A 72,089-nucleotide genomic window follows, 5' to 3' on the forward strand; every position below is an offset into this window, starting at 1 on the left:
TTCCTTGCATCCTCTTCTGTCTTTCTTTCCTTCATTCTTTCCTCGTCCTTCTGCCTACGGGTGACTTTACACTACCTCTTCTGTCTTTCTTTCCTTCGTTCTTTCCTCTTCCTTCTGCCTGTGGGTGACTCTACACTGAGTGACAAGCCAAATGGTTTCCTGAACACTAGCAAACCATTTACTACGCTGGGTGGTAACCATATAACCAAATTTTGGCGCCTGGTGGTTTAGTGGGTAATTGTTGCACTCCAGTCGGATTGAGCCGGTGAAGGTTTATATCCAAGAGGTGGTTGGGGTTGATTGCTCATGTAATGCCACTCAGGGATGAGTGAGGCTGGTCACTCTCATCTTAAATGTCAGGACCAACTGCCTAACTCCGGGCTCCTACGCTCCTCATGGGGCAATGTAGGATTCGATGACATATATATATATATATATATATATATATATATATATATATATATATATATATATATATATATAAACGATACTTTCGTACTGTGGGAAGCGGAATCTAATGATGGCCAGCAAAACCAGCATGATGACATACAGGACTAACTGGTGACGTTTCGGTTTATACCTAAACCATCTTCAGACCTAAAAGAAAATAATTAACTGAGCATATAATAGTCTTAAACTGAACTGGATATTAACATAAAAGAACAGGGAACAGAGTAAAATCGCATACAATACAAAATATAAACTTTACCAATTATATATCTATACCGGTATCTGTCTATCTATCTATCTATCTATCTATTGGAGAGAGAGAGAGAGAGAGAGAGAGAGAGAGAGAGAGAGAGAGAGAGAGAGAGAGAGAGAGAGAGAGAGTGTCCCGGGAGGAAAGTGCATAAATTGGGGAAATGACAGAGCGAGTTCTAAACAAAAAATGTTATATTAACACTGCGTAAAATCTCAACCGTTACGATGCTACAATTACTGATAATCTCATGAGCGAATATGGTCACTCATAATTCACCCATAAGGTTATCAGTAACTGAAGCTCCGTAAGGGATGAGATTTGGACTCATGTTGATATTTTTTTGTTTAAAATTCCCTCACCTTTAGTATCGTCTCCCAGAGTTTTGCCTTTCCTCCCGGGACACCCGCATCTATCTATCATCTATTGCCAGACGCCTCAATTCCGTAAGGGGTGGCCACAAACAAATCGCCTCCATGTCGCCTTGTCCTCCGCCATTTCACTGCCCTGCTCCCAGCTCACCCCCCTCCCTCTCTCTCTCTCTCTCTCTCTCACACACACACACACACACACACACTCACACACACACACAGATAGATAGATAGAAAGTTAGATATGTATGGGTGTGGTAATCGGCTTCTTGCACCTCAGCAATCATTCTGGTCACTCTCCTTTTCCAATGAGTACATTCTACGGCTCTTTTGTTCATACCTGGCGTAATTGTACTACCTTTTTTTTTTTCTTTTTTTAAATCTTGGTAGTGGTTCTGACGGGAAACTAGTAGCGTTTGAAGTAATTACTATTAAAAAGCCAATGAATGTGTAAGTTACCCCTCCAGCTCGATCAGTCTCTCTTAAGCTGAACAGAAACGTTTCTAGATAACATGAATAAACTAAATTAAGATATATTTTGTCTGTAAGGGTTAACTTGGTGTATTTTGGTGGTAGAGATGTAGGTGATTAAAGAGGAAAGATGTGCATATTTGAGTGCATAAAACATTCTTCTAGATCTTAGTAATAATTATGTACCTATTTCTGTGTGATTTTCAAGGCGTAATGTGCAGGTGAATACAACTACGTGCTGAAATGAGTAGAGGTATGACCTAGTAGACTAATGCAGTATTACATGTTTCGTGTGGATGTATAAACTTTATATTATTCAGTAATTTTTTTTTTTTGTTTTATGCTGATGTAATTACTGCACTCTTATCACGCAGTCATAATAGCATATATGACTGCTGTGCATAATGTGTCATATAGCAGCTTTAACCAACTTGTCCAATAAGAAACTGCAGTTTGTTGTCCATACAAGAAAAAACACTGCATTTTTTTTTCATGTGTGATGTATCTAACCTTTTCCTATATCAAAACTGTATTCTTCGATAATTGATTTTTTTACCACAACCATCCCTGGGTCATGCATTCGTCATGGCCAAGTTTTCCGAGTGTTGAGATACAATTACAAATCTTCACTCTGCTTTGCAGAGGGTTAGAATGAGTCGTGGGTGGCAGAGATGACGATACGAGGGGAAAGAAGGTAGTGTAGGTCTAGTGTGGTTGGATGGTGACCCAGTGGCGTATCGTGATGGCAACAGGTCAGGCAGCATGGACAATGTTCTTCATGTGAGGAAAGGTCGGTGATAAATGAGAAGTTGCCCGGATGGGTGGGTGGCTATATCCTTTTGTTCCTGACCGCTTGTGACCTGAGGCCAGGGACTTGGAGTGTGAGTTGTTTGGGATGTGTCCAGGGGTTCTCCAGGCTAATATGGGTCACTGGCTGATGCTTTCTCTAGAAGGAGAGGTTAAGTTGTTTATGAGCCACGCCCCAAGGCCGTCACACAAGGTATGTCTGGAGTCCGGTGTGGGCGTCAATAGAAATGAAAATGTTTTTGAGATGGCGTGTGGAGAGAGACGTTCTGGAGCTTAATTTGAAGTAAAATACCAATACTATTACATACAACACATACTTCTCCTATTATGCCCTTTATCATAATAAGTGGTTGGCACCACCAACTCTCTCTCTCTCTCTCTCTCTCTATGTAATGCATAAACAATATTCCGCACTTTAGTATGGACTAATACTAGGAGCATGAAATAACTGTTTTCCTTATCAAATTACACTTTCCGGATGTAATACACTTCCATGATTATATACAAATTTATTATGCTTAGAAGCTTCAGAACTTTTTCTGAATATGGTACTCCTTGAAACAGTCACAGAATACGCCTACCCACACTCTGGGCCTCATGTGCAGATATCCTTACGGACTTGAGAACGTTTGGGGAATCCACCAATCTCTCATCGGATTAATTTCTCTCCCAGGAGTTTGTGTCACCAGTGAGGTAGTAGCGTGCCACGTTGTTCCAGGCACTGGCGCAGGCTGGCACTTCTTAGCAGCTGTGATTCCTTGGTACACCTGATTGACAACGCCTTATGTATCGCGGGTTTGGTAGAAGTGACAGTTTCTTTACGGTCACTTTCAAATAAAGTTGTAGGTCTTTGGTACAGTCACATTCTCCAGATGCAGAAACTCATTCTTGTGCCACCTACAACGCTTCCACACACAGTCGATAATACCCGGTTGCTTGTCGTTCGTATCGAAAATCCTCATGTTCGTTTTATTGTCCACCACAGCGTCTGGGCTTTTATAACTTCCCCAGTAGATGTTTCTCGTCCCACGATTCTTCTACTCGCCCTTGTGGACAGTGCTAATCAGATTCAAAGACCACTTGTCGTGCCACGGGATGGCCATCTGCCGCACTTCTCGAGTTTGACATCAACCCATGCCATTCGCTGTTCATAGAATGGCCAGTAATTTTTGCTGGCTGGGAATATATGCTAAATGCCAGTACGCTGGGCCAGAGGGACTTGACAAAATGTGGATAGGTATAGTAACTGTCCATATAAAAGTTGTGATTCCCTCCAAATTACCGGTGCATTAGCTTCTCGGCTGTTCCTGAGAAGCCATGGGCATTGCTCTTGGAGTGTCCACAACATGTGCAATCTACACCACACGGTTAAGGACATACTCTGTCTGACAGACACAAAGAGCAAAGACTTCTATGTGAAACTAATGCGTTTTGAAGGGGAAAGTACTGGTGGAGAGTCACACGGCCTCTGAGCACAACAAGAAACTCATCCATTACTATATTTTTCAAGGGCCATAAAAAACATTACGAACTGTTCCTTCACCATGCTAGTCTGTGGCCTGATGTTCCATAACCGGTTCACCGCTACAGGGTTGCGACTGTCCACAACGTCTGCAGATAGAAGACACTCATGAATCGATCATAAGATGATCTTGACCACTTTTCAGTTGTCATACAATACATGATTCTTTATATGTGTTGTGAACGATAAAAGGGCTAGAAATATCTACAGTTCACCTCGGTCATTTTCGACCTACCGTTTGGCGTGTGATGGTCCAAGCAATGGATCAGTTTCCTCATTAAATGAATAGCGTGGGTTCGTCTCACTAACAGCCAGGTGCATCTTTTCTCCATCAAACAGTTCATGGAAATTATTGTGTTCTTTTCTGTTTTCATCAAACGAGAACTCATGAGCGACTCCGGCACTAAAATGGACAAATTATGGTATTTTTTGGTCGCTCTAGAAGAGTCAAATGTCCCCTGTTTCTGTATTTTCTTCTTTCCTTGGCTCATGTAAGCACCCCATGCTGAATATAATCATCTAGAAGCAGCAAGAATAGGATATGAATAACATTCTCGGGCTGCTTGAGCACCCGATATTCACTCCCCTCCTACCACCACCAGTACCTTTAGCTATTCATCCCACCACCAGCACAACTACTACCAGGACCATACTACCTCCACCGGACATTTGCCTCACCATCCTCCATCACTATCAGCATTATCTCCACCACCACCAATGCCAGACACACTGTCATCACCACCTTCAAACATTCACTCCATCACCATCACCCACCACACGTTTCCCCCACCACCATAACCGTCACCCGACGTTCATCCCCTCACCATACCACCATCACCAACACCACACAAGACGTTTCACCCACCATCACCACCACTTCCTTCAGATATTCATCCCACCACCATCACCACCACATCACCATAAGTTCTTTGCACCACCACCACTATCACCATCACAAGATATTCACCACAACCACCATTATCATCACTATCATCAACACCATCCTATCAGACGTTTCCCCCCACCACCATCATTATCATCACTACTACTAGAGGCACCACCATAACCACATTAAACGTTCACCCATCACCACCATCATCACCGTCACCACCACCATCGCCACCACCCCACAAGACACCCTCCCCCACTACCATCATTGCCACACCCACTACCATTTCCACCACCACCATCACCTCCACCGTCATCATCATCATCATCATCACCACTTTCAGACATCCCACCACCACCATCACCACCACCTGGCATTTACCCGATAAGTATCTTGCACAATTCAATATAATGCGTTAACGTTATTACCTTATTACTGCGCTATAATACAAATAATAATGATAGTAGCATAATTTTACATTGCTAATACTAGCTAATACAGACCATTAAAGCTCTAGGAAACAATAAAGTAGATCTAGTTTACCTCAAGCTTCCATCCACATACAAGTTCTGCCCTCCATTTTCTTACTGAAACAGTAAAGTTCTGGCATCCACACTTAGAATTATTTATGGAAACTGCAAAGTCATGGGAATATATATTAACACTGAAATAAAGTAAGTATTATATAAAAATTTCATAGTAAATACACCTGTGTTTTCACGAAAGGAGAAACGCGGTCTGATTTACCATAACGCTTACTGACCCTCCAAACCTCTGAATAACGGTATTAGATGTTCCTCTACTTTGTGCTTGCGTACAAACCAGTATTCACCCTTGATACTATTTTCCATACTTAAATGTACCAAAACAAGTTAAAGAAATGAAGCTAAAAATTCAGTTTAAACCCTTCACGACTGGAAAGGTACACAGTTTAGTAACAAACGCAGTAACTGCAGATATTCTGACCTCGACTTAGGTAAAAATAAAATGCGATAGACACGAACAAAAAAAAAAAATAAATAAATAAGAATAAAAATATAAAAGAAAGAAAAAAGAAAAATAAGATTATTGATATTTTAGAGTCATATAAAATTTGAATTCCTAACAACACAGACTGGGAGGTTGGTTGCATAATTATTACGTTTGTGTGCTATAGACACTCCTCGTCACCCCAACCCCTTCTCTTCAGCGCCTGTGTCTGTCTTCATCCCTTCCTCCCTCACATATCAACACAAACCTGCTTCCTACACCCACTGCTACTAAAATGAAAACCACCAACTCCAGGAGAAAAACGCGATAACAGGTCAGCTTGTCAAGGTTCATCTCATCGTATTTTATATCCAGATTTTCCGCTCTACTGCAAGGGAAACAGGGACAAGGGAGGAGCGTAAATCAAAGTGAGAATTCATATCACTAGTTTCAGTGCCCGGAATATATTGTACATAAAATCATCGTAGTCGTATATCCTTTTTGCCAAGCCATAATGAAGCGAATTCCACAGTGCCGAGACAGTTACGTAATTCATATATTCGTAGGCAACTCGCTGAAGATTGATGCAGTTTTATACGCGGAGTTATTTGAAAGAAAAAAAAGAAACTTACCATAGCAAGGGTGCTACGCGGGTTACTACAGTACTCAAAAACTGGGTCAGGGGTAGAGGAGCAGGAGCAGGCGAGGGTGTGGAAACTAGACGCTGGCTGGAGGGAGAGCGGGTGAGGGTATATAACAGGCCACAAACGGTAGGCTAGTCAGTTACGGTACGCCCCTACCTGGCTACACACAACAATGAACGCAAAGGTATACACTCAGAATATAAGATGAAAATTAATCATAGAAAACTTTACTGTCCAGTGAGAAAAACTGTAGAAGTAAAAAAAAAAAGAGAGAGAAAAAAGACTACAGAAGCACTGCGTTTATCCCACATGAATATAATTTTTTAGGTAACACAAGCATTAATGAAACTTATTCACATCTCCCAGATCAGCAGGACTGTTTAAAATTACTACCATAAGAGATACGTCTGATGCTGTGGGTGATATTAATAGTATATACAGTCGTTTAGCAAAATATGTTGAATTATGGCTGTTTGTACAAAGTGCGTATGCCGTTTTGTACACAAACTGGGTTAGCATCCACTCACCTATGACGTGTAGGCAATCATGTTAATATTTTATCTGAATTAAATGTGGCAAGTGGGGACTGTTTAAAGCATCTCTTTAATCCTTCGTCCTCAGATCCTCATCCTGCTGGGCCTGGCTGCCCTGGCTGCCGCCGACAGTGACGAATTCCGTGGCTATGGCGACTCTCAAGTGAGTTATATCTACACGCTTGTTTTTGTTTGTTGTTCCAGAACAGAAAATCTGTTAACTGCTCATTTTACTGTGTTTCAGATTACTGCTTTACGTCTTTTAAAACAATCTGTTAAACAACCTGAATAAAAATCGTCTATTCCTCAGAGCTGTCTCACAGAGGTTGTCAAATATATTTCCTAATTTATCACATATCATCGCATATTTAAGTCAATGTTGTATTGACCAACAGTCCTTCGAGTCCTACGAATCCAGCGAGGCCAGGTACGACTTCAACTGGGCCGTGAGGGATGACTCCAGTGGCAACGACTTCGCACACCAGGAGGGCCGTGACGGCGACAACACCCAGGGCACCTACACTGTCAACCTGCCCGATGGTCGCCGCCAGACTGTGACCTACTACGTAGATGGTGACAACGGTTACGTCGCTGACGTCAAGTATTCCGGTGAGGCTCGCTATCCTGACTCCTTCGAGTCAGCCTCCTTCGAGCACAGGAGCTACTATGACTCCAACGAGTCCAAATAAACGGTTGTAAGTGATAAGTCCCTACAACAAGGATAGTGACCCCATCAGCACAATGCTGCCCATCTTACCTCAGTACCTACTGGGAGCTTCCTTGTAAATTGTCCTATTTATTGTCTGTTACTTAATTTTATGTATTAAAAACATTATGCAAAATATTATGCAGTTTATTTTTCCATGCTGATACCTATTTCAAAAGATGTTAATCATTTTCATATCTGTTTTACTGCAAGTGTGTGTGTTTATACACAATGGAAATAAAATTCGAAAAAATCTAGAGGGTTCCAAAGGGATTTAACGAGGAAAACTTTTAAGAGGAGTTTATATGTGTGGTATAAAGTTGCTAAGGTAGTGTTCCTGAAAAAACGGGATTAGAAATTATCTAGTCGCTAGTGAAGACCAGATGGTGGAGCTTGGGGGCCAATAACCGTAGAGTTTTAGCTTTCTCCTCCAATCACATCAGTATTACAACTGGCTGGGTGGGTGGGCAGATGGGTAGGCTGGGCTGATGAATGAAGTGGGTGGGTAGGGTTGGGTGGGAAGGTGGGTCAATGGATGGGCATGGTTGGGCAGTGGATGGGTATGGTGGGGAAGGGTGGGGCAGCATAAATGGATAAGTTGGTAGGCAGAATGCTTGGGTGAGTGTGGGTGAGTGAGATGAGGTTGTTAGGATGGGCTGGGCAGTGGGAGGGGGGGGCAGGAAGGGAAGGGTGGGTGGTAGGTAATGAGAAAATAGTTCTATGGGGAATATGTGGCTTTGGGTGAGTGAGTTGTGGGAAACTAGGTCCATGGAGACCGGCTGGGTGGGCAGGGTGGGTAGAAGGTGGGATGGGTGGGTGGATGGGTGATGGGAAAACATGTCCATGGGGAGTAGGTGGATGGGTTGTTAGGCAGGGTAAGTGGGTGGCTCAGCTCCCTCCCCATCCCCTGATATAGTGATGGTGGGCTACGGGAGGGTTAGTCTACCGAGTTTACACGTCAGATAAATCTCGAGTTACACCTGCCAGTACTCACCACCTACGTTGATGGAGCTGGAGGGGGAACCTATGAAGGCGCTGTGTAACCCGGGCTAGAAGGAGAGACAGCGACTTCTAAATGCCCTGAACTTCCCAACTCAAATTCTTCTCACTCCTGACACCTTACTCAGAACCTTTCCAACAACTTTACTCCATCCTCCCTTCCTTCTCTTTTCTACTCTGACGGTTTTGTAACTGTTTCTTCTGCTGAAAAACCAGAGTTCTTTGCTCGGACTTTCTCCTTTAATTCCACCTTAGACAATTCCGGTGCTGTTCTTCCATCACATCTCCGCTCTGACTTCCTCATGACCAACATTAAATTTTTTCAGTTGTACTCTCTGCCCTCAATGGCCTCAATATTAACAAGGCATCTGGTTTAATGGATTTCATGTGACAGAGAGAGACATAGTCAAACTCAATATACGTACATAAATTCGTTTAATTCTGTATTTTTAAGTTCACATCTGTCTGTCTGTCTGCTTGTCTGTAATGTGAACTTTGTGTGGAGTATAACTCAGAGGTGGTAAGAGATATTAATAATGAAAATATGCAGTTTTTTCCTGTGCATTCAAAGAAGACCTGGAGACCACATACACAGTCCTGCTATATGTATGCCGATTTCTTTTAAATCCATGTGCTAGTTTTTCCCTATTTCTGATTGTTTTTATTTCTGGGAGGGGGCTGACTCCCTCAAGGATCATGGGGGGGGGGAGTCAGGCATCACAAATATCGCCTTACGGATGATAGTCCATTGTACTACATGCACTAAGGTATCAAAACCACATCTCCATCTTTCCTTAATTTTGTACCCTGGATACGTTTTGGAGGAGGAACTGTTGCCATAAAATTAAAGGTGACAAATGTTATATAGTGGAAAACATTTTAAAGGAACTATGCAAAGTGACCGGCTTTTTTTTTTTTTTTTTTTTTTTTTTTTTTTTTTTAAACCCATGTGCTCACTTTCCCCTGTTTCTGATATATATATATATATATATATATATATATATATATATATATATATATATATATATATATTTTTTGTGAACGAGGCTGAATCCCACAAAGAATCATTGGGCAAGACACGCTCCCCAAATATCGCAATACGGATGAACGTCCATTGTGCAACATGTACTGTACGGAGACATCAAGCCCATATTTGTCCTCCGTTCACTGTTTCTCAGATTTTTTTAGTTAGGTGAGGGGGGCTTCCCCCCTAAAAATCATGGTTAGAAAACTGTATTTAGTGGAAGACCAGAGTAACCAGACGAACCCGCCTGGGAAGTTTCATTCAAATCACTCTTTTTTCTGATCGTTTTTTGTATTTGGGAAAGGGGCTGACACTCCCAACAATCAATCGGGGGGGAGGGGGTTCGCGCTTCCTAAATATCGCATTACAGATGAGAGTCTATTGTAAACCATGAACTAAGATATCAAAGCCATAACTACTCTCCTTCTTCAAATATGAATCCCATACATGTTTTGGAGGGGAGGCAGATTCCCCTTAATAACAATTCCTTTTCGTTCTTGGATTTTCTGTAGTAAAAATGGCTTCACCTCTGGCATTAGGTGGACTTACTTTACCCACTCCTAGCAGATGGCCTAAATATTGAAGCTGGGCCTTTACAAAGTCACTCTTCGCCAAGTTGATTCCTAAATTAGCGGATAACTGTCTCTGCAGCAAGGCATCTAGCTGGATCAGGTGTTCCTCCCAGGAGTCAGTGAATGTAAGAAAATCATCAGTGTATGTGAGACATCCCTTGCTATCACTGGCAAATTTGTTCATAAGCCTCTGGAATGTGGCTGGATCATTTTTCATACCGTATGGAATGACTCTGCATTTGTATGACCGCCAGCCACAAAACAGGAAATTTCTTGGACAATTTCTGTAAGTAGAACTTACCAATAAATCTTCAGTAAATTAGTTTTGGTAATGAACATTTCATTGCCTATATTGTCAATGCAGTCATCAACTCTGGGAAGTGGGTAGGTGTCATTCTTGATGAGGGAATTGACCCGACGGCAGATTGTGCAAAAATGATGGGACCCACTGGATTTTGGAAATATGGTGACTGGGGAGCACCACTAGCTTTGACATGGCTCGATCAATCCATGCGTCAACATACAGGTCAGCTCCTGCTGGTTAATGGACTGCTTGTTTTTGTTGTCTCGCGTGTTACGGGGGCTGCTTCACAGGACAGGCGACTCCATTATCGACATCTTGCTGTGCTGCATCCATCAGCCAAGGGGTGTTTTGGAAAACATCAGGATTCCTTCTTAGAAAGGCAGCCAGGTCAGTATCTTGTTCAGCAGTTAATTGAGTGATTTTATCAGTTAACTCCATCCATGCCTCCTGGTTCTCTCCCTAACTGGGAGTCTGGCCCAGTGTTAATGGGGCAGCCCGACTCTTCCACTATCTCAGCAGCTGATACCACACACGCAGTACTAGGGGATCCTGCTTCCTCATGCTCGTGGTACTCCTTCAGTTTATTGACAAGGCACAACCTTCTCTCTTTCCTTTGGTCTGGGGTCATATTAACATAATTAACATCACCTTCCGTCTTCTCTATTACATAAGGGCCTGAGGAACTTGTTTATGATGGCTCACGAACAGAGAGCATTACTAGCACCTTTTCTCTTGGGTGAAACACTCTACTCCCAGCCTGCTTGCTTTTGTCATACCACCTCTTTGACTTCCCTTGAGAGGGCTCTAAACTTGCCTTCGTTTCTTCTGTTGGTTAGTCTTTCTTTGAAATCTGAGACATATGGTAACAGATTAACATGATCATCATCACTGACCCATTGTTCCCTAAGAAACTTTACTGGACCTCTCACATAGTGACCAAAAATATACTAAAATGGGGAATAGTTTAAGGACTCATTTAGCGTCTCTCTGATTGCAAAGAACAGGGAAAGAAAAACTTTGTCTCGGTCGTTTTCATGAACAATACAGCATCTGTTTGGGGATGAGATGATATCCCGCCAGTGCTTCCCGGCTCCGACGATGGTAGAATTACTCAGACAACTCAACCACACATTTTTTTTTTTTTTTTTACTCACTGCTGAGTCAATCAAAGCTGTAATCTCTGGATCAGATCTTTGTATCTCAGTTATTCCTGGACGTGAGCTACTGTGTGGGGGACCCTCAGCATTAGTTAGCCAACTGGGAAAAGAGTGTATCAGCAGGAAAAATATCGTCTGGTATATCATTAGCATTAATATTAACACTATCAAGGCAGGATTTTGCTATCATAGCTCTAGTTAAAGGACAAGCAAGGAACAGTGTAGACATTCTATCCACAGTGATTTTGTACCTCTCCTTACTTATGGGATTTTTAATACACAGACAACTGCACTCACTTGTCGTGCTAAGCCATTACCCGAAAGGAAAGTGACCCATTTCACAAGAATCTGGTTCAGGATGCCCACACGTACTGGACCAATAACTGATTCTGACTAGAGCTGCACTTTAACCCCTCAGCTGCGTATAGCATTCCGGAAACGCTGATCGGTAGACTGTCATACATTCCGGAAGAGGCACGTGAAATACTGTGAACTTTTCGGTCAGTTTTCACGCCTACTGCATGCTTATGCCTGATGAGTGGGTCGCGAATCGCCAGTGTGGAGTGTAAACTTTGTCTGACTAAAATGTTATCATGTTTGGTTAGGTATGGGTGATGAAAACACGATTTTTTTTTTTTTTTTTAACCAGTTTTCCCGCACCTCGGACATAGGAAATGCTTAGGGCTGCCGCAGCCTAGGGGAGGCAGACACATAATCATTTATTCCTTGTAATAAAATCACGTTGATCAGGCTCACCTATATCTATCATCCCCTTCGACATAAGAACTGTAAAGCACCAGTGTCTCTGAGTATAGTGGCTTCATTAGTATTTCCACTGTCAATTAACACCAGTCCTTTATAAATGAAACTATCAAACTGTCTTGGAGGGAGTCACTTTACTTACTGTTTGAGTGAGGGTGCTATGATGGAGTCTTACTACCACCTTCATTAACTTCTGAAGCCTGCACTATCCCAGTCTCACTAATGTCCAGTGATAGAGCAACAGGAGTGTGACTATCAACAACTGAATGACCCACTCTGGCTTCAAACTCAATAAGCATCTGCTGAGGATGTCTAACTACCATTCAGCCTATGAATTTGTGGCTGCTCACTTTCAGTATTAACTGCCCTCCAAGCATTTATCAGAGCAATAGATTTAGCTCTTCGACGTCCTCTCATCCTCTTCCAGCGCTCTTCCTCTACATGACTCTTCCGACTACAACACTAACAAAACTTTGAACTTCCTACTGGTCCCTTGGCAACAATGTTCCCTCTCTTTTTGGTGGAACTAACTTGCTTTGAATTAATAGTTTTTACACTAGAGTCATCTGATTTAATTATAACTGGTTTGCAAGGAGAAGGATTTAGAGTCTAACTGGTCCATTCTACTACATCTACCACATGACTGAACATCAGAATCATATTTGTGGATAAAACTGTAATTACCTGCCACAACAGCTGCCTCAACTAGGATATCCATCCCTTTCTCAACTAAGTGACGACATCCTCGTCAATATTCCTAATGAAGCTCTCCATGAGTTTTCACAACTTAGTAGAATCCTTGCTAATTCTCTCAAACTGCAGCCACTGATCAAATTTACTCGTATTTTGAAGTACTCCAGCATATTCCACATGTGTCTGATGTTTTTGTTTGTAAGTGGTTATACATTTGAGCCTGTAGGCTTCTGGTACAAGTTCATAAGTTCTAAGAATTGCATCCTTTACCACCTCATAATCAGCACACGGATCAGTTGATGAGCAAAATAGGTTTTCTCTGCTTTACCCTTACGTACACTACAGTAAGATCGACTAAGAGTCCCTGTGCCTGGAAAGACGACCTACCCTCTTCTCAAACATTTGGAAGCATTTAGTGACATCCTGTTCACTAACGGAAGCAACTAATTTAATGTTTTAGGCAACATTATAAACGTCACTGGAAGAGGCGCCACAACGACTAGGTGAACCGCTGCCTCAGTCTGTAACAATGATCTATTTCAAGTTGTTTCTGTCGTAATTGAAGTTCTCTCATTTGGAACTGAATAATTTTGGGTAACTCAGATAGTGCGCCGATACTAGTATTTATGGTATTAACATCTACATTCTCAGCATTGTCACTGTGAGTAGGTGGCTCTCTTTCCAGAAACTCAGGAATCTGGTCATTTTCAACACTGTGACCAGATGGTTCTTGTTTCCTAAGCTCATGACCAGTTGTGATATGATCAGTTTCAACATTTTCACTCACCCTGAACATTGTGTCTTGAACCACGCTAATCTAATAGGCTTATTAATATTACTGGTAAATTTCACTCCTAAGACCTGAATAATCAACTTCAGCTCACATTTGATATGATTTTCTAACTCAGATTATCTAGGCTACGTTTGCAAAAATTATCTTACATCGTGGAATTCGTCAGCACCATGATAGATAAAACCACTCGACAAATTTCAATTTTGTATCTCGTTTGAAATGAGAGTGGGTGATTTGGGTTAAACTGACGATGCTGATTGCAAATGTGTTTTTACTTTTCCTCTGTCACGCACAGATTTCCAGAAATTTAGCTTTGAAATTTTTCTTCCACTAGTGAGAAATCAATCTGCTCCTATCGCCCGGCTATGCCAGGAGTATTTTATTAATTGAGAAATATTAATTGGGATGTAAAAGTAATATGCAGAAACTAAAGCAAGTGTGTTATTCCACCACTGTATGTAAATTTCTCTGTGAATACAGGTACTCATGGCACGGTTTTCGATTATTTCTTTTTGTGCTCTACATCGGTTTCCCGTGTCAGCATCCAACAACAGTTCGCCATCATACCAGCGTCAATTTTACCTTGGTATCTTGTTCCATTACTGCAATAACCTGGTGAAAACGTTCATCCTGTTCGTCACTAACATCACCCAAATTTGTTAAAAAAAAAAAAAGAAAGAAAGAAAGATGTGAGTGAAAAAAAATGGATTATAAGGGACATGCAGCATCCAAGTTCATGGTAAGCAACCAGGAGCTCTTCAACGATTTCCACATGACCTTCACTGCTACGGCTGCCCAGAAAACCAGCGCAAGTTTTGCTGAGAGATCGCCAAGCCTTAAGTTCGTCTGCCTCAAGGGTTGCATCAGACAGACTGTCTTTCATCAGGCTATGAGTTTGTGGGCCAACGAAAATGCCTTCCTTCACTTTGGCGTCGCTAATCGTAGGGAAGACATTTTCAGGTGTGCGAAGCCTGCACCTGTCTTATCCAAGGCTTTGACGAAGTTTTTCATTAAGCCTAACTTGATGTAAAGAGGCGGAAGTATGATATCTTCCGCTTCGACGAGTGGTTAGTTCCGTGCGTTGTGTACATCGGCTTCGTAGGAACTTCAAGGAGTCTACCCACGCTGGATATAGTGTTGCCTTTTATCTATCAGTAATTGACACAGAGCCAAATGGGTGGTATCATTCTTGTGAGCCAAAATGACTACAGTGTTTTTACTCTACCTTGGCCGAAAATTGTCAACTATTCATTTTGAATGTTCAGAGGTAACAAGAGATGAATAGCAGATTACTAAAATATGAATGGAAAGGATGTATAGCCACATCACTGTCTTTTTCTTCAACTCAGATACACAAAATAAGCTGCACAAGAGCGAAAATCTGGACCAGGATAAGGTAAAAAAGGGTACAGTGATTTCTATGAATCCGTGAAATGTTCATTGACAGATAATATATCCTAAATAGGCTTTTTCGGCTTGCTGTTGGAACTTTTTTTTTTTTTAATGATTGCCTGAAGTTGTAAGTTAGTTTATGCTTTGTCTATGCGATAACTGGTGAGACACCCTGTGAATCTATATCGTGGTCTTGTCACAGAGCAGCGCTGATTTACGCTGCTGGTTATATAGATTCTACAACACGATGGGAAACTGACATGCGCTATGCAGAGTGGTTTTATTTTATTCCTGGTTTACAGCTTCACACTGGTCAAAATCCTAGACTGCGAGACCCTTGTGAAGTGTGAAGGAGTTCGCTTGTAATATTTGGTACTTGCATGACAGGCCTAAGGCATTTCATGATGCTGAGGAATATCACTGCTTTCACTGTTACTGACTCTCGGATATCAGCAGAGAAAAATCACTCTACCTCGAACGACGTTGGTTGAAGCTTGATGGTGCATCTTATGGGAAGGTTTAGTGTGGTTCCCAGAGATAACTCTCCTCCAGTCGCAAGTGATGTGAGTTTCCAGTTTTCTGTTGATCTAGTATTGGATGGCCGTCCATTGATAATTATTTTTTAAGTGGTGAAAATAGTGTTGAGCATTTTTCTACTGGCGGTGTAGGTACTACGATGAGTGATGCTATTGTATCCAGTAGAATGCCAGCTGTGGGACTGCTGTAACGCTGTACGGGTTCTAGCGGGTCTTGGTGCTGGGGGAACAACGTGTGTGTTGGTGAGAACGAGCTCCACTGGAGAAGACGACTTATTACCTCATACAGCGATGGGGCAGTAGATAAAATAAGGCTGGCTACTACCATATGGAGGATCTGTCTGGAGGCGCTAAATAACCCTGTTGTTTTTAAGACATTTTGAATAGGTGGTCAGTTTACCTAAAAACAATATCCACGACAGGCACATTAACTGTTAATCAGTACCGATGAAAAGTATAATACGGATGTATCCCAAGCAGGTATGTACAGAATTCCTTACAGAATCGCAGTTCAGTGTATACTGTAGACTGTAAGTGAGACAAGTAGGTCATTGGATTTTAGGATAAAGGAACATAAACGTGATAATTTGCCCCTTTTGTTCTTGTTTTTGATAATGGTCATTGTATTGATCGGAACTTTACTGAAGTGATACTCATTTAGTAATTAAGAAGGAGATTCTTAAAATCGGCTTCCATAAAATATCATAAGTGCTTTTATGCTTAAGAAAATAATGAGATATAAGTAAGTTCTGAGATCAGTAGTGGTCAGGTCTCCCTATGAGGCAAAACGTAGCAATTATTCTGGTGTAGATTACTTTCCAGGTGAGGTTACGTCCATACCTGTGACTCCCCTCTCACCCACTCCAGTCTCACTCCTTGATATCGTGTGTTGTCTTGGGCCTTGTTTCCGTCTACCTGCTATCGTGCTCTGTGTTGTTTCCTCAGAAGGTATAGCATAAAGTTTCGAGTGTGATTGCTGTGGGTTTTAGCATGCTGTTCTTAACGATATTGTGAGCATTATCATTCTGACATGTTATTTTACACCCATTCAAAGCAAGTCAGGTTAACTAGGCCAATTAACTGGTTCATATCTGTTCTACTAGTGTCATTTCTATTTGTTCAGACCTCAAGTCCCCGCAAACAGCGTTGACCCATTTATTTCCCCACCTGTCATATTAACCCCAGTCCCGTCAGTTCAGATCCATTCAGATTTGGTTAGATTAAGATCAGATCATTTAGGTTATTTGTTGCCCCAGTATATCTCTTTCATCCACTCAGATTTAGGTATAGTTTGGACAATTCAGGTCACTTCTTATACAGTATTTCTGCGTCCGGCCAGATCTAGTCAGGCCAGTCTAGGTATGTCCATGCCCCTTCCGTCCAGTTCAGTTTACTCAGGTCCACTCAGCTTACTTCAGATCGTTTCAGGAAAATGAGCTATACGTTCATTCAGACCAGACATGTCAGTCACGGTACTGAAGTTTAATTCAGTTTTTTTTGCTACCATTTCATCCAGGTCAGGTCATTTCTTGTTGATATAATCACTTCATGCTTTCTTACATCTATTCAGAGCCAGATGGGTTCATTTAAGCTGATTTAACGTATTCCAGGTTTAAATGAGTCAATTTTGGTAAGGAAAGGTCGACTCAGATCTACTCTAATCACTTTAAGCTCATTAACGTTAAGCTCATTCAGTCCACCTCCGGTCCACTGCGGGGCTTGCACTCCAGTCAGGTTAGGTCAGGTCTAGTCGTATTACTTTGGTCTCGTCCTCTCCAATACAGCTCTTCACATCCACTGCGGTCTAGTTAGATTAGGTCTTTTAAGGTATTTTTATATTTACTCAAGTTCTGTCTGCTCAAACCCCCAATTTAGGGAACTTATGGTCACTTTAAGCCAGTTTAGGTATATCCCGGTTATGTTAAGTTAGGTCACTCACATTAGGTCTGTTGAAGCCCAGAGTGGTCCACTGATATCCAGGCAAGTCAGTGTAGGTTATGTTAGGTTAAGCCCAGTTTAGTGTTTATTTTTCTTTTTATGCCAAGGAATTAGTAGATGTGAAGGGGCCTGCGTTACCTGTAAGTCCATTCACATCCATTTCGGTCCAGTCAACTCATATCACATCCATTTGGGTCCAGTAAAGAGAGTTCCATTCCATTCAGTATAATTCGGTGGTATCAGTATCCGGTTAGGTCATTTATGGTCGCAACTTCAGGTCTTCCAGAAATCAAATCAGATCTAATTCAAGTCTGTTCATGCATTTTATTTCCATTCAATTTAAATAAAGTTACTTCAGGTCCATTCATGTCAGTGTAATTCCTTCACTGTTGTATATGGTCTAGACAGATCACTTAAAATTATAAAGAGACCTTTAAGCTAGTATAGGTCTAATCAAGTCCTTTGCATCAATTCTAGTCCATTTTGTTTGAACTGTTTAAGACTGACATTATGTTTTCTATTCTTCACGGTCAGTTCAGCCACGTTCAGACCTAAAGAAATGCAGGTCAGTTTCTATCAACCTGGGTCACTTCAGGTGTCAGGTCCTTTAAGGTCAGCCAAGATTCACAAGGAAACAGATTAGTTGAGATCATTGGAATATTTCAGGTCATTATGGCTGATTTGGGTCGTCCATATGATGTCATGTAGAGAAAAGAAAAAGTCAACCGAATCCTAACAATGGTTTCTGAGATCTGATTTTTAAAACATTTCTAAGGTAGAATAATAGAGGAACCAGTAACTCAGACGAGGGACTGGGTGGTAAGGGAAGTTAGTAAGGTTAGTAATGTAGGCAGGAGGTAAAGATTACTTATGAAATCTCTAATGAGGGAGGCGCAGATATAAAGTGGGTGGGTGGATAATATTTCTCAACACTGACTGGTGGCTGTGGCTAGAGTGACATGAGGAGGGAAGGAGTGCATCATTAATGTGAGTGTTATAGGATGGCAGCAAGGTTATAACCAAAGGATACTCCAAAGAACTGCAAGCAACATTGAATTTCTATTAGTGTCTTACAGTCTTTGGATTAAAATGAAGTTTACCGTACGTGTAACTTAGAAGGCATTAACATCAGTTTACTGGTTAACCTCAAGTGAGAGAAACCAACGTTCCCTACAAAAGGTAACTTTGATTAGAGGTAACAACATGACATTTGAGGATGGAAAGCATTGATCTTGTTGTCAGTTAAACAGTACTGATTATACTGTGGCTACAATACTGCGAGAGCCTTATAAAAGTCAACAATTCCTGAGAATGCCTGAGGGAAGTATGATTAGTGTATCGTAATGCTAGAAAAAAGAAAAAAAAAATGCAGTCACGAGACAGCCACAAATGTTACCGCAGTGCGTAAAAACTCGGCGAGAATCAAGTGAAGGTACGGAGAGGACACGCGGCGTCGCGCGGCATGAGGTCGAGCAGGCGAGGGTATATAACAGAACGCAAACCGTAGTCTAGCCAGTTGCGGTACAGCTGCACCTGTTTACACACCAAAATGAACGCAAAGGTACGTATCCAGATTATAGAATGTTTAAAGGATTATTAAGCATACTTCATGGAAACCTAAATTCACTAGGTAATATTATCTTTTCGGAGGTAACTACAGATTCAGATTTTAAGCTGATACAATAATTATGTAAAAGTAATACAAACTAACTTTACGGACAAAGAAGTGCAAAACTGTGTTGTAAGATCATGGTTGCGTAGGGAATATACCGTAGTATCATACTGAGAGAAGAAATTGTATATATGTATGTATGTACTGTAGTTATGTTTTGTGCCGCTGTATACGGATACGGGTGACAAAAGTGTAAAGAATGGAGACAAGCACCATCCACTCATTTCATGCAGTGCAACATTCAAGAGACTTCACTGACAACTTAAATGTCTCATATACAGTAACCTAAGAAATCTTCACTACGTTGGATGGTAACCATATAATCAAATGGGCGCCTTTTAGTCTATGGGGTCAGTGTTCCAGCCAGACAAGGTCCATATGGATAGTAATCTGAGGTTTGGTTGGGATTCATTCTTCACATAATGCTGTTGAGAGTGGAGCCAGGTGGTCATCCTCGCTTCAAATGTTGGGACAGAGTAGCCTGGGCTCTTATGCTCTTAAAGGGGCACAAAAAAATTGAATGGCCTATTGATAAATAAAAGAAAAAGCTTGAATTCTAGAGGCATAAGACTACAGAACACATCAGGTAAGATGTATGGAAGAATGGTAATTGAAAGTGTAGATCAACTGTGTGTAGATCAGGTATATGCCCTTAAGAACTTCGTGTTAAGATATTTAGAGACTGGGAGTGATTTGTATGTAGCTTTTATAGAGCTGGAGAAGGCATATGATAGGGTTGACTGAAGCTCCTTTTGGCTAGCGTTATAGGTATATGGGGTGAGACTGAAGCTTATAATTGCAGTGAAATTTTCTGCCAAAGGAGTGGGGTTGTGCGAGTGGGAAGGGAGGAGAGTGAATGGTTTGATGAAAAGGTGGAGCTGCGTCAGTGGTGCGTTATGACTCCATGGGTAGTAGTCTGTTCGTGGATGGGCTTATAAGAGGGATAAACGGAAATATACAAGGAAGAGGAACAAGTTTAACTGATACAGGGAGAGAAAAGACTGAGAAGTAAATCGGCTGTTGTGTGAAAATGACAACTTTAGTCGATGGTTCAGTAAGGAAACTGCAGCATATAGTATCTGAGTCCGAAAAAGTACATGAGGGAAGCTGAGAGTGTCGCGAGAATGAGCCGGATAATGAGATATACTAGAGAGATGGAACTCAACAAACTGGGAATTAATCGCAGGAGGGAAGATCAATGGGAAGTAAATGTGTTAGGTATTTGACAAAGGACACAGTACTAGATAGAACTTTACGACCCGAAGGAGAAAACAGCACAGGAGGAGGCAAAGTATATGAAAGGAGAGATCAGTGTTTGTTTAGACTGAGATGGCTGTTTAAGAATGCTTAGTGCTACCAATTGTTCTGTAACACTGGTGGTTGAGTGCTAGGAACTTAAAAAGGATGGAAACACTAGCGATGAGGCGTATAAGTCTATATGTGGAATAATTTGACAAGGAGAAATATGGCGCTCTCGGCGACAGATATGGAGCAGACGTCGTATGATGGAAAGGGCAGACCAGGATGTATCAAAAAGCATGGCCATATAGCGAGAAAAGGTGAAGAGTGATTGCTTAAAAGGTGCTTAAAAACAGGTAGTGGAGGGAGGGAAGAGGCATCAGTGAAAGCGGGAGAATAATGGGAAAGAAATTATTAATCATAGAGGTCTGCGCATCCAAGAGGGTGAAAGGTGTGCGTGGAATAGAACAGTTTGGAATGAAGTGGTGTATGGTGGAATGATTTGTGTGTATGTACACACACACACACACACACACACACACACACATACACACACACACATATATATATATATATATATATATATATATATATATATATATATATATATATATATATATATATATATTTCGGCATAAGAGACCTCTTCATACATAACTTTGTGTATTTCAGAGATATAAAGAATTTTATGAATGATGTATCAGTTCTCAATACGTTCGGAGCTAATGAAACTAGCAAGGCTCACAGGGTGCAGAAAACTTTTTCCTGAGAACAATTTTCCGTTGTAGCTGGGGGATATATCTGTCAGAATTCGGAAGTAAATGTGGTGCCAGCAAGACGGCATGATCATTTCACAGGGGAAAAGGAGAATATCTCAAAGTTATGAATCATTCCAAGTTGATAGGGCTTCGCAGCCATATTCCATGGTTTCCTAGGTCACTTGACGAAAGTCCCCTTGATTACTACTTCTGGGTTTTTATCAAACATGTTTGGTGCTGTAAATTTGGAACTGTTGACTTGGTTGCCCTCAGGCAGTACTTCCTTGATTTTCCCTGTAATGATTATTACTTCCATGGTCGAGAGCCATCTTAGTGTGCCTCTCGCATTACGAAAGTACTTCTCTCGGACGTGGAAGCATACATTCTTTTATCCCGTGACTAGTGCATTAAAATATAAACTTGGTAAATCACGCTTGTTCTGATGCTGTCCACAGCTAAGGAGAAGGCCTACAAAAGGTACCAGAAACAATCCACCCCCGAATCTCCTCTCTTTTACGTCTCGGTCCGACACCGTGCGATGTTCGTTCTCCACTCTTCTAAGAATAATTTAGTTCGTACTAAATGCTCTGAACTCTCCGACTCTGATTCTTCCCGCCTCTTCTGGCACCGTGCCAAAAAAATTTCTGGCAGCTTTACCTCCCTCCTCTTGTCCGCTCTGGTGACTCTGTAGCAGTTTCTTCTACTGATAAAGCAAAGCTCTTTGTTCATAGCCTACTTTCCCCTCCTATTCCACCTAAGACGATTCCGGTGCAGTTCCCTCATCGACTATACCCTCTGACTTCCTCAAGGCTGACATTGAAATTTATTCAGTCGATGCACTTTCTGCCATCACTGGCCTCGGTACCATATGGACCTGATGGGGTCCCTTTTGTTGTCCTCAAGAACTGTGCTTCTGCCATTACACCCTGCCTAGGCAAACTCTTTCGCCTTTGTTTATCGACTTGTACCTTTTCTTCTTGCTGGAAGTTTGCTCACATTCAGCCAGTCCCAAAGAAGGGTGACCATTCCCAACCCTCTAACTATCGCCAAGTTGTATTAACATATTGTATTTCTAATTGTTTAACATCTCATCTTAAAAAAAAAAAAAATCATATCAAAACCTTCTTTCCAATCACCAGTATTTGTTCCTCAAGGGAGGCTCCACTGGCGATCTTCTCACCTACCTTTCAGACTGCTGGTCATCCTCCTTTCGGGACTTTGGCGAAAGCTTTGCAATTGCACTTGACATCTCAAATGCTTTCGATCGATTCTGGCATAGGTCTCTAGTTTCCAAACTGCCCTTCTATTTCTGCCTTCATCTCTAGCAACTATCCTGGTCGTTCTATAGTTCCTGTTGTAGACGAGCACCGTTCTTTTAGAGCCATCGATAGTGATGTTCCTCAGGGCTCTGTCCTATCACCAGCTCTCTTCCTTTTCTTCATCAATGTCCTTCTAAGCTTTACATGTAGCACTATCCTCTCATACGCTGATAACTTCAAGCTTAACTTTTCCATTCACATCTCGCAGTTTCCATCTCAGCAGTTACATCAACAAACATGGTATGAGGCTATGGTGCACCTAATGTCTGACTTGGCTCATATCTCTGATTGGGGTAAAAGTAATCTTGTTTTAATGCACCAAAAACTCAGTTTTACGTCTTTCGACCCGACAAACTCTTTCGCAGGAGTATCTTCAAATTGTTAATGGTATCCAACTCAATCTTGCATACTTGGGGTTTCAATTTCACGAGATTTAGCTTGGAAAAATCATATTACCTCTCTTGTAAAATGTGCTTCCAAGAGATTAGGCGTACTAATCCAACTTCGTGCATTCTTTACCTCTACACGGTTGTCGACTTTATACATGGATTTTATTCGCTCCTATGTAAAGTACAACTATCATGTGTGTTCAGGCTCCCCACATACGGCTCTTCTGAACAAGGTGGATTCAAAGGGTTTTCGTCTCATTAACTCTCCTTTAACTGGTTCCCTTCAACCTCTATCTCTTCGCCTCATTGTTGCATCGTTTTCTCTTTTTTGTGTCTACTTCAGTGGTCACTGCTTCCCTGAGCTGTCTGCTCCACCTCAGTGGCGGGTGCGTAGCACCTGTCTAGCAGCAAACTCTCGTCCCTATTCTGTCAATCTCTGTAATATAAGAATTAACTGTTATTCCCAGTCCTTCATGTATGCAGCAGGTCAGCTATGGAACTCTCTTCCTCTGTCTGTATTTCCTGCCATCTAATACCTCCGGTCTTTTAAGTGTGGTGTATCCACGAATCTCGAAACGAATGAATCTTGAATATGGTTCTCTACTATAATGTTTTTAATTCTTTCTTGAAGGGGACAATCCTGCGGGCGTTGGCCTTTGGTACCTTTTTCCTTGCATAAGAAAGTAACTCTGAGACTATTAAACTTAACCGTTTAAACATGTTGCCATTGCTAAATACAAGTTATTAATTACTTAGGAAGACACTGACTGAATCATTAAAGGTATTTACGGAAACATGAAAACCCTAATTTCACTGAAGTAGAGATTAGGCGGTTATGAATATACCAAATTAGATTATTTAGCTTTACATTCTCGAGCCATTATTATTACATCTCACACATTTATACAGTTATTTTACTTCCCATCCCTCCATGCCCAGATCCTCATCCTGCTGGGCTGGGCTGCCCTGGCTGCCGCTGAGAGTGGAGAATTCTACGGTGACGGCGATTCCCACGTGAGTAGTCTTAGCTAAATGTCTAATTGGTTCTCATTCCAAATTTCTGAAAACACACACACACACACACACACACACACACACACACACACACAAAGATTTCGCTTATTTTTTTTTTCACTATCCATGACAGTGTGCTTGTGCAAATATTTTTAAAAATATAAATATACTGACAATATTTATATAATGACTTCTTAAAGTTAGTTACGCACAGTGACATTTCATTACCATTTTTTTCCAACAAATAGTCGTTTGAGTCCTACGAGTCCGGTGAGGCCAGTTACAACTTCAACTGGGCCGTCAAGGACGACTACGGCAACGACTTCGGGCACCAGGAGGGACGCGACGGCGACCACACCGAGGGGTCGTACTACGTCCACCTACCCGACGGTCGCCTGCAGAAAGTCACCTACTACGTTGATGGCGACTCTGGCTACATCGCCGATGTTCAATACGAGGGCGAGGCTCACTACCCCGACTCCTACGAGTCAGCCTCCTTCGAGCACCGCGGCTACTACGGCTCCAACGAGTCCAAGTAAACCATTATAAAATATCCAAGAGTCTGTACAATACCGATGACGACCCCATAAGCACGACGAGGTTCATCTTACCTCAGCACTCACTGGGAGCATCTTGTAAATTATTTTATTTATTGTCTCTTATTTGACTGTATTTATTAAAACGATTAAGACATAAAGTACGCAGATTTTTATTTATTCCTGTTGAGTATGCCACCCCTTACGGGACTGAGGCGTCTGGCAAGAGATAGATAGACAGATTATGCCCAAGATTTAGGAGAAACAGCTACTCCGAACAAAATCAGTATCATTTGATATACGTAAGTTTGGCTTTTGTGAAATTCAATATATATATATATATATATATATATATATATATATATATATATATATATATATATATACTGTATATATATATATATATATATATATATATATATATATATATATATATATATATATATATATATATATATATATATATATATATATAGATAGATAGATAGATAGATAGATAGATAGATAGATAGATAGATAGATATAGATAGATAGATATATACATATAGATAGATAGATAGATAGATATAGATAGATAGATATATACATATAGATAGATAGATAGATAGATAATCACAGAGCTAGAAGGGCAACAAAATGTATGGTATGCATAAACTACTCTAGTGAACTACTCAGTGATTATGAGAGGGCGGTGTAGTGGTAGTAGCATCTGAAGGCTCATGTGAACGTGAACCCAATGGACTGCAGGTTAAATTTGCCCTCCTTCATTCTTCCACCCTATTTTGGGGGAACAGAGAGATTGGAGGGACGTTTGTATAACTGGGTAGTCAAGCAGCTCGGTTATATCAGTGCCCTCACATTAAGACGTTCTTTTCCAACACCATGAGAGAGAGAGAGAGAGAGAGAGAGAGAGAGAGAGAGAGAGATGGTACTAACTGTAGGAAACCACATGATTCATGACTGCAAAAGAATCAGATAAAACAACCAGGTACAGGAACTTTTTACGCCCTCCTGGTGCAAGAAGTGACTGAAGTGAATGAAGAACCTTTGCAGAAACATCAACAAAAGAATTTTGAAACTAAATGTAAAAGTAAAAGTTATAAAGGAGTCATACCAATATAATTTATATACGTTGCGAAAATAAGTGCCGTAAACATATAAAGATATAATCAGCTTGTCTCAGTTATTCATACTTGCATATTGCTGTAAATTTTTTTTCATGTTTATCAGTTGCATTTTCATGGTTTCTCTGCTAATAAAAGAAAAACATCAAAGTTTCAACTCTGCGAAAAGGAGCATTTTTTTTTATAAGCTTGCCTCTCATATCCTTACTTGCCTCTCATACCCTTACGAATCAAATAATGGCGACGTGAGGCAAAATTGGACACCTGATCACACTATCGCAGGTCTGATTTCTGCTCATTCAAGAACTGTGATATGTCATCATCATCATCATCATCATCATCATCATCATCAGCCTGGCTCCTTTTCCCATATAATTGAGTGGTGAGGTAGGAGACACAAACAAGGAATGAGAAACTATAAAAATGCGAGACCTATTATCAGTATGCCAAATAAAAATGGGAATATGGCCATTCACACGTAGAATCCTGCCTCCACCTCACACGGCAAACCATGTTCCCATATTTTAAAATCATACTATTTTCTAGAATCACGTCATGTACGGTTACGAGATAGTCATTCCGCCAACTGTATTAAAAAAGGCTAAAAGTGAGTCAAAATTTTCTCCATAAATACAGTACTTCATCCACCCAAATCGATGTCCTCTCGGTTACTTAGCTACTTTCTTCCATACACTCTCAGTTATTATTTTGAACCAGTTTCTTCGCCCACCCTGCTTCCTCTGTCCTTCAAACTCGCATACAGTATACGCGTTTCACCATCTTTTGTATATCCATTCTTTGCTTTCATCCATACCATCTAGGCACACTCCTCTACCCAGTTATCAATAGACAGTCTTAGTATATTTCTTAAATCACCGTATTTCCCATTTTATTCAATTCACGCACACCATTTACATTCGTAAAGTCCAATTACCAATGACCTGAAGCCTTATTTTTTCACATTCCTTACACTAACAATATTTCTTACTTATACGTTAATGTGGGTAATATCTCAACTCTTCATGCAGTCCTTCAGAGGCTTCCATATACAGCTCTTCATAATAATACAAGGTCATCAGTATCCCTGAACCAATCCTCCTCTTCCTGTACATGTAGGCCTAGAGTATACCATTATTTTCTGCTACCATACTGAAGTACTTAAACTCATTTATTGCTACAACACCCCCTCGTCTCCAGCATCTCAAAGTGAGCGCTACTTTTCAACATGCATCGCTTTACTCTTACAGATATTTACGTTCAAATCACGCCATTCACAGACATTTACAACACCGCACCTATTTCCAAGTTCCCGATAACCTCCAGCAAGGAACAGATCATCATCTACTTACGGAGAATTTGCAACACTCATCCTTCACCATTAATCACCATCTCTAAAACAAATAACTATTAGCACCTCCGTATGCAGACAGAAAACATTCACAGGACCAACTACAAAATTTAACTGTGTGAGCCGCGGCAAAGCACGTGGAATATCATTTTGCTTTTTGTCACCAGTGCTTATACAGTAGCACTTGCTCACATTAGCCTGTATTTACGGTTGTTATTTCAAAGTCATCTTACAACCTAAAAGATTCATATCCCCTTGGTTCAGTATGTAAAGCTATAATATTTTTCCTCCTACCTCAAAGCAGTCAGTAAAATTTGTATGAATCTCCTACTTCCTTTCCTCAGCCCTAAAAGCCTTTCTGTACGGAATAGTGTACCCCAGGGGTCGGCAACCTCCGGCCCGCGAGCCAGATCCGGCCCGCAGAGTCCGAACTCATGGCCCGTCACCCTGCTTGATATTTTTATAACAATCCGGCCCGCAACAGCCTAGCCAACTAAATGAGTAAGTCGGCGCCTCGCGACGTGTCAGGCCACTGGCTCCGGGCTTCAAGGTGTTCACCTCCCCCTTTGACTTCTCTGGACGAAGCCCCTGCCCCCCTGCAGATGGAGTTGGTGGAGCTTCAGTGTAATGACGAACTGAAGGCAAAGTACCGTACCACTTCTCCACTGTCCTTCTTCCGTGACCTCGTCCTCCCTTCTGACAAATTTCCAAATTACATTGAGCATGTAAAACGCATCGATGACCTTCATCCTCAAGTTTTCTTAATGTAACAGGCCTGCTTGTTTTATGTTACGAATTGTTTTATTACAAAATCACACCCGTCCACGCTATACCCAGGTAAGCGTTATGTTGTACTTATTACGTGTGTGTGTGTGTGTGTGTGTGTGTGTGTGTGTGTGTGTGTGTGTGTGTGTAGAAAATAGCTACAACAGATATTATCCAGTTTTAGCAAAACTTGGTGGAATTGTTGACGGTCAGCCAAGGGGTGAGCTTTTTTTTTTTTTTTTTTTTTTTTTTTTAATAAGAGCAATTTGTCAAGGGCCAACTTAAACAGATTTTGTCAGATTCAGACCAAACTTTGTGGAAGGGCTGAGAGTAAGCCAAGAGCAAAGGGATTCGGGTTCAAGAATAATTAATCAAACATAAATAAAGGCCACAGGGAACGGTTAAGCTCGACCTTTGTGAGTCAGGTGAACATCATATGGATCAAAATCAGTGTAAGGGGTGGGGTCAGGAACAGGGTTAGCCTACTGGTTTTGAGATCATAGATCATGGCAAGGTCTATCTAACTGGCTACGATCCCATTTAGACCAAACGTGGAGGAAGGGTTGAGAGCTGGCCAGTGACAATGGAATTCATGGCTAAGAAAACACTTAATCAATAGTCAAGGTAACAAAACAAGGTCAAATATCGAATGTGCGTGTCTGTATGTGAACAAAATAACTAAAATAACTCAGAGGAAAGGGTGAGGGTCAGCCAATAGGGTGACCTATTGCTTCTAAGAACTGTATGTAAAAGGTCAAGACCAAACTTCGTACTTTGATTCAGTTTAAAGAAGAATGAAGAGATTCCAGTTGAAAAGAAGCCGCCAGATGTCAAGGTCACAGGGCAAGGTTAAATGTTCTTCTCCTTAACTCAGATTTTATTTGATTTTTTACCATACATGATGGCAGGATCGAGGGTCAGTGAAAAATTAAGATTCGATTATGAGAACAGATCAAAGGTTAAGGTCAGAGGGCAAGGTCAGCACAAGAAGTTTTGATCTCACTTCGACCGAAGTTGGTGGAAGAGTTGAATGTCGGGCAAGAATGAAGTAATTGGATTTTGAGAAATCAGTATCAGGTCAAATTCACTGCAAAATCAAATATTCCACCATTAGACCAATTTTGCAGGGCGGTTGTGTCAGCCTCTGAGCTCCCATTCTTTATGCCGTTATATTGACTGCATTTTGTGTGTGTGTGTGTGTGTGTTTTTTTTTTCTTAGGACTGAGAAAGACAAATGGACACAACCAAGGTAAAGAATGCTATACACAGCTTCATTGTCATTAAACTTTGAGTTTGTCTGTACTTCACAAGCGGGGATATATATATATATATATATATATATATATATATATATATATATATATAGATAGATAGATAGATATATATATATAGACAGATAGATATATAGATAGATATATAGATAGATAGATAGGTAGATAGATAGATATAGATAGATAGAGATAGATAGATAGATAGATAGATAGATACTGAACCACTTACTTAACCCGAGGCATCCCATCAACGTATGGGTACATTGCAACATTTTGTCACAGCTATTCCCGTCGACGTACTGGTACATCGTGCAATTGCAAGGATCATAATTTGCACAATTTTCAATTTTCGCGCATGATTTTTCGTACATATACACGGGACACCTTCCTCTATTCCTCTGCAAGATGCCAGGCAGGGTCAATGCCTTATACCGCATAACTTCCCCCCCCCGCACGCCATTGTCTCGACAATTCACCTGTTACCAGTGACCTCACCAATAAAGACATTCAGGGCCAGAGTGATTCCCGAATCGATGACAATGTGGAGGACAAAGTTTACATAGCATTAGAGGAAGAAACAGTTAGAAATGATGATCAGGCAATGTTGCCAAAAAAGGTCAGGTATTTTAATGAGTTAGTGAGTGAAACAATGCTTATAATGCCTATATTACTGTTTGAAAACCAATATACTCTCGTACTACATATAAATTCATACCAAATAAATAAATAAATAAATACAGTTTATGATTGGTGTGGAATAGTTACCCTCCCATAGAACTCGTTTTCTTTGGAGCCAGCCTGATAGAAAATCCAGTAAGGTAAGGAGGTACTGATACCTGTATCGGGTATTTTAAACCCCAGGTGAGCGATTTCTCTATGAATTTTTGATGTTTCTCACCAAAAGTGGAGGTTTTAGCCAAAAAATATTTTTTCCAAAATAGCTCAGGATTGGGGGGTGTCGGAGGTGCGAAATAGCTCGGGACGTGACGGGTTATACATCCACCCATTCCTATGCTTCACTGCTATTACAGAATCAACCTTCTTTTTTTTCCACCCATATCCGTCAGATTACAACCGTCTATAATCCTTCCAAGCGGTATTCACTTTGCCAAACCCTTTTACCAGAATCATAAACTCAGCGAAATCACATAAAGCTATTGCCCTGACAAATGAACTGATCAACGGTTTAATATTAATATGGATGTAGTGATACCCACGTATTATCGCTACCTACAGGGACCTTGGAGAACTACTTGGCTGAAAAGAAATTTATACAATCTTATTATACGTCTGGAGTCGGGTGCATGAAAAACTGCCTATGGTTCTTTCGCAGCAAGAAGTCCGTTCAGGGTGTGGCAGAAGTTGGAATTCCCCCGAGTGCAACGATGCCAATTTGACCACCAATTATCGGATTATCACTCTGTCTCCCTACCTACCCCCATCTCACCTGTTTCTCTCTCTCTCTCTCTCTCTCTCTCTCTCTCTATGTATATATATATATATATATATATATATATATTACCTCGGCATGGCACCATGGGAAAAAAGCGCTGCCACGTGTCGTAGAATTCATTCAAATCGTTGTTATAATTCTAAAAAGTGATACTCAATGTTCTATATAGCTTCCTTTATTATATACAGAATATAAAAAACAATTTCAAATAGCACATAGATGGGAAATAAGAGAGAGAGAGGCATGTACTACAGTTGATTTGGCAGCATCGCTAGAGGTGATTCACCAGGTGGGCCCCACCCTGAACGGACTTCTTGCGGTGAAAGGACCATAGTTGTGCACACAGGAGGTATAGTTGCTTGAAAAGGTTCTGTTCCCCTTGTCTTCCCTCAGTAGCTCATAACATTGTTTTCATATGGTAGATCAAAGTAACGATTAAAAGTAACTGTTTTCCTACTCAAACCAGATTGCAGCGACTACATGCAACTTAAGACAGACTAATAAGATGTTTGGATTACTGAAGATCTGGAGGAGGAACAGAACTTTTTGCAGTCGACTTTACGTATTTTTCCTGATGCGGCCTCATGGTTATATTCAACCATGGAAAGTCCCCTCTAACCCTTCGTGGGCCGATGGGGTTCCTGCGGACCCCAGCATGTTTTTTTAAATGTTGCCATTAAGCCAATTTTTACTTTCACAACCTGGCCTCCCATGACTTTTATTGTAGATGGTTATTTTATATGTTCATAAAATGTGAGCAAAAAATCTTGCACCATTTAGGAGGGACAGTGCAATAAATGTTAGTGGGGTCTGCCAGGACCCCCCCTGGCCTTTCGTGTGACAATTTTATATATATAGATTTTTTTTTTTTTGCTGATATTTCAGTTTATAAACATTAAGGACAATGCCAATACCAGTATCAAAGATTTCTGCCTCGATGGCGGTGGCAGGTGACCAAGAAGAGGATAATGATTCAGAAGGTGATATATCTGTATCCGACGCTGATGATTATAAAGTGCTTGAACGACTGGACAGTGAAATTAATGTGAGTAGTACTGAGTCTCCTGTGAGTGCTGATGATAATGATACTGATAATACAGGTGATGGTAGTAATACAGAAGATGCTGATCAAGAGGATAAAACAAAAAATCTTTGTATCAAATTTGAACATTATAAGGATACTTTTATGTTCTTGATAATTTACTTTATACTTGAACTTGTTATTATGTTGAGAACCTGTTCCAAGAATACTGACAATCAGACATTTAGATAAGTGTAGACACAGTTCTTCCATACTCAAACTTTAATAGAATTGTGATAACATGAAAGAATTTTCTTAAAATAATAATAATAATAAAAAAAGGGACATTTGGTGGGTTGGTTCCACGTGCCGTGTCCTGGGCAACATATGTACAAAGTTTAGTAGATATAACTTTATGCATATGGCAGAAATCCACCATTAAGTTTTGGGGTCCGCCGGGACCCCATCGGCCTTCCGTGTAACTTGGTAACCCCTGGCCCACGAAGGAGTAATCAACAGGCCAAAAACCTTCTCTTAACCTGGCCATTTTGTTCTGGCTTACTCATGACTATTAAAACATCATGGAGTGGCTAGTGTGGTGGGCTGGGGACTGTGATTGTGGGTTTGATTACAGCTGTTGCAGAGACAGATGATGGATCTGAAAATCGATATCACCATGTTCACCTCTCCTTCAAAGGGCCCATCCGATGCTTCATAAAAACATCATTAGTGAAAGTACAACTCTCATAATGTGTGGAGGCTCCCCATCAACGGCTCTCCTCAACAAGGTGGAATCAAAGGCTTTTCGTCATATTAACTCTCCTCCTCTTACTGGCTCCCTTCAACCTCTATCTATTCGCCGCAGTGCTGCATCTTTATCTCTTCTCTATCGCTACATCATTGGTCACTGTTCCTCCGAACTGTCTGCTTGCATCCCTCCACCACTATAGCAGGCACGTAGAACCCGTCTAGCAACAAACTCTCATGCTTTTTCTGTCCAACTCTTTAGTGCAAGAGGTAACTTTTACTACCAGTCCTTCTTGTATGCAGCCGGCCAGCTCTGAAAGTGTATTCCTCTGTCTGTATTTCCTACTGCCTATGACCTCCAGTCTTTTAAACGCAATGTGTCCAGGTATCTCGAAATGAACGAATCTTGAATATGGCTCTCTATTGTCTATTTTCTTTTTCTAACGGAGAGAAAAATTTACGGTCTTCTAGCCCTTGATTCCTTCTTCCTTGTATTAAAAAAAAAAAAAAAAAAAAAAGATTGTAATATGACTGACACATCACATGTAAATTTTGTGTTTTAGTTCCTCTTTGCCGGGTGACGTGTGAGGAGCCGAAGATGAACCCTTTGTTAGTACGGACTATTAGGCCTTGGGAACGGGTGGTCTATCTAGCTAATGTCCAGAGTTAGATGCAGACGTGATTTTGAAAAAAAAAAAAAAATCGATGGGTTTAAGAGTGCTGCTGAAGTATTTACTCCCTCAAAACACGAGTATGTGTACGTGTCACTAAACCCACTTAGAGTATATAGAGGTAGCGAAAAAAAAAAAAAAAAAAGAGAGAGAGAGAGAAAGAAAAATCGGTGAGTTATGAGTGCTGCTGAAGCGTTTACTATCTCAAAACAGGTGTATGTGTAGGTGTCACTAAATTCACTTAGGACATTTAGAGTCTATTTCTGTTACACCTGTTCGAGTCAGATCAAGTTAGTCCGTTTAAGTTCAGTCTTAGCCAACCAGCAGTGAGTTCAGATCACGTCCACCTGATTCATCAAGTCATTTTGGTCTGATCGAAGTCATGTTACCAAGGTCATGTGCAAAAAGTAAGCCAGACCTTCACAGTGCTCTCTGAAACATGATTATCTGAACTAATTTTTGATGTCATAGTTTAACAGAGACTAATAAACTGGATGGTTAAGGGTGGAATTTGGTGGCCTGGAATAATAAGGGGAAAAAAACGTAAAGTGAAGATGAACACTGTAAGCAAGGCAGTGTAGATCTCTGGAAACTAGAAAACCATAGAGTGGAGCGGCATATATTTACAGACTGTGTGGAGAAGGTTATGCTGGAATGACTGACGATGATGGATATTTGGACGTGCGAGATTATAGTAAGTCTTTTATAGATGAGCATTGTTAGTTGTGCGGTAATTTCTGGTACAAGTAAAAGTGAAGAGAAATGAACTTTATAGAATATCCAAATTTCTCTTAGCCTCTCACATCCATTAGACTGGTTCAAATATAATCTCTGAAACTTTTTCAAATTATATTTTAAAGATTATTATAAAGTCGTGCATTTTCTTTGTAACTTGATCAAGACTCCTAACCCATTTCAGCCCAGCTGATGGCAAAGTGAAATAAAATTAGAAAGTCATTTTCACTAGTAACAAAGAAGAATCATTCCTGTCACATAACTATACATCGATTATGGAACCTCAACCTAGTAATCAAGTACGGGGAGTGGCCCAGTTCCATTAGGTAAAGTCAAACCGACTATAGGACTATAGTCAGATTATAATGACTAATCTCGTGTGAGGGAAACCTCTGCCTCCTACAAAGTTGGTATCTTATTTTGATGGAAATAAATAACAGCATGACAACTCAGGTGGAGGAATAATACACATGCTCCCAATCAAGCACGAGTGAATAAAATTCAGCAATTTATTAGCAGAATACCTGGAGGAATGGGAGTATTATATCGTAGTAGCTGAGAAAGAAAATCATGACGCTGCAGGAAATGTTACTCCATTTGAGTAAAAACTCGGTCTGAATCAAGTGAAGGTAAGGAGAGTACGCGGCGTCAGCCTGAGGTCGCTCGGGTGAGGGTATATAACAGACGGCAAACCAGCAAACCGTAGTAGTTAGTTACGGTACAGCTGCACCTTCTTACACGCCATAATGAACGCAAAGGTACGTACCCAGATCACTGAGTGCATTTAAAGAATGAAAATTGGAAATACATTATTGAAAAATAAAGTTTTTAAATGGAAAAATCTCTCTTGCTGGAATTTGTTGCAGAAATACTGCATGAAACATCAAAACGTTAAACATGTCATAAAAAGGTAACAGTACTACAGCTACCCTTAGGTATCTATCTATCTATCTCTTTATAGCCAGACGCCATAATCCCGTAAGAGGTGGTCGTTTGTCATTTACTTGTCTTAAGGGAAGGGGCACTAACCCTCCGCCAGTCCAGTTGCTGACAAGTAGGGAAAACGTATGTGCTGGTTATATGGTTACCACCCAGCGTTGTAAATGGTTTCCTGTCTTACAGGAAGCCATTTGGCCTTTTCACTTAATGTAAAGCCACCTGAAAAGGAAAGAAGGGTAATAAAAAGTGGCAGGAAAGATGAGAGAAATAGGAAGAGAAAGGGCAGACACAGAAAAATTGATAAAAGTGAAGGAAGAAGTAGGCAGCTCTACATCAAATGAATGGATGGTGGTCGCCACCACACACTTACAAGGGGGTTATTTATTTCCTGCTGTAAAACAGAGTGCCTCTAAGTAATGAAGAAATTGACTTGCCAGCAATATATAATTGCTAAATTGAGTGTGGATGTTCAGTCTGTCTGTTTATCCCTCTGTCTATGGTCAGATGCCTGAATCTCGCAAGGAATGACCACAGACAAATCGCCTCCATGTCGCCTTATCCTGTACCATTTGTTTGCCCTCCTTCCACCTCACATTTCCTTCTTTTAAATATCTCTCCACTCCATCCGTCCTTCCCATCCTCGATCTTCGTCTTCTCCCTCCCCCCCTCTACCTCACTCACGCACACTCTTCTAGTCACTGTCTCATTCTCCATCCTCTCCATGTGGCCAAACCATCTCACAGAACTTCTCTTAACGCATTCAGTCACATCTACGTCAACACCACAACGCACCATCACTTCCTCCTTCGTCTGTCTGTCTTCCCACATATTTTCACATGCTGCACTCAAGTAACTCATTTCTACTGCTCTCGCTCTTGCCCTGTATCCTTCTAACAGGGTCCAAGCTTCACTTCCATACATCAGAATGGGGATCACAGTACTGTCATGCAGTGATTCTCTTGCTTCCAACTCACTTCCGTATTCCCAGTCACTACTCTCAATGAATCAGCAGCCTTTCTTCCTTACTGTACTCTTTCATGCGTTTCATCGTCTGTACTTCCATCCTTACTAGTCACATTATTTAAATACCTTAATGTAATGACGTTCTCCTGATCATCCGGCATCTCTGTGTAGTTTGTGATTTCATTTCTCTCCCAGACCAAAACTTTACTCATAGCTACATACAATTTAGAGTTCGTTTCTTAAATACACTGACAAACATATTCACCAAGCCTTGAATCTCCCGTTCATCTTCGCCTAACAATACAGTCTCCTCAGCAGACAATAGTATAGGTAGTTTCCAAAGCGTACTCTCTCTTACTGAGGGCATTGAGCATCCATTGTCTTGCCTTATATCTCTTTTATGACGCCATTCATCCATCTCTCTCTCTCTCTCTCTCTCTCTCTGTAGATAGACAGATAGATAGATAGATAGACATAGAACAGAAAAGCCAAGAATGGAGGCATGACACAACCCTGTTTCAAACCAACATTCAGGCCATAGATTTCACCTAGTCCACATGCCTCAGGCACTTCAGCCCTAGCACCCTCAAAGGCACTGTTGATAGCATCCAGCGATTTCCTTTTTACCCCGTATTTTTAAAAATCTGCTTTCTTTGTCTATCACTTGCTTTCTCCAGATCCAAGAAGGCAGCATACAACTTCCATCAGTATATAGATACTGTTCCACTAAACATCTTAAATGAATGTCTGATCTATCTATCCCCTTCCCATCTTAAAACAACCCTTTGTTTTTCCCTCAGACTAATTTCTCAGTTATTTCCCAGTCTCTGTGGATAAACGTCCTGCCACATTTTTTCTTATCACACTGAAGAAAGAAATACCCTAATGATTGTCAAAGACTCCTCATTCCCCCCTTCCTTTGAATAAGGGAACTGTTATGCCTGAATTATTGAATCAAACTCGCGCGCGCACACACACACACAGACACACACACACACACACACACACACACACACACACACACACACACACACACACACACAGTCTGCCTGTCTGTCTGTCTGAGTGTCTGTCTGTCAGTCTCTGTCTCTGTCTGTCTGTCTGTCTGTCTGTCTGTCTGTCTGTCTGTCTGTCTCTGTCTGTCTTTCTGTGTGTGTGTGTGTGTGTGTGTGTGTGTGTGTGTGTGTGGATAGATAGATAGTTAGATAAACAGACATATCGATGGATAAATATATAGATATGTATACATTTAACTTTGCCAATAGTTGCCAGTCCTTGCTGCTAGCAGGGACTGGCCCACTGATGCATTAGGATCTGAATCACTGGTAACCAGGAGAGAACTGGGCCAAGCTGAAGCCCCCAGGGCGAGTCCAGCAATCTTTCCTTTGTCTAACTGGATTCAAGACGATGTTTCACTGGGATCTGAATTATATTCACAAAGATTCCCAAGTCGAGAATATTTATAAATGATCCTTTATGACAACGAAGTCAGATCCATAAAATGGCCTCCTTATGATCGTCTTACACCAGTGTTTCTCAAACTTTTCACTTCATTCCCCACTTGTGGGAATCTTAACATCATCGTGGCCCCCCTTCAGTCTTCTCTCAAGCCCTTTACAAATAATACAGGAAAAAAAAAAAAATGGACGCTCCTCACTGATTTTAATGCTTACGACTGTCAGTCAGAATGTATATTTTGTTACATATCAGTAGGATGGATGACACTGTGTGCTTTCAGTCAGTCGTCTGATTCGAGGTAAAGCCACTGATAACGCACATCTCATATCTGGGTCCACATCCAACCGGTTTTGTCTCTTACTTTTTATGTGTAGAGAGGTGGAGAAACCAGGTTCACATAAACGTGCTGTAGACAACGGCAAGAAAATTCTGGGTACGATTTCCCAAACACACTCTAATTTATAATTTACACTAGCCCTCCATGGCTCCCCTAAAATTCTGCCATGGCCCCTTTGGGGGCCATTGCTTCCAGTTTGAGAGCCAGTGTCTTAAGTCTTTCTTATTCATTTTTAGGTCAACACCTCTCAAGCGTCCAGCAATAAACAGCTTGATTTTTCAGTTTCACTGATCTGTTCACTGAAGTTGCTGTAGTTGTTACTGCTGCTGTATGACTCCAGGTTAATCTGGAGGCGAACCGAGTGGCCTGAAGCTCAAATGGCCCTTTTCCTGTAGTCCACTGTCTTCCTCTCGATGAATAGAGAGGAAGCTGAATTAACTTTGTACACAATGCAGCAGATCCTCTTAATTATATAATACAGTAGGCAAAATAAACTGGCAGTGATCTATAGGCCCCATCACGCTGGGACACGTACGCAGAAAGACTGCCAATGGACGTCCAGGTTTGATGCCACGGGAGTGCTGTGGACAGCCAAGCTCGTTCTGCCACCAGTGCCATTCCTGGCCGTCCACGTTCTCCGTCGCTGCCCCCAAATTCATAGTCTCCTTCTATTCATAATTGTTATGATGTTATTTACTACTTTACATTGAACTTTGCGTAATCAGTTCTGGGGCCTGGTTTCTGTGCTAGCTGCCTTCGTCTCCTCGTGCGAGCCATTCTTGTCACAACAATGCCCTCTTTCCCTCCCTTCTTGTCTTCTTGTAGTAGCCTCTTCCTCTTCACGGAGGATGAAGACTGCAATACCCATTGCAAAAGCCGTTAAGAAGCTCATGTCCATAGTTTATGATAGAGATGATGAACACAGTGTGTACCCATGGTTTCGTTCTCTGTATAGTTTACCCTGGTTATGGCTGTCAGGCGTGCGTCATCCATTTCGAGTAGGGGCAAGTGACCTTGACTGTAGCCAGCTGAACTGACTGAGCTCGAAAAAGAAGAAAGTGGCCACGTCGAAGCACATCCTGTGATAGGCAAAGCGATTTTTGGGCTCCATTCTGTTCTGCCACTGGCGTTTGTTTTGGGTACGTGTCCCCGTACGATAACGGCTTAACAAGTATAAAGCAGGACTGCCCATGGTGGCTCATTGCCACACGCCTGATATAGGAACCTCCTGAGGGCTAGGTCAACTACTTATGAAGGGTCCATACAGTGAATGTTTTAAAATCATGCATACCAGAAAATGGTACCATTTACGACTTACAAGCCCAAACACGACCTTTATGAACTGTGGTATGGGAGAGTGATTGCATGAGTACAGATGAGACTGAAAGTGAGTATTAAGGAGAGTGAATAGGACGGTATAATTCACACCTTAAGGCACCAAATATCTTCGCCATACTAAGGGTAAATAGTCCTTCTTTCATGCCAGTCCATTTCCATGATCACTCATCATCAGCGCCAGACATCCTTGCCCAACCTAGGGTGGGGTGTGGTAGAGTCTAGAGACAAAAAAATAAATGACAGAATGAAATACTACCTTAGTTTGTCTAACTAACTGGATCACACCCCAATTCATTGACCACTGAAGCCCTCGGAATTCTGGCTCTGTTGGATAGATATACCTTATTCACATTCTCCTATTTGAGAATTAATCAGACGATTATCAGTTTAAAAAGCGGTGCCAAATCCTGGTCATACACTCCTCTGCACATAATTCATTCAGAAAGCTCGTTCTCTTGTCAGTTTCCAAACCTCTTCGGTTTCCATACCATTTTTTTCTCACACACTCATATACCATATCTATCCATCTTCTTGACCTACCACGCCTCCTCCCACCTTCAAACTAGCTCGAACATACCCATTTCGCTACTCTATTTATACTATTTTTTTTCCACATGACCATATCAGTTTAAGCACACTCTTCATATCAAGTGTCTACAGACTTCCTTACTCTGCATCTTTCATGAACAACATTATTCCTTATCCTATCCACTCTCCGCAGCCCACACACACACACACACACACACACACACACACACACACACACACACACACACACACACACACACACACACACACACACACATTCGTCAACAGTCCCATCTCCACTGCTCTTACTTCTGACTTCTTTTTCATGTCACACCTTAGTCTGACACTCGTATGTTAGAGTCCGCACTAAAACTCCTTCACGTAAACCTCTTTCAGCTACTTCACTCAGACCTTTGCTTCTTATCAAGGCCTTTATGGCACCAGTGACTTTCTATTCCTGCGGCACTCGACTTTCTACATGTTTTGCTCATTTACCTCTCTCTGATATCACTGCACCCGTATACATAAACATTCTCACTAATTCAAGACACTTCATTCATGTAACATCACAGCGGGAGTCACTTTTCCTCAACAACCATCCCTTTACTCTTCTCTACATTTATCTTCAAGGAACAGGAATCACAAGCACGAACAACACTCTGCACCAGTCTACCAGTGTCATATCCGCTATTTCCAAGCAACATTACATCATCTGCATATAATCAGATTTGAGATACTCAGTCCACCACTTTTCATTACCAACGCAATCCCACTCTCCATTACTGGAGGTTTTAATTTTCTCATAACCCATATACACACACACATTTTATATATATATATATATATATACTGTATATATATGTATATTTATATATGTATATATGTATATATATATTTATATGTATATGTATATATATGTATATGTATATGTGTATTATGATGTGGCAGGGGTAAACCAGTTCTGCTGTTGGGCCCTGCTGCGGATGTCACTGATTGCATTGTGCAGTTGACCCTTGTGCGGTGTGGTGCGGTGAGGATCTGTCCGTTCTCCCCTTTGGGGCTAAGATGCGAATAAATGTGTTTGAATGGATGAGTAAATGGAGAGTGAGTCGTCCTGTCTCGGCTACCTCCCTTTCCTTGGGGGAAGCAGCCTAGGTATATATATATATATATATATATATATATATATATATATATATATATATATATATATATATATATATATATATTCCAAAATTCAAGAAGTTTCTTAATCTGCTCTTCCCACTGCGTCCAGATCCTCATCCTGCTGGGCCTGGTTGCCGTGGCTGCCGCCGAGGGTGGAGAATTCTACGGCCATGGAGATTCCCACGTGAGTCACATTTGCTAAATATAACTCTGCACTTCACATTACCTTTCTAACAGAGTATAATACGAGTATGATTTTTCGTTCACACACAACAACTGTGTGTGTGTGTGTGTGTGTGTGTGTGTGTGTGTGTGTGTGTGTGTGTGTGTGTGTGTAAATAAGGTTAACAGAAATCGTATCATGCTAACTCATTTATATAACAAGAGATAGGAGGATTCAAAAAGGACGAATAGAAAAGAATGAAATTATTTACTTTTTAAATAATATGTGGAGTAGCTGGGAAGTTGCTGAATACCGTGAAGAGTATGTATGAGGGTGCTAAGGCTGCAGTGCGTGTGGCTAGTGAACTGAGTGAATTTTTCTATTTGAATGTTGGATTGAAACAGGGGTTTGTCATGTCTTCGTGCTTGTTCAGTCTGTATATGGCTGGGGTTATAAAAGAGATACAAGGTAGGGCAGTGGATGTTGGAGAGGCCCTAATGAGAGGGGCAGTGCTTGGAAACTCCCTGTACTGTTGTTTGCAGATGATACTGTGTTGTTAAGTGAAGACGAAGGGGAGCTGCAAGGCTTGGTGGATGAGTCTGGGAGAGTGTGTAAGAAACGGAATCTGAAGGTGAATGTAGGGAAGTGTAAGTTATGGTCTTCGAAAGAGAAGTCAGTGAATGTACAGTGAGGTTGGATGATGAGGAAATGGAAAATGTGAGTATGTTTAAGTACTTTTTTTTTTTTTTTAAATAAGAGAACAGAGGAAGGAAAAACAAATGAATAAAAAATATAATCCATACACCAGATTACTGGTGTCCTCTGTTCATAAATTATCTGTAACAGTTAGACTTGAACAGCTGTAGGTTGAAGATTGGAGGAAAACAATTCTGGGGAAGCGAGTTCCAGAGAGATGCAGTTCGGGGAATGAAAGAATTCTGATAGGCAGAAGTTCTGCAATATGGCTGAGTGACATTCCAGTCATGAGAGCTACCAGATGCCCGTGTAGCACGAGGGAAGGCATGGAGAGGTGACACTATGGACGCAACTTCGTCTGAGCATTTGCCATAAAAATATCTGTAAAATAATGCAAGGGAGGCAACATTCCTTCTTACTTGTAGGGGAGGTACAGTAGTTTATTTGTAATAGCAGGGTTGTTAATACTTCTAACAGCTTTGTTCTGAATTTTGTCTAGTTGTTTTAATGCAACCTCTCCACATCCATTCCACAAGGGTGAGCAATATTCAAGCTGACAGCACACATGACTCTTATAAATTATAGCTAACTGCTCGTCAGTGAAGATGTTACAGACTCTGTACAATAATCCAGTTTTCTCTGAGGCGGTTTTAGCAAGTAATCTGACATGAGAGGTTCAGCTGAGGGCATTGTTAGGTGAGACGCCGAGAATTTCAATACTTTTGGAGATGGGAATATTAATAGCACTGAAGGTAATATACGAATCTGGCAATAACTGTCTATTAATAAATTGTATATATTTAGTTTTATTAGCATTAAATGAGACAAGGTTGTTTTGTCCCCATTCACTGATCGTCGATAAGTCTTGATTTATGGAGATGGCTGTACTGAGTTGTGAGTTAGAGATATTAGACTTTGTAAATGGGTGTCTGAGTGTGAATGAACTATGTAGTGTTGAGTCATCTGCATAAGGGTGGATGGGACTGTGGGTGACAGATAAGAGATCATTAATATGAACCAGGAACAGTGTTGGTGCCAGAACTGATCCCTGCGGCACGTCAGCATTAATTGAGTGGAAATTGGAATATACATCATCTACTTTTACTCTTATTTTCCTGTCACTGAGATATGAGGAAATCAAAGGAACAAAAAACGTTAGTCCATGGCAAGGGAGTTTGGACAGCAGGGAACAGTACCATACTCTGTCGAAAGCTTTAGAAATATCAAGGGCTACTGCATGAGTATCTCCATGTATGTCAATTGATTGATGGATGGTATGAGTTTGGAGATTGAGTATGTCAATGATGGATCTTTCGTGGCGGAAACCATATTGTCTATCACTAATTATGTTGTTGGATTCAATATTATTAACAATGTATTTATTACTTAAAGTTTCAAATACCTTACCAAAAGAAGATGTGACAGCTATTGGTATGTAATCAGAGGGGTCAGAGGAACTTCCTTTCTTTAGATTAATTGATTGAGTTCATTATTTAGCCAAAACAAATACAAAATATTTTACAATTGATCCGTAAATTGAAAAGTGGCTGAGCCTTTGTGAGTAGAAGCTCTCGTAAAAGGCACCTGTAAATTAACAACATCGAAATGATCCTCAGAACATTTGACTTTTCTTAAATTGTGCTGATTATCTCTTTATCAGAACCAAAGTGATAATACCAAATCAACTCCTAACAAAATTAATAAAATAGTTAAAAAATTAGAATTCCTTATACAGTAAAATAGCTAAGATTTGTTATATAGAAGTGTCCTTAATTCTAAATTAAAATAATAAAAAAATATAAAAATGTGGGATGAAATGCATTCAGACATATATACACACATACACATACAGATAGACATTCACATACGCACAATACATCGAAACACATGCACGTAATCATTTATACATGAATACATATACACATACACACATACATAGCTACACATTCAAATACATGCACATAATATTAAACAATAAATAGATCACACAAATACAATAAATAGATCACACTTGCACATAGATGTAATTACCTAAATACTCAAACAAATATATTTAGCCTATATACATATGTTAATACATATACATACATACATACATACATAATATATACTTACCTTCGGATCTGGGTGGATATTGGCTTCCTTCCATGAATTCGGGAATAAAGAAGTACTTATGCATAGTCTGAATAATTTAGCTAGAACAGAGGTAAGTTCAGGGGAATACTTTTTCAAAACAACTGGCGGAATTCCATCTGGGCCTGGAGCTTTGTTGGTAGGTAAATTGTCTAGGATGGATTTTACCTATCTTCCCTGTATCTTAGGTGGAACAATTTCGGGAGAGTCAAGTTCTAGTACTGGGATATTCTGGCTGGCATCGTCCATGGTAGAATTTCTGGGAAATGTACTGGCAAAAATATCTGCTTTCCCACGCGGGTCATTTGTAATGTTGCCATCTGAAGATTTTAGTGGGGGAATGGATGATGACTTGTTAAAGTTATTATTGAAAGAATTAAGAGTTGACCAGATTATTCTATTGTCATTAGGGTTGTTAATTAGTTCTGATGCTTGCTTTTGAAGAAAGTTTGATTTAACTAGATTTATTACAGCTTTTGCGTGGTTTCTAGCAATTTTAAATTGAGAGAGTGATTCAGATGTTTTTTATTTTAAGTAATAGTTATATGCTAATGACTTTTGGGCTGTTGCTCTGGCACAGTTGTCATCAAACTATTTTGGAGAGTTTGATCTTTTAGTGAACTGTTGACTTGGTATGAATAAATCCATATCAGCTAGTATTAAGTCGCAAATGTGGGACTGGATAAAACTGGGATCACTAGAGAAGAAAGGCTGCCATGGAATGTCAGCAAGATAATTTCTAAATCCATCCCAGTCTGCCCTGTCAAAGTGCCATCGGGTCACCCTGACAGGTTCAGAACGGGGAGGTGTGGGAGGGTTAACTAATGAGGCTTTGATGAGATTGTGGTCAGAGGATCCAAGTGGTGACAGTACCTCTATCCTGCATTGATCTGGATAATTTGTCAAGAATAAATCCAAGAGATGGGTATTATGGTCAGGATTATCAGGTATTCTGGTTGGTTGCTTTACCAGCTGGGTGAGATTAAACGCTTCTGCAAACAGCTCGCACTCTAGACCAGCGTCGTCAGTCCGGGCAGAATGCAACAACCATTCAACATTAAGTATGTTAAAATCACCCAAAATGGTAATTTCGGTGCTAAGGGCAAGGTTAAGGTTTCTCAACTGTCTTGATATGGAATCACATACACTGGGTTCCGAAGAAGCATTGGGGGAGTGATAGAGTACACGGATATATTTGGTAATATTTTGACAGTTTAGTTTATGCAATGAGTAATCAAAATTGGATGAAGTTCAGGTTAAAATTGTGTCAACTGCATATTGGGGTTTGATATAACAACAGGTTTGTGAGGAGATGGTAACCGGGTAGTGTGATGAGTAAGGATGGAAGTTTAGAGGATGAAGTGCTTGAAAGGGTACAGCAGGGAAGAAAGGTTGCTGGTTCCTTGAATGTAGCGATAAGAAACAGGGAAGTGAGCATGGAAGTGAAAAAGTTACCACATGACAGTATTGTGATACCAGCCCTAACGTATGGAAGTGAAGCTTGGACCTTGATGGAGGGACAGAAGTCAAGAGTGAGAGCAGTGGAAATGAGTTATTTGGGAGGAGCATGTGGAGTCACATGAAGAGACAGACTGACAAATGAGGGAGTGAAGGGTCGTTGTGGTGTGGATGTGGATGTGATAGGTAGCGCTGGGAGAAAAACACTGAGGTGGTTTGACCATGTGGAGAGGATGGAGAGTGGGAGACTAACGAGGAGAGTGTATGTGAGTGAGGTGGAAGGGGGAAGAGGGAGGGGGAGGCCAAAGATGAGATGAAGGGATGGAGTGGAGAGGTACATGAGAGAGGGGGGTGTGAGCTGGGAGCAAGGCAATGCAATGGAGGGGGACAGGGCGACGTGGAGGAGATTTGTTTGTGGTCACCCCTTCCGGGATTGAGGCGTCTGGGAATAGATAGATAGATAGTAATAACTGACGGTGTTAATGAATTTTGCTTCCGCTGAAAACTTATCATTCACAGCCATATACTCAAGTAAAAGAAAAAAAATTAAGCCACACAGAGTACATACCTCCGCCAATGCCTATACCAGACAACTCAGATCATCACCAAAATGTAATCATATCCTTGCCCCATGACCCCGATATCCACAAAATTTGACTGAAATCCATTAATAATATTTTTTAAGTATCTTGTGGGAAAAAAAATGACCAGGACTGGAACTCAGATCACCACAAAATTCAATCAACTCGTTTTTGTTCCTTTACCTATGTATCCCAAGAATTTCACTAAAATCCATGAATAACTTTTTTAGATATCTTGTTGACAGGCAAACAAACAGACAAACAGAAATGAATACATAACCTCCGGCAACTTTAATAACGGACGGGAAAAGGGGAAGAGAGAGAGAAAAAAAAGAGAGAGAGAAAAAAAAAGAGACTAATTTACCTTTGTTAAATAGTTGTTAGAGACCAACGAATCTAGAGAACAAGTATGACTTTGACTGGTCTGTGAAACAGAACCACGGCAACGAATTCTGTCACCACACACTAACAGTACAAGTGTAAATGTACAAGTATGAATTCGCTGAATCTTTTCACGATATGAGTACTTCATATGGATACTGACTGCACAAGCACGCGTGGGTGTTTTAGTGTGTGTTTTTATTAATTTTGATTTTATTGTAATCACATACATGTTTAGGTTTGACTATGTTATATTTAGAGTCCTGCTGAAGTTTCTTACCAAGACTCGTATTTCCTTACCAGATAATGGTTACAATATTTTCTTAACAGTCATCCGAGTCCTACGAGTCCGGTGAGGCCAGTTACAACTTCAACTGGGCCGTGAAGGACGACTACGGCAACGACTTCGGGCACCAAGAAGGCCGCGACGGCGACCACACCGAGGGGTCGTACTACAACCACCTGCCCGACGGTCGCCTGCAGAAGGTGACCTACTACGTTGATGGCGACTCTGGCTACATCGCCGATGTTCAATACGAGGGCGAGGCTCACTACCCCGACTCCTACGAGTCAGCCTCCTTCGAGCACCGCGGCTACTACGGCTCCAATGAGTCCAAGTAAACCATTATAAAAGATCCAAGAGTCCGTACAATACCGATGATGACCCCATAAGCACGACGAGGTTCATCTTACCTCAGTACTCACTGGGAGTATCTTGTAAATTATTCTATTTATTGTCTGTTTTGTACTGTAGTTATTAAAATGAGTATGCTGTATGTTACGCAAGTTTCTTTTTTCATTTATATAATCATTAATATATATATATATATACACACACATATATATATATAAATATATATATATATATATATATATATATATATATATATATATATATATATATATATATATATATATATATATATATGTAAAGAGTTATGAATATAATATTAGTACTAATATGTAGATATAACCAAGAAGCTGGAAATATCAGCAAGAAAGTAGCACCACTTGCAAGGCGCTACGGAATACCATTTCTCAGAGTTGCAATGAACGACTTATCAATACCCATTATGAAAAAAGTCAAAATTATATTGCTGGATTACATATGAGATTAATTGTAGGAATAAATAACCCAAATTACTATCTCGGTGACTAAAATAGCTGCCACGCAGAAAATAATATGGCACCTTTCGTATGAGAACAAGGAATTGTATATCTTTAACTAGACCAAGGATAATGGCCACAGAAAAACAAAAAAATCAGAGGGACAAGAAAGAGCATATACCAAGAGAAAATCTGTACACTTGCTCATGTAAAACTGACTGAACTAAATAAAGGCCCTCTGAAGAAACTTAGATGAGTAATGAATAATATGGACTCATCGGAGTAAGTTTTCACTACAACAAAAGATATCTTGATGATAATTAAGTTTATGTAATTTTTTCTAACCTTTGCAAGGCAATTGATAGAACTCCTCATGGAAGGTTATTGAGAAAAGATGGTGCACTTGGCATAGGAAAAATACATCTTAACACTTAGGCTGCAGTGAATTTGTGTGAGTTAAATCCGATGTAAGTTAGAATAACATAGAAATAATCTATTCTCGACAAAAGTGTTTATCGTGGTAGTCTTTTTAATATTCTTAGTCTTGCCTTGTGTATACTGAAATAGTCTGAGTTATCCAAAATATAACGCAAAGCCAACATTTCGTTGCCAAAGCGTTAACATAGGAAGGAAAATGAGAGCTAGCACAAAAAGAACTCAAAATAGGGATTGGCAGCTCGGGGTTTAATTCAGGGTCTCTTGTTGTTTATTCACCAACAGTCTAGATTTAGCTGTAACAGATGTTTTTAGCAAGTTTACTGATGACACTGAAAAAAATGGAAGTTAAGGTTTATAACATGGATCTCGAATGGTAAGTGGAGTGACAAGTGAATTTCAAAAGTGTAAGGTTTTTAATGTGTGAAAATTGATCGAAATAGTCAATTACTGTTCCTTCTGTCATCCAGTCTTTATTGACCGATCAGGAGGGTAAAGGCCCAAGCCTGACAACTTTGTCTCTGCTATTAAAGGGAAAGTGACCAGTCATATTTTTCTGAGGGACATCATGTGAGCAATAAATCCAAGCCACACGTTGGATATAAAGCCTTATGAGCAACCTTCGGCTAAAGCACCTTTATTATAATTTAGATCTGACTGTGCGAGGGATCTCAAAGTCCTAAGGTTCTCATCAAGAAGAGTGAATAAAATATTATTGCAAAAGTAAAGACCACGTGATGACAAATATGTTGAGTTTCTTGCAGGAAAAGCAAATGAAGAGGACCACCAAGCCTTCGTCTGTATTTCATATCATCTTCAGGGTGATAGCTTTAACATAAAACTATTACATGTGCGTTTTATTAGAATCCAAAAACATACTTCATGTCATCACAGAAGACCTGAAGCCCATCTAATTATATGGGGTGAGAAGAGTTGTAAATTACAACTATATTTCTGTCATCAGACGTCGTAATAGGGGGAGGGGGGTGATGATGAAAATGCTTAAAGGCGTTCACGTTCTCCACTTCCTGTTTATTCAGTCCCACTTCACACTTTGTGACTTCTTTCCTCTCAAAAATCATAACTCCCCTGTGCTATATTCTCTTTCAGTTTCCTTCTCTTGCACACACATTCAAAATCAATTACTTCGCCAATAACTTGAATAGTGTCCTCATTAAATAGCATTGCGGGAATTAATGACAGGAATAACATACAAAGGAGAATTTTTCAGTGACTAATAGGGACAATACTGTGTGTGTCAGTAGCCATACGCCTAAATCCCGGATGGTTAGTCCGAAACCAATTCCCTCCATGTCACTCTGTCCTCCGCTATCACGCTGTCCTACCTCCAATTTAAACCAACCTCATTTACATACGCTTCCACCTAATTCTCGGTCTCGCCCCTCTCCCTCTCACATACACTCGAGTCTCTCATTGTCAATTCTCTTCACATTACCATAACATCTTATGGTACTTTATTTTCTCCTGACACTTTCGAGCACATCCACATAAACACCAAAACAGTCGTTTACCGGGTAACTGTCTGTCTGTATCTCTATGTAACTTCATATATTCCTCTTAGATAATGGTATTACTGACAATAAAAAGGCACTATTTGTAAGAACCGATGGGATTCTATGTGTGTAAATTAGCGCACAGTCTGTGGATACTTGTGGATACCTATAAATTTGAAGTATGTTCATGAAAAACTATTGGAAAAAATTCGTGTACACTTACTGAATTCAAGCCCCTTCCCCGCTTCTGATGTAGTGCTTCTAGCGTGATTCGTCGCCATGCTTCGAAGCTGATAAGCAACGAGTTCGGACATGATAGGTGCCCGCTGATAGTATGGCCAAGACGTTGACTGACTACCCTGAATACTGAGTTACATCATTATTACCTGACTTTATGACATCCACCGAGTTTGTTTAATCTGAATCATGTTTAAGCTGACCTTGCCCTCTGACCGCCCGGCTCATTGTTCTAAAATATAAATTATTTCTTCCTCAACGAGAAGTCTTATATGACCTTTGTGTACTGTGGCCTTTTTTTCTATGGGGGTGATCTCAGGGCTTGCAGCAACTTTGTTATACTTTGTGATCTTTTTACTGGGAGATATTAAGCTGCAAATTATTCCTTTACCATAAAAAGACTTAGCTTGCACTTTTTATCACTTTCCTTACTTACTTCCTTATATACCGGGTACTGATCTTCTTTCTTACCATAATTCCCTGTCTACCTACGCTTCTACATACCCATTTACCTATATGCCTGCCTGCCTACGTATCTACAGTACCTTCCTTCCTGCTAACAATTCTACCTCCATTCCTACCCACATTCGTACCTCCCATCCTACCTGTATACCTACCTACCTACCTCCCTGCCTATTACCTTACCTACTTTCCCGCCCACCTACCAACCCGACTCCCTACAAGCCTACCTCCTTGCTTGCCTCCTCGGTGCCAACCTACATTTTTACCTGTCTCATTGCCGAGCTTCCTCTCTACCTCCCTCCCTACTTCCCTTCCTGCCTGCCTCCCTACGCAACTCCCTATCAATATGCGTTCCTACATTATCTACCACCCTGCTTACTTAACTACCTACCTCTTTACATAGCCTACCCCATTGCCTACCTTCACCACCCTATGAAGTACCGACACAGGCCCATTTTTATTTTATTTTATTTTTTTAGTATTGCTGGTTTCTATTGAGCTTCTATCTTCCTGGACGCTTGCTCTCATCCAGCCAGTCCCAAACAAGGCTGATCATTCCCATCCTTCTGACTATCGTTCAATTGCTTTAATAGCCCGTGTTTCAAAAGTTTTCGAGTTTATTCTTAACAAAAAAATTTTAAAGCATCTTTCCTATCACAACCTTCTTTCCGATCGTCTGTGTGGGTTCCGTCAGGGATGCTCCACTGGCGATTTTCTCACCTACCTTTCAGACTCCTGACCATCCTCCTTTCGAGACTTTGGCGAAAGTTTTGCCATTGCACTTGACATCTCAAAGGCTTTCGATCGAGTCTGGCACAAATCTTTAATTTCCAAACTGACCTCTAACGGTTTCTATCCTTCTGTCTGTGCATTCATCTCAAGCTTCCTTCCTGGTCGTTCTATAGCTACTGTTGTAGACGGCCATCGTTCTTCTCCTAGATCTATCAATAATGATGTTCCTCAGGGCTCTGTCCTATCACCAACTCTATTTCTCTTATCCATCAATGATTTAAGTTGTACATCTGACCCTATCTACTCATATGCTGATGATTCCACCCTTCACTTTTCCATTCAGCTCCCGCAACGTCCATCTTAGCAGTTACTTCAACAAACAAGGGATGAGGCTATGGCACACCTAATGTCTGACTTGGCTCATATCTCCGACTTGGGTAAAAATTATCTTGTTTTTAATACATCAAAGATTCAGTTCCTACACCTATCAACCCGACAAAATCTTCCACAGGGGTACTCACTAATGTTAAATAACATCCAGCTCAATCCTGCATCATCCTTAAAAATACCTGGGGTTTTATTCTCTCTCGATTTATCTTGAAAAGATCATATCATATCTCTTGTAAAATCTGCTTCCAAGGGATTAGGTGCGCTAAGCCGACTCCGTGCCTTCTTTATCCCTGCACAGTTGTTGACTTCATACACGGGTTTTATTCGCCTCTGTGTAGAGTACAACTCTTATGTGTGGGGAGGCTCCCCACATACAGCTCTTCTCAACAGGGTGGAGTCAAAGGTTTTTCGTCTAATTAACTCTTTTCCTCTTACTGGCTCTCTTCAACCTCAGTCTCTTCGCCGCACTGTTGCATCTTTTTCTCTTTTCTATCGCTACTTCAACGGTCACCGCTCCTCTGAACTGTCCGCTTGCATCCCTCCACCTCTACGACGGGTGCGTAGCACTCGTCTAGCAACAAACTCTCATCCCTTTTCTGTTCAGCTCTCTAATGCAAAAGTTAACCGTTACTTCCAGCCTTTCATTTATGCAACAGGTCAACTCTGGAACTGTATCCCTCTGTCTGAAATTCCTACTTCCCATGATTTCCAGTCTTTCAAACACAGTGTGTCCAGGCATCTCGAAATGAATAAATCTTGAATTTGGCTCTCTACTGTATTGTTTTTGTATTTTTCTTGGAAGCAACGGTTTGCGGGCTCCAGGCCTTTGGTTCCTTCTTCCTTGCACACACACAAAACAAGCAGCGGCAGCTCGTTAACTGGCCAGGTGTACTACTTCCCTCAAGTCCTAATCACTACCAATTTCACAATCATTCCTCAGAGTCCTCGCCACCCACCTCATTTAAGACTGCTGCTCCTTCCTTTGATGTTCCAGATAAAATCTTTACTACCACCAGCAATGCACAGGATATCTTCTGTCTGATCAACCATACTGCCCAATACCCGTCTTGGCCATTTGGCTGATTAGATTCTACTACATTCTGATTCAAGTAAATGAACAAGGAACCATATTTCAAAGAGCACAGTGAGGATACAGCTGACTTTTTGCCTATTACTTCACAACCATAACTTTAGTCAACTTAAATGACCGGAATGAATCTGGTGAATCTGACCTGAATCTAAACAGACCTTACTTATTGGACTAAACTGATAGAAATGGGCCTGGATTTCGGTCAGCATGTGAGAAATGCAGACGCAATTACTACAGGAACTTAAAAACTGTCTTCATTCTTTGATACTGTTTTTGTGCATCCGACTCTGTACATAGGATAAAAATCATGTTCCCGAAGTCCATTAGCACACCTGTGATACACCAAGGGAGGACTGATCTCTGCAGCCCTCATACATCTTTTGAAACTTAGCCTAGCCATTATAAAATACCGTTCCTGCAGTGATATGCTATACCAAATTTAAATATTATGTTACGATATTTGGGGGATGTGTTTAAGACCTGACGGTGGGACCTTGTGGAAGAACAGTGAACATGGTAATATCATACTCAAATCCACAAACTGCCTCCTTCATCAATTAAATAATGCCTTTGAAAAATTGATGTGAATTACCCAGAATAATATTCCCAGACAGGACACTGCTAATGGAAGGGTTTAGGTATATCTCATAGCTAAACGAAAGGAAAATTACCCACGGACACCAACATAACGCATCCGACTCTGGGAATGGTACAGGCTGTCAGTTCCTTTAAGACCACTACTCCTCCCCCGCTGCAGAAATGATGCTACACACCAGCTTGTCGCTATTTGAGCAGAAATAATGAATGGTCTTATTCAGGTCTGGTGTGAAGTTTTTTTTTTTTTTTTTAATGACAGCAAATGTGTCCACAAAGAAAGAGCACTGCTGTTCATATATACAAATACCGATTCGGACTGATGCAGGGAACAGTTTGAGGAAAATTATCTGTAAGATTTTAAGGCTTTTTCACATAACTTGTAAACGTACCCCCGCTAATACAAGTACATCAGTCCTGTATGAGACCGCCCTAGAATGTATTCAGTTTGGACGGTGTGTGTTAGCGCCGATGTGGTGACATGTGGAGGTGTGTTGGAGGATTACTGGGCGTTGGGATGGGCCGAGAAGCATTTGCCCAAAGTCGCAAAAAAAAAAAAAAAAAAAAAAAAAAAGACGTTTCAGAGTAACACTTCTACTCGCATACGAGGTCCTGTATGAGATAACCCTAGCACATCTGATTATAGAATAATCGGTATTAGTGACACACAAATACGCGCAAAATTGTGCGGTGTCATCTGATTTAACATGGGAGGGATGTTGTACCTCAAGTGAGGGACAGTCTATGCATTATTTAGATTTGGAAAGAAAATTGTATTTTCAAACGTAGGAATTTTTTTCTCTCCATTTTAGATGTTTTTATTTAATTATGGTAAATCACTCCTAGCCAATGGACTAGAAACTCTCCTTAACCCGTCCATGGTATTGTCGTTCTTGGCTATTGTGGCTAAACCAATATGGCCCACCCACCACCTCACATACTCGTACCAGCCCACCGCCCTGAGTGCTGAGAGTCGATCCCAGCTATCGTCAGGAGCAGCTTCTTTATCTGAATTTGATATCATCCTGGTCATTGTTTTTCCATATTGGCACACCGACACGTCATGAAAATACTGCCAGTAAAGCCATAACACCACATCGGAATCTGATATCTAGGTCATTTCATGGTGGCCATTGGTATCCGTATGAGAGGTGACGGGTAAGGATTGCAGGGCCGTAGTTTCATTACTGGAGTGGATTTTCTTGCCAATATCGCGAGTGGAATACAGAAAAAAAATAAAACTAAATATGAAGAGAAAAAAAATGTAGCTATGGCAATACTAGTACACCATCGCAAAGTATGTCTCTAAAGCTCTCACTTAAGGAACTTTAATTACACCCTGGTGTTCGGCTGTAATCACAGTGCAATATGCCATTTCATCTTAAAATTAAAGATTCCTTGCCACCCATGCGTACAGTGGACTAAATTTTTGAAGGTGTCATGCAGCAGCGTACATCATGTCGTGGGAAGAATTATCGGACTGTAATAAAGACTAGCTTACCGGTGCAAGTCATGGTCCAGAAGTAGATCTCCCCTGAGAGAAATCGGTAATACAGGAGGGCAGACTAGAAAGTGCAGAGATGAACCCAACAACCCTGGATGATTTTGTGATGAGACACGGTGACCTTTGGTAGCCATGTTGAATACTAATTGCTGTCTAGGTATTTCACTTCAACTCCTTCACTCCCATGGCGTATTATTTTTAGTTGAGTGTTATGATCTCCAATTATAAGACTTTTTGAAATTATACAGGTTAAATAGAGCCAAATTTATTCTCGTAACTGAAAGAAACCCATCCTAAGTTGAGCAAAAATCATTAATTTCAAAGTACACCACTGGACTGCAAGAGGTTAAAGCATTTTTCTGTACTCCCCTCACAAAGAAACAGGTGCCCTACATAGCTACCGTGCTATTTTAGCGAGAAAAAACGGGAAACCACCGGCTGCAAAAGGGAGTATAATTAACCTGCTCAGGCAGGTGGGGTGTTTTGTATTCTCTTTTTGCTTTGACAGTTTTTTTTTCTTATTTTCTTTTTTTTTTTTTCGCTCGGGCGATTTTTCGAAGTGGAGAGGTTAAAGACAGCCTTCATTAAACTCCTTTATTATTAGACATAATTTCGAAGCTGAATAAAACAGTAAAAAGAGGGCAAGAACGCCTGAAATTAATGTTATCAGTTTCAAGGGATTAAGATTATTTTCGTTCATAGTGTGATCAGTTTCGAAGTTAGCGTCCCCAGCAAATGACAAGGAGAGAGAGAGAGAGAGAGAGAGAGAGAGAGAGAGAGAGAGAGAGAGAGAGAAAACACAGTAGCATGGTTGCAGGTGTTTCCGAGAATATCCATACGTTCACTGCAGTTGATACATTACTGGACCAAGCAGACTACTGGGTGCTGTTTTTCCTCCCTTTGTCCGTGTTCAACCAGCAGTACAGGCCGGAACCTGGAGGTGAAATCGATGTCGTGTTAAAGAAGAACCTAGGGACTTAGCAAAGCTTGATATCTAGGTGACCCTCATGCAACCGATAAACATCAGTGTAAACTTCTTCGTGTACTTCTTCTCTACTTCTTCCTCTTCCTCCTCCTCCTCTTTTTCCTCCTCCTTTTTCTTCTTTTCCTTCTTCTTCTTCTTTTTCTTCTTCTTCTTCTTTTTCTTCTTCTTCGTCTTTCTCTTCTTCTTCTTCCGCTTTGTATTCTTTTTCTTTTTCTTTTGCATCTCATTCATCACAATCATCATCATCATCATTATCTTTTTCTTCTTGATCTTCTCCTTTTTATTGCTTCGGGTATGAATAGCTCTTAGGAGCGTATGTGTGCCGGATACCGTACTCGCATAATTACCACGGATGGTGAGAGCGAGGCCAGTTTTTGTGATAGGAATGGAAGCCTCAGTGTTGGATGGCGATAGTCCAAGCGCGCCACACCCGTTGCCAGCGTTTGTGAAAGAATATCACCAACACCTCTACTCCGACACGCCAGCCTCTTTCATCCACCTAGCCTTAATCAACTTGGGAGAGCCCCTTGGTAATGAATTGGTTAGTGAACTCTCTCTTATTCCCTTCAGTTCGATATATACCTTTCATTGTTTTCATTGCTGACTCTTGATTTCATTCAGCTTAGGAGAGTTACAAATTAGGAAGGGTGAGATAAAGCATCCATTAATATCCTCACTAATAGAGGTCTTTCCTGGACTTAATAATGCCGTCTGAAAAAAGTAAGAATATAATGAATAAACACATCATCGTCCTGAAACGATAACCCCATCCTGGCTGTAAAAGTTAGTTCTAAGCTAAAGAAAGAAAAAAAAAAAAAAGAAAGAAAAATCATAAGCTGAAAAAGAAGATATCGGACTGAAGGGCTCACTCATGACTTTATTTAACCTAACACAAGACGATTTTGTTGAACTTCAGGTGAGTATAGGAGCCCGAGGGAATTTAAGCTGTCTTCAATAAGTTTTTTATGATTGCGTGAGCTCTGCATTTGAGATAACACCCGACAATTATACTGAGCTAAAGGTTAGTCAGACGAGCTTGAGGGTGCAAACGTGAGGAAATAATTGATACTGCGATACCAAGGAGTGTAAAGGAAGGCAAACAGTAACTGCTCTGTTAGTCCTTTCGTCGCTGTTTGGTATAGGGAAGGTTGTGACTGGCAAAAACTATTCTATCACTAGGCAAAGAGAGAGAAACAGGAAGGCACCCCTCACCCACCCACCAAACCGCCCAGCCTAAGCCGACAGGAAATAGTGATAGGAACCACCACGCAGCATAGAAAAACTGTCATGATAAGTAGGTGGGGGCGCCCACCATCCACTCACTCAATGTAGTGCTGCTCTCGGGTGTCTGCTCTGTCCTCTCCTCCATCCTTGTTTCCTTCCATCTTCTGTCTTTTTTTCCTTCATTCTTTTCTGTTCCTTCTGCCTACGAGTGACTTTACACTCCCTCTTCTGTCTTTCATTCCTTCATTCTTTCCTCTCCCTTCTGCCTGTGGGTGGCTCTACACTGAGTGACAAGCCAAATGGTTTCCAGTACACCAGGAAACGATTTACTACGCTGGGTGGTAACCATATAACCAAATTTTGGCCCCTGGTGGTTTAGTGGGTAATTATTGTGCTCCAGTCGGACTGAACCGGTGAAGGTTTATATCCAAGGGGTGATTGGGGTTGATTGCTCATGTAATGCCACTCAGGGATGAGTGAGGCTAGTCACTCTCATCTTAGATGTCAGGACAAACTGCCTAGCCCTGGGCTTCTACGCTCCTCATGGGGCAACGTAGGATTGGATGATGGATGGATGGATGGAAATTTCATAGGAAAGAGGGATAGGAAATCATTTTCTACACTGTCTACCTGAAAATGAAAGTTGTATTAAGTCACTATTTATCGGTTCTGTTCTGCGACTTGTGTCATCTAAACTCTGTTAAAAAAAAAAAAAAAGTTTATATGCTACAGAAATTTATTATTCAGGAGTGAACATACTAAGCCGGGAAGTAGGAGACAGATACTTATCTAAGCGACCTTTAAAGGTTCATAATGTATCCCAGTTTACTACGGTGGATGGCAGTTTGTTCCATATATTTACAACTCAGAGATGAAATGCTTATCTTCTCGTGACCGGAATCGTTTTGTCCATTATCTTATACCCATTACCTATAGTCTAATTCGGGCAATCAACTGTGAAGTATTTATCGATACTCATATTATCGTGTCCTTTATATATTTTTAATAATTGAATGAAATCTCGTCGTAACTTATGTAAAGAGATTCAGGGCTTTTAAATGCTCCTCGTAAGGTTTATTTTTTCGATGTAGGAGCAGCTAGGTAACATGTTAGTCACCTTTTTTTTTTTTTTGCACTCCCTCAAGTTTTTCTATATATTTTTTGTAATAAGTCGACCAGGACTGGACGTAATACTCTAAACTTAGTGTGGGTGTACTAGATAGTTATACAAGGTGACGATGATATTATCTGATTTATATTCAAACGCTCTACCAACGAATCCAGTTAATTTCTAAGCTCTCTTAACTGTCTCCATACAGTGTTTGGTTGGTTTAAGATGATTTATTTTTATAATTCCTAAGTCTTTTTCATGTCTGACATTATCTAGCTAAATACTGTTCATTGTGTAACTGGCTTTTTCATTTCCATTTCTAGTATTTAACACTGCATTTACTAATATTGAAGTCCATCTGCCAGGTCTGGGTCCAAATAAGCAGTCAATTGTAGGTCACTCTCAATTTCCTGCCTCTGTAAAGATGTGTTTGCACTGTTGCCAACTTTAGTATCATCACCAAATTTGGATATATTGCAAAATAAGCCCTCATTTATATAACTTATGTATATTGAAACAGACTATGACTCAGTGCTGAGTCCTGTGGCACACCAGTAGTAACTTCTTTCCAATTGTGTTCTAACCACTTACTACGACTCTGTTTACGTCCTGTAAGCCAGTTATCGGTCCACCCGAGCACACTGCCTCTGAACCCATTCGCAGAACAGCCTTGTTCTGAAGTTTTTCTTGCTTCTTTGGTGCATCCTCTCCACATCCATTCCACAAGGGTGAGCAATATTCTAGCTTTTTAGCTGGCATGCTACTTTTAATATCTGTATTCCACCATTTAAGTTTAATATTTTTAGCATGCCATTTGTCGCCCATTAGAACACATATCTTGTTGCTTTAATGAGAAAATCTGTGAATATTTTCCAAGCATCCCTAATATCTACTGGTCAAAAAATGGGATTCCAGTCACCAGAACCAATTATTTCCTTTAAATTTTGAAAATTTGCTCTCTTGTAGTCAGGCACTATCTCATAACTAGCCTTTACATTGTCGTCACTGAATTTAATGTTGACATTGACCATGCAATGGCCAATAGTACTAAACTCTTCCCCTACAATGACATTACTTACCAAGTTTAGTGATGTGGCCAAAACCGGATCTAATATGCTACCTCCTCATGTTGGACAATCTACGAGGTGATGCAACGGAACTTTCTTGAACGTTACTCTACAGGTCCAACCCTGTGTGTGATGTTAGGGTTTCTCCCCATTTGAAGGCTGGTAAATCAAAATCACCAAAGATTACAGGATTATGAGTGTTACATATTTCAGCAATTTGGTTGTAAAATTCACAATCTGTGCTGCTGGACTGCGCTGGCGGGCGATTAATCAAGTACTGTTTTGCTGTGATATATATTTCTAAGCTGGAGGTAAATACTGTCAATGTTATCAATAGAAGACTAAGGGAATATGAGTGGATGAAGTCCTACCTTAATGTACGAATATGAGTACTGAAAATGTAACCTGGGACTCGCATGTTGCACTCTTCTAAAAAAAAAAATAATAATTTTTCGGTACTGAGTCACGATTCAGTTTCACCTACAGCATCGTAATCTTCGGTAAGAACATACAGGAAGTCTCTAAATCAGAAAATGTATTCCGCAAACTACGCGCATTCATGAGAGGAGCCTTTATGTCCTTGCCTCCATTAGTTTGTCTATGATTCATGACATTTACGCACATACGAAAACCGTAATTCAGTTAAACTTTAAGTGGAATTCTTTTTCTTCTTCTTCTTAAGTGGGGTTGGTGGAGGATTAGTGCCCCTTTCTGTAAAACAATTAACTCTAAGCCCTTGTCCACCCCGTTTGGGATACATGGCGTCTGGCAATGAATGAATGAATGATTATTATTATTATTATTATTATTATTATTAGGAAGAAAAAGAAGAAGATGCCTGTGAGTTATGTTTTGACTGTGTTGCTTACATTAACATGACCTCTGTGGTGACTTCAATAATCAGAAAATTATCTCAGATTATTCTACTCTACTGAAAAGTACCAGTCGCCGAAAATGCACTTTTTCCAATTTTGGATAAAACACACACACACACACACACACACACACACACACACCGCTCGCTGGTGCAGTGGTAACGTTCCCGCTTGCCAACTGGTGGACGGGAGTTCGCGCCTCGCTCAGGTTGCGAAAAGTTTCACTGACGAAGTGGGTGGTTACTGTCCCCCTTGAGCAAGGGGACGGGTGTGTGCGTGTGTGAAGGTCACAGCCTTGCCCTTAGATCGGACTATATGAGCACTCAGCTCCCTTCCGGGAGGGTAAAAGCTGACGATCACGACCATCAAGTGATCCTGACCGACCCGGTGAATTACACACACACACACACACACACACACACACACACCAATAAACAAAAAGGAATAATAGTAATGAAGTTTATGGAGGCTGTAAGGTGGGAGAGTTTATGACAGCTGCTGTGGTAGTAATAAGTAACCATAATGTACAAGCAGATAGAAAACGCGCCATTGGATTTTTTTACCCAGTGATGATAAAGCGAACACTACGCCATCCTCTTGAAAACATTAACTATTTGACTGTAATGGATTTAATTTCTTTTGGATGAATATAACGGTTAATGGAAGCTTTTCGAACTGGATGAATTAGAAGTGACCATCGTTGACTCTTTCATTGCGAGATGTGCCTCCTGCGTATAATAAAATAATCTGAACACTCAATGAAAACAACATACGCAACCGCCATTTGTCTAAGAACAGAATATTTGACTTCAGGTTTTATCGTTTTCCTGCAAAATCTAATTACTTTATTCTTGCCAAACGCTTAACACTTCCACCAGTTTTTGTTCAAACCACATAATTTTTTTCTGAGTTGACTTTGCCCAATGACCTCGACAAGTGAAGTTTCCCTGTGACCTTCATCTTTGACTTTTTTTCTTTTTTTTAGAATAAAATATCTTCATCACTTCTTTAACCTGAACCCATTCACAAAGATTAGTCTACACCGTGTGACCTTGTGTGACCTTGACTTTTTACCTGTTGTACCAAAAAGAAATATATCAACCTTTTTGGTTATCCACAACTCGTCCACCAAACTGGATCTAAATAAGACAACATTTTTTAGTAAATTTATTTTTGCCTGACCCATAACATTTCCACCAAGTCGGGTTCAGTTCAGATTAAAACTATTGGCCTGGCCATGCTCTATAACCGTGGCTTTTCGTTCACATTAAAAAAAAAAATCTTACGTAGCCCCCAACAGTTCCACAAAGTTTGCTTTCACTCAGATCAAAATTCTCTTGTCGTCTTTGCCCTCGCCCTGTGACCCTGAGTCTTGATCTGTTGTTCTATATAATCGTTTGCTAACTTTTCACCGTTTCACTAAGTTTGATTAAAAGTGGACCGAAACAGTCTGAATTGTTATTATTATTGTTTTTTTGTTTTTTGTTTTTTTTGACACACACACACGAACTTTGACCTTGCCCTATGGCCTGACCTTTGACTGCCTGTTCTCAAAACTGCATTACACCATTCTTCTAATACGGTCAACCTTTTCCCTAACTTTGGTGTAATCAGGATAAAAACTTTAGCCGATTTTGGTAATTCAGCTTTTGATGTAGCGCTGAGACCCTGACCTTTTACTTCGTGTTTTCAAAAACACTATGCGTACTCATGACTAACCCTCAACGCTTCTGCCATGTTTGGTTGAAGTCAGTTAAAAATTGTCATTTATTTTGTACACACACACACACACACAACCTGATTAAACCATGACATCTGCTCTCCATTCGTGGCGCGAGAGTGTAATAAAAAAAAAATGTATCATCGCAGTGAACAGCTTAACCCCTAACCTAAGTAACCTCGTTGGATGTTAAAAAAAAATTTATGACGAAGTGGAATGCAGCAAAACTTAAAAAAAAAAAAAAAATCCTTTGCTGTAATGATGCCTTTCCATTATACTCTCTTTCTCTTCAGACTGAAATACATGCTGCTATGGATATTTTTCAGAACTGGAGGGGGTTACATATAGCCTTCCTGCTTTCCTTCTCTACTAGGGTGCTCGCTTTAAGTTGATTAAAATCGGCCGGTAGCAGTAATGATAAAGTACAAGGTGGCCCATTAATACCACTCTACTAGAAACTAACGTGGTAGTATCTTGTGAGCTGCGGAGATGGCTCAGTCTGCTGGTAAGGGAGTGAGTGGCAGTGGGAGTAGGAAATGAAAAAAAAAAAAAAAGATACAGGGCAGACAATGATAACGTTGATTCAGCTATCCTCTTAACACACAAACAATCGTCCGGCGGAGTGGAAAAGGGGCTTAATATAAGGACCACCCTGTCGACGTTACTGAACAACCCCAGTCTGTCTGACCAAGCAGACCCATCAACCATATGGAAGCAACCCCCCTTGCAGGGCAGACCAGTGCAGTGACCTATGTTCTTTTGCGGCTGACAGCACCTCGCCACAGCGAGGCACTGGAAAAAGTGTGGAGATTTGGATCCTATGTGGAAGTTGCATCTGCGTCTCTCCACCCAGTTAACAGGAACACCATAGTAAGCTCCACATCATCCCGTGACATGGGTTTATAGTTAACGCCCAGCGTTGTAAATGGTTTCCTGGTTAATAGGAACCATTATACTTGACACTCAGTGTAGAGCACCTGAAGTGGGAAGAAGAGCAATAAAATGTGACAGAAAGGAAAGGGAAATGAAGGACGAGAGAAGGCCCCATTCGGAAAAAGAAAGAGAGAGGTGAAGGACTTAGTAGACAGTTTACATCATGTGAATGGACGATGGCCGTCACCACCTACCATTACAACCACGAGTAAATGAGGTTAACTCTGTCAGCCAGAGGATATTTTTGTTACTTTTTTCTTGCTGCCTACAGATAGTCTGGTTACACTTACGAGACCCTCTTGCAGTAAAAGGGTTAACAGAGAGTATAATCTATATCTTCATTTCGAAAAGTGTCACTATGCTTAAAATTCGCTTGAAGGATCGATAGGTCTCTCCTATGATGAATTAAATGTTTGGCCGCTGCAAGACACTTTACATGTGGACTTTTATACAGGAGCATTCCTAATCACTAGAACATCACCTCCCTCAGTTATCTGTTGACTCTTGACAAGTGACATGGTCTTATTAATACCTGCTTTCTGCCAAACGACTAATTATTGCCCGTTTAATGAGGGGATAATGTAATCACCTGTGTGTGTGTGTGTGTGTGTGTGTGTGTGTGTGTGTGTGTGTGTGTGTGTGTGTGTGTGTGTGTGTGTGTGTGTGTGTGTGTTTTACCAGAATATCTCAAAATCAAGTGAGCAAATTGTGTCCAAACTCTGTGGGCAATACATCGGGATATGTGGCTAGAAATGATTAGATTTTGGCGAAGCTGCAATGAAATGCATCTGGTTGCCAGAGGATTACTTGTTTAGTTTTTAAGTCATGGCGGGTTACACGCATTCGTGGGCAAATGCATTGGCTGTCCTTTTTCACTATGAATTGTACCATAGTAACAGCTGCTGTATCTACTACCATCCCCCTCCCTCCAAGTGGCAGAAATGACTACCGTTTCAGGGTATTATCGGAGGTTAATAGTGGGAAAGGAATAACTACCGTTTCAGGGTATTATCGGAGGTTAATAGTGGGAAAAGAAGCTTCGCAGTTATGAGCTGGTATTCGAACGACTGTGCATTTATTACCATTTCTGCATGATTTTACATACAGTAGAATGAGGCGAAATGGGTTAAACCCTACAAGTAATGTTGGTATTGGAAGTCAGTGCACCAGATTAATGAAAGCCGATCGCATATAACATCCAATGGAATGTATAAAATGATAATCTATTGAGAAAGTAAAGCATTCACAAGTATTAACTTACAAGTGTCAGTGATACAATACTCAGTAACGAGTGGTTCAGTAAGCCCTGGTTTCGCTGCTAATAAAAGAACGAGTAGTGGTGTTAAACACTGGCCTTGTTTTGATTTTCTCAAGCAGTTTTTCGGGCCGAAACCAGGAGAGAAATGAGAGATGAGGTTTGGGCACTTTCACACCAGCCATTGTTCGGGCCATATCTTTAGCTAATCGCCTAACAAAGACTATGAGACTTTTCTTCAGTTAAATTGTTCGTTGTCGAGCGAAATACTATTACAGTGTCAGTGCTTAACTTTAGTACAAACGGGAGAACTTTTGTAAAGTTTGGTGCCCCGGTCAACTCAGGTGTGGAAGTTACTAGAATAAGGTCATATATTATACAATATTAATCTTGGGTGTATATGTTATTGCCACTATTTAACATTATTGGCTGATCAAGAGTATGGTTAAATTTCTTCATATTATTATTAAACTGGTTTTTGAAGTAAAGCAAACCGTTTGGTACTTGAAAGTCGTTGTAGCTGTTTTGGGGTTTATTTTCTCGTGTATGGTATTCTGTTTATGAATTTGTATATCTTTTATGGTTATGGTGGTAGTTCATTAATTGTTACTGCTTTCCATGTCTCTTATCCTAGGTGAATCCTGAGTCTTGCAAAAGTATATTTGATGATATAATTATCTTGGGGACACTCAGGAGGGAGTGACAGTAAGTATGCTGTATTTTAGTCCTTTTTCTTTTCTTTTCTGTTATTTTTCTCCCTTTTTTCTTTGGTAAGTAGGAGAGTTCTTTGGGCTATTTCAGTAATGAAGATAAATAAGAAAAAAAAAATGAGGTTCAGCATGTAGGCTGTGTGTGCAGCATAAATCACGTTGGCAACCCCCTGGGGATGAGGGAAAAGAATACTTCCCCAGTATCCCCATTTGTTGTAAGAGGCGATTAAAAGGAGTCTTTTTGTCTCCAGTCTTTCTCTCCCTACGTCCCTCTTCTTTCTGTCTTTCCTCTCTTGGTTTTTCCGTGTTTCTTCCAGCCTTTGTTTTTCCTCTACTCCTATCACATTTGACGTTTGGTTTCACGGTATGAATAATTTAAGAACCTCCCATTGACATCAAAGCTTCTCCTTCCTACAGTAGGTCAAGCGCTTCAGCCAGCTGACCATCAAGCCACTTCATCGCCAAACCAATTTAGCTCCAAGCCAGTTAAGTCTCAAGCCGCTTCATCGCCAAATCACTTCATCACAAAGCAACTTCAATGGAAAATCCACTTACATACCAATGCCACTTCAACGCCAAGATCACTTCAATACCAAGACCACCTCAGTGCCAATCCATTACAACGCCAAGACCATATCTGCTCCAGGATCATTATCACTCTCACAATTATTTCAACGCCAAGGTCATTTTTGTGCCAGGACCACTTCTTCACCGGGACCACTTCTATCCACTTCTGTTCCAGGGCCACTTCTGCACAGGAACCACTTCTGCGCTGAGACCACTTCAATGACAAATCCACTTCAATGACAGAACCACTTCAATGACAGAACCACTTCAATAACAGGTCCACTTCAATGATAGAACAATTCAAATGCCAGGACCACCTCAATGCCAGGACGATTTCAACGCCAAGACCATTTCTGCCTCAAGCCCACTTCAGCCATTGCAACGCCAAACCCTCTTCAACGCCAAGTCCACCCCAATGTCAAGCCCACTTCAAAGCCAAGTCCATTTGATCAATTCAGTGCCAAGACAACTTCAACGTCAAAACCACTTCTGTGCCAAAACCACTTGTACACAAAGACCGCTTCAATGCCAAGACCACTTCAATGCCAAGACCACTTCAATGCCAAGACCACTTCAATGCCAAGACCACTTCAACGCCAAGACCACTTCAACGCCAAGACCACTTCAACGCCAAGACCACTTCAATGCCAAGACCACTTCAATGCCAAGACCACTTCAATGCCAAGACCACTTCAATGCCAAGACCACTTCAACGCCAAGACCACTTCAACGCCAAGACCACATCAACGCCATGATGCTTCTACATCTTCCCGGTTTCTGTTCAATTGCTGGTCATATATCTTTCCTCTGATTAGTGCCTGGCGCTTGGAATCCAATATTAAATTCAGTCACGCTAGGAAACCAGTAAATCTGTTTGGTATCACGGCTTTTGTGTGTGTGTGTGTGTGTGTGTGTGTGTGTGTGTGTGTGTGTGTGTGTGTTGCCATGATATAGCTACAATTTATTATTAATTTACGATGAACAGGAACTGAGCGTTTGATTATTCTTCTAAATCATCAGTTTCAATGAAATATTTCTTTGCGAGCTGTTGAACTTAAAATGTCTGACTAATCTTGTCATCAAAAAATGGGAAAATCGTCAGTCTGATGAAGATTTAGAACTGCATCTGTTGACGTATTTGGAATGTTCTCAGAATGATATAGAACGTCATACTTAAGTGTAGCAAGATTATAGTAGATTTTTCTTCCTCGACTAATCAGCAGGTATCTATATGCCAGTAATCAGCACGGTTATAGAAAACAGCAGCTTGTAAAAAAATCTTGCCAATGAAAACCCAGTTTTCGAAAATACACACCCAAAACTTTAAGTAATTATTCAACGGGACTACAATTTTAAGCCCTATAAAACCAGTGTGAGTTTTAAAAAGTATAAAAGCATAGGCTTCTACTCTGTCACCTTCTGAGGATTTGTGAAGACTTTTATTTTTTTTAATGTCTGAGAACTTCTAAACTGAATACAAATATCTGGTGGTACAGAAAAAAAAATCATGGCCGTCAGAAGATTACCAGATGAGACCAATACAGTATTTTGTGGTGGCCGCTAGAACCTTTCCGGGAGCCACTGGTTGAGGTAAGCGTAATTGCTGTGGCCACTAATGTACTGTAAATGTTCTTAGCAGTATAAGTCCGTCTCCGGCTACACCCACAGAGGTCACCCCCCCACCCACCTGCTTTCCCCCATGGACGTGATCATGCATGAACTAATTTTCCCCTATCGATCTGTATTCCCCATGGATGAATTACCTTAAACAGCCTAGAGCTATTCCCAATGTACTTATTTTCTCACCATGGAGACACACGTTTTCCCTACACTGACGCATTTTTCTTTCATGGATTTGTTGCCCCGTTGAACGTATTATTACCCACTAGACCTGATTTTCCCTCATGAGCTACCTTCATCGTTGGAGCTTTTCTCACATGACCTGTACTCATAAAGGAGCTATATGGGCTTAACTATTGCCCCGTGAACCTATAATTCCCTGTTAGGCCTGTTTCCCATGGCATTACCTTCTATGTATGGGATGGCACGTACTCTTTCATTAACTTATTTTCCAATGGACCTTTGTCCCAGACGTAACTATTTTTACCCATTGGAGCAGTTTTACCACTTGGGTCCATTTCTCAAGAGGCATATTTTCTGTCATGAACCATTTCCCACCATAGGCCTATTTTCCTCACTCTGGGGCTTACCTGTTCCCCTATGGACCTATACACGTTCTATGGGGTGGACTTGCCTGCTCTCCATATGGGTTTATTTTTCCACATGGAAGTTAACCTATTCCCCCATGGACCTACTGTTCACTGACTGTGTCAACATCAGAATTGTATGACTGTGGTGGAACCCAAAACCTTGAAATTCAATACGTTGAGCTGTAGCCTACTAGGCCTATGGGTCTATTATGCGCATAAAATTGGAAACGTAAGGTGACCTCATATGATGCCCACAAGTTATGATGAGCTGTGGTGTGTTGCAGGGGGAGGGTGATGAGGTCTGGATCTTTGAAAATCGGTATACTTACTGCGCACTACTTCTTCTGAAAAGTTGCATGCCCAAAGATAGCCCATTGTTGAGATACATTGTTCAAAGTCAGTGATGTGCCGGGAGTTATGAGAGAGGGGACCAAGAACCCTTAAAAAGAGTTGTCTGGGTCTTTAATCAAGGGTGGATGGCACAATGAGGGCAACTTGAGCTTGCACTCCACCGGTTTCATGTTTCTCATGAACCTGGGGTTACAACTAATAAAGGTGGCCCAGACACAGAGATGCCTCCTTCACAAACTGTGGGGCAGGATAGAATGAGGGGGAAAAAAGATGGAAATGTTGAAATTTATGAATTATAATGCTTGGATATGTTGGATACAATGGAGGCTGATTAGGACAGTTTATGTAATCGTAAGTGAAACTGGGGAGAAGGGGGAGAGGGGGACTTAAGATGAGGTGGAGAGGCATACGAATGAGGATGTTGTGAACTGAAGAAGGGACAGCTTGATGGCAGACAGGACAGCATGGATTCGATATGTTCATGGCCACCTTCTTTCGAATTCAGGCATGTGACTATAAAGAGATGAGCATTTCAACGGTATTACCTCTCTGGTGTCTTTAGTTTCTTGAGATGCTGTTTTTCCTCACCAAAAAGCTAATAATGATGATAATAATAATAATAATAATAATAATAATAATAATAATAATAATAAGAAGAAGAAGAAGAAGCAGACGAAGACGAAGAAGAAGAAGACGAAGACGAAGAAGAAGAAGAAGAAGACGAAGACGAAGAAGAAGAAGACGACGACGAAGAAGAAGAAGAAGAAGAAGAAGAAGACGAAGACGAAGAAGAAGAAGAAGAAGACGAAGACGAAGAAGAAGAAGAAGAAGAAGAAGAAAAATAAGAATAGTAATAACAGTAATAATAATAGTAAATATCAGCAATCATTATTAATCTATCTATCTATCTATCTATAGCCCGACGCCCTAATCCCGCAAAGGGTGGCCGCAGACAAAACGCCTCCAAGTCACTCTGTCACCCACCAATTGACTACCCTCCCCCCAACTCACCCCCCCCTCCCTCATATACCTCTCAACTCCATCCCTCCACCTCATCCTCGGTCTACCCCTCCCTCTCCCTCCCTCCACCTCACCTACATACACCCTCTTAGTCAGTCTTTCATTCTCCATTCTCTCCACATGTCCAAACCACCTCAGTGTATTTCTCCTAATCTTTTCAACCACATCCACATCTACCCCACAACGTTCCTTCACTTCTTCATTCGTCAACCTGTCCCTCCACGTCACTCCACATGCTCCTCTCAAGTAACTCATTTCCACTGCTCTCACTCTTGACTTGTTCCCCTCTTGCAAGGTCCACGCCTCGCTTCCATACGTCAGGGTAGGGATCACAATACCATCATGCAGTGACTTCTTAACTTCCATGCTCACCTCCCTATTTCTCATCACTGCTTTCAGTGTACCAACAACCTTTCTTCCCTGCTGTACCCTTTCACGTACTTCATCCCCCAAAGTTCCATCCTTACTCATCACACTACCCAAGTACTTGAATGCACTCACATTCTCCATATCCTCACCATCCAACCTCACTGCACACTCTGTGACTTCATTCCTCTCATTATTAATACATAAATATATAAAAACAAGTAAAAAATGAATAATGGGCCATCTTAACCGTGGGGATATCGTGTGTGTAAAAATGTAACTTGGTAACCGAAACATGGCATCCACATGCTAAAATGCACAGAGGAGAGGAACTGGGGCAGAGGGGACTGTGGAGAGAGTAAAGACAGTTTAGAAACATGAATCTCGATGTGTAAAACTACAGTAACTAGTACTGGTTATGGACGGTATTCTTTGCCTGCACGCCGTCACTGAGATATATCCATCCACTAAGCTTCCACCAAAGGCCTATTTAGTAAGTGCATGGGTTCCATAGCAAAGTACTCTGATGACTTAGTGAGGTACGGCATCCATTGCCTGCGGTGCATCAAGCGTGGGAGGGGTGACGAGAGAGAAACCTGGAAAACTGATTAACTTCATCTTTATCTTACGGTCAGTTTATGAGCGATGTAGTAAAATTGAAAGTAGTCGTATTTCTGAGAACCAGCTTCCATTACCTTTGAGTACTGCGAGATGTGGAAGGACGTATAACCTTAAAAGTCGATAGGCTTTGTCTTTACCCTAGGCATATTATGCACAAAGAGCAACACAGGCAAAGGTGGTTCTTAGATTAATGTATTACAAAGCATTGGTGGATCCGACAGTTTTTTAAAAGCATGCACTATAGTATCCCTTCATTCACAAAGGAGTACAGTTACGCTGGTTGAAAGAGTATTAACAAAAAGTTTACAAGATGATCAGTACATGCATGGTCGACGTGAGTAAAATAACAAGTCTCTTCACGAAAAAGGCTGTCTTTTCCAACCACACTGAATAAGGAAGGGTGCATAAGAGAGCTGAATCTTGCAGGAAGGAAAGCAAGGATTCTTACCAAGCATAAGGAGAGATTTCATTCGTACTCATTTGCACTCTAATTCAGTTTTAGCAGACTCTCTAAAGCAGTGGTTCTTAACCTTTTTTCTTGGCGACCCAAAATCCATAAGATGGTCTATATATATATATATATATATATATATATATATATATATATATATATATATATTTTGTGTGCGACTCTGGGCAAAGGCTCAGGGCCTATTTCTTGGGGGCAGTTGCCTATCCCAAGGCCCAGTAGTTCTCCTAAACCTCCACATGTCACCACTTCGGCGCTAACACCCACCGTCCATATTGAATACATGCTAGGGCTGTCTCATACAGGACTAGCGTATTGGTATTAGCGGGGGTACTTTTACGACATGTCGGCGGGTCATCTGGTAGATCAGGAAAGTCTGCTTTTTTAGGAAATTCAAATCCTTAAACTGTTCCCTGCCCCAGCAGGGATTCGATCCTGGGTCCATTAGGATTGCAAGCCGCCTCTCTACCGATTCAGCCACCGCCTCCCCCAAACCCTCGTAAACTTACTCTGCACCAGAACTGAAACAAACATATGTGTCATATCATGTGACTAAAACCAAAGTAATATTTCAATATTTTATTGATGTCATAATAAATAAATTTCATTTTTATTATATGTACTTCCTAAGAACTAAAATATCAACTCATTTTGGCAGGAAAAAAATAAATCGAAGATCAGAAAATCAAAATAATTCATTCATGTTCATGATACACCTATTTACTCTGACCATTAAGGAGAGAGTCACTATTTTGGATGTTGTCTGAGACATAAAGTACTATAATCAGTGAGATCCCTGGCACTGAAAAGTTTCAATCAGCTTCTCAAACCGGGGTGATTTAGATGACAGACTGCATCTTAGGTCATGCTATGGTTGTAGACGGTTTCTGTCTCACACAGATGAGTTGTAGCAAAGGGAAGGAGTGCTTTCAGGGCTTCACCTCCAAGAATTTTCTTTTCTTTGTAAACTCTGATCCAGAATGAGCTCAGTGATTCGTTTTGTTTCCTGAAATCATAACGAAGTGTTTCATCATTCTGAACCTCGATGAGCTGCTCCTGGAGGTAGCTGATGTTCGAAATCTCGTCAGGTAAGTCTTCAGCTTCAATGCTGAAGGGATTTCTTACCCAGGCATATTTCATCACATTCTCAGGAATGTAGTGAAAAACTCTTCGATTGGTCTGGAGATATGTTCCACAATGATGCTTTGGACCTGGGTGAGAGAAAATTTTTCATCTTTCAGAAATTCACTCAAAGATGGAACGACGCAGTCTTCCCAGTCTCAGTTTTACTCTTCCACAGCTTCAGTTTCCCCTTGAATGCAGTTACCTTCTCTGACAGCCCAACTAATGTCTGATTGTGACCTTGCATTGAAATGTTCAAGGCGTTAATCTCAGCAAAGATATCTGCAAGATAAGCCATTTGCATCACCTACTTTGAATCAGAGAATCTTTAGGGCCAGTGAATGATTCTTTTTTGCTAGAAATATCTCAGTCTCGTTCCACATTTCAGGCAACCGTTGGAGCACCCTTCCTCGTGACAGCCACCTAACCTCAGAGTGGTACAACACGTGTACATGTTCTGAACCAAAATCAAAACACATCCGACTGATGATCCTGGAGGGCACAGCCCTAGATTAATGAAACTGACTACCTGGATGACTTCCTGCATCACTTTCTGTAACTCAGGTGACAACCCCTGAGAAGCAAGATTCTCACGGTGAAGGAGACAGTGAACAATCAGCACGAATGGATTTTCTTCTTTAACTCTAGCAATGAAGCCATGACATACTCTCAGCATTGCTGGTGCACAATCACAACAGACATAAAACACTGATTCCACTGAAGCCCTGCTTCCTTGAAGAATGAGTCCACAGTACTGAAAATATCTTCTCTGGTTGTGGTTGTGTGTAATGGCCGACAGAACAGAAATTCCTCTTCCATGTCTTCTGGACCTCGGTACCGTACGTAAGCCATGAGCTGGCCGTCATTACTCCGAAATGAAAACGGTTAAGTTTTGAAATATAAAATGTACAGTAAAGGTACTCTACTTCCAGTTGTGTGCATGGTAATAATCTTTTTTTAAGCCAAATGCAATCGCCTACTGTAGGGGACAGAGAGAGAGAGAGAGAGAGAGAGAGAGAGAGAGAGAGAGAGAGAGAATGTAAAGTGTGAAGTATCGACAAGTACGGTAATATGTTAAAAAGTAATAGTATACAACATTAATAATATCAGAAATATATTTGTCTCTTGGCGACCCACTCCAAATGGCTTGGCGACCCAAATCTGGGTCGCGACCCATAGGTGAAGAACCACTTCTCTAAAGCAATATTGCATTACACCTCGCACCACAATAGCTTTTGAGCTTTGCACTGCGATGCTTTCTGTAAATCTGCTTTGTTTTTATATATCATTAGTCTTTATCTCAAATGTCACACAAATAAGCACGCATATATTTATTTATGGTCTAGTCATAATGTAGAAGTAAATTTTAGTTTGATGATATTGTGTTTTTTTCACCATCTTTTTGCCCAAGTTCACACACACACACACACAC

General features: G+C 40.8%; 3 protein-coding genes across 3 annotated transcripts; all 3 read left to right on the forward strand.

Moving 5' to 3' along the window:
• Positions 1–6,545: 6,545 nt before the first annotated feature.
• Positions 6,546–7,595, forward strand: LOC145403176 (pro-resilin-like). The gene is made up of 3 exons (XM_080274993.1): positions 6,546–6,557; positions 6,995–7,069; positions 7,302–7,595. The coding sequence occupies exons 1-3, from the start codon at positions 6,546–6,548 to the stop codon at positions 7,593–7,595; spliced, it is 381 nt and encodes a 126-aa protein (XP_080131119.1).
• A 7,024-nt stretch (positions 7,596–14,619) lies between these two features.
• Positions 14,620–24,712, forward strand: LOC145403124 (uncharacterized). The gene is made up of 3 exons (XM_080274951.1): positions 14,620–14,724; positions 24,069–24,173; positions 24,422–24,712. The coding sequence occupies exons 1-3, from the start codon at positions 14,620–14,622 to the stop codon at positions 24,710–24,712; spliced, it is 501 nt and encodes a 166-aa protein (XP_080131077.1).
• Positions 24,713–31,607: 6,895 nt separating this feature from the next.
• LOC145403125 (uncharacterized) lies at positions 31,608–46,607 on the forward strand. Its single transcript, XM_080274952.1, has 3 exons — positions 31,608–31,715; positions 40,684–40,758; positions 46,326–46,607. Exons 1-3 carry the CDS (start codon positions 31,608–31,610, stop codon positions 46,605–46,607), a joined length of 465 nt encoding a protein of 154 aa, XP_080131078.1.
• Positions 46,608–72,089: the final 25,482 nt, after the last annotated feature.

The sequence above is a fragment of the Coenobita brevimanus genome, chromosome 60 (genome assembly GCF_032717465.1).
Source record: "Coenobita brevimanus isolate Jiangsu-jjx chromosome 60, ASM3271746v2, whole genome shotgun sequence".
Lineage (NCBI taxonomy): Eukaryota > Metazoa > Arthropoda > Malacostraca > Decapoda > Coenobitidae > Coenobita > Coenobita brevimanus.

Excerpts from the sequence above, each read along its gene's own strand:
- LOC145403124 (XM_080274951.1), top strand. The coding sequence starts at position 14,620 with ATGGATTATAAGGGACATGCAGCATCCAAGTTCATGGTAAGCAACCAG. Across the intron at positions 14,725-24,068 it reads CGGCTGCCCAGAAAACCAGC|TTATTTTACTTCCCATCCCT; the intron begins GCAAGTTTTGCT and ends ACATTTATACAG. Across the intron at positions 24,174-24,421 it reads ACGGTGACGGCGATTCCCAC|TCGTTTGAGTCCTACGAGTC; the intron begins GTGAGTAGTCTT and ends TCCAACAAATAG.
- LOC145403125 (XM_080274952.1), top strand. The coding sequence starts at position 31,608 with ATGGCGGTGGCAGGTGACCAAGAAGAGGATAATGATTCAGAAGGTGAT. Across the intron at positions 31,716-40,683 it reads GACTGGACAGTGAAATTAAT|ATCCTCATCCTGCTGGGCCT; the intron begins GTGAGTAGTACT and ends CACTGCGTCCAG. Across the intron at positions 40,759-46,325 it reads ACGGCCATGGAGATTCCCAC|TCCTACGAGTCCGGTGAGGC; the intron begins GTGAGTCACATT and ends CAGTCATCCGAG.
- LOC145403176 (XM_080274993.1), top strand. Across the intron at positions 7,070-7,301 it reads GTGGCTATGGCGACTCTCAA|TCCTTCGAGTCCTACGAATC; the intron begins GTGAGTTATATC and ends ATTGACCAACAG.